Source organism: Nicotiana tabacum, chromosome 19, assembly GCF_000715075.1.
Source record: "Nicotiana tabacum cultivar K326 chromosome 19, ASM71507v2, whole genome shotgun sequence".
Taxonomy (NCBI): domain Eukaryota; kingdom Viridiplantae; phylum Streptophyta; class Magnoliopsida; order Solanales; family Solanaceae; genus Nicotiana; species Nicotiana tabacum.
In genome coordinates this window covers 65,571,722-65,643,810 of record NC_134098.1, presented here as the reverse complement: position 1 = coordinate 65,643,810, position 72,089 = coordinate 65,571,722, and the positions used below count along the sequence as shown (strand labels likewise).

The 72,089-nt window shown below is 37.6% G+C and overlaps 4 protein-coding genes and 1 pseudogene across 4 annotated transcripts; 3 read left to right on the top strand and 2 right to left on the bottom strand.

Annotated features, from left to right (window-relative positions):
- The first annotated feature begins 12,552 nt into the window (after nucleotides 1-12,552).
- On the top strand, nucleotides 12,553-19,743 carry LOC107769277 (U1 small nuclear ribonucleoprotein A-like). The gene is made up of 5 exons (XM_016588484.2): nucleotides 12,553-12,743; nucleotides 12,846-13,018; nucleotides 18,228-18,321; nucleotides 18,609-18,697; nucleotides 19,219-19,743. The coding sequence occupies exons 1-5, from the start codon at nucleotides 12,620-12,622 to the stop codon at nucleotides 19,510-19,512; spliced, it is 774 nt and encodes a 257-aa protein (XP_016443970.1). The 5' UTR covers nucleotides 12,553-12,619; the 3' UTR covers nucleotides 19,513-19,743.
- Nucleotides 19,744-20,163: 420 nt separating this feature from the next.
- Nucleotides 20,164-35,264, top strand: LOC107769278 (gamma-tubulin complex component 4-like). Its single transcript, XM_016588485.2, is given in 16 exon segments — nucleotides 20,164-20,581; nucleotides 21,077-21,368; nucleotides 22,001-22,137; nucleotides 23,203-23,301; nucleotides 23,973-24,090; nucleotides 25,300-25,569; nucleotides 25,749-25,829; nucleotides 25,901-25,984; nucleotides 26,714-26,800; nucleotides 27,286-27,341; nucleotides 27,415-27,609; nucleotides 27,876-28,101; nucleotides 32,894-32,982; nucleotides 33,683-33,836; nucleotides 34,730-34,852; nucleotides 34,935-35,264. Coding segments are annotated over 16 exon segments (2,250 nt in total). The 5' UTR covers nucleotides 20,164-20,405; the 3' UTR covers nucleotides 34,998-35,264.
- Nucleotides 35,265-37,489: 2,225 nt separating this feature from the next.
- Nucleotides 37,490-40,689, top strand: LOC107769279 (blue-light photoreceptor PHR2-like). The gene is made up of 4 exons (XM_016588486.2): nucleotides 37,490-38,804; nucleotides 39,804-40,033; nucleotides 40,128-40,220; nucleotides 40,437-40,689. The coding sequence occupies exons 1-4, from the start codon at nucleotides 37,836-37,838 to the stop codon at nucleotides 40,513-40,515; spliced, it is 1,371 nt and encodes a 456-aa protein (XP_016443972.2). The 5' UTR covers nucleotides 37,490-37,835; the 3' UTR covers nucleotides 40,516-40,689.
- On the bottom strand, nucleotides 40,435-47,847 carry LOC107769280 (magnesium/proton exchanger-like; annotated as a pseudogene).
- Nucleotides 47,848-54,196: 6,349 nt separating this feature from the next.
- On the bottom strand, nucleotides 54,197-56,564 carry LOC107815119 (pentatricopeptide repeat-containing protein At3g62890). Its single transcript, XM_016640634.2, has one exon. It carries the CDS (start codon nucleotides 56,440-56,442, stop codon nucleotides 55,093-55,095), a length of 1,350 nt encoding a protein of 449 aa, XP_016496120.1. The 5' UTR covers nucleotides 56,443-56,564; the 3' UTR covers nucleotides 54,197-55,092.
- Between the last annotated feature and the right edge of the window lie 15,525 nt (nucleotides 56,565-72,089).

The following is a 72,089-nucleotide window of genomic DNA, read 5'->3' as shown; positions in this document are numbered from 1 at the left end:
TCTTGGGGCTCCTTCCGGGTCCGTTTATCATATCATGTCTGTTGATAAAATTAAGAGGGACATTGGCCGAGAACCGAGGTTGAACAGGGATCGGTACTAGCTGTATATTGGAGATCGTAGGAGCAGCGTATCTGGGCAAAATCTTGTACAAAATGAAAGGAGGAGTGATCGAGGCCAGAACTCTCGAGGGCTTATGAGTAAGAACGACTTCGACATGCCTATCGGACTTGAAGAGGCACCACGATTATCAGAATTTAACTTTAATATTAACGCAGCCTCCATCGTATCGTCTATCAGAAGCATCAAAGATACCAAATGGCCTCGACCTTTACAAACCGATCCGACCGAGAGAAATCCTAACCAAATGTGAAAATATCATGGCACCCATGGCCACAGAACAGAAGATTGTCGATAGTTGAGAGAAAAAGTAGCCAGGTTGTTCAATGACGAGCACCTGCAGGAGTTTCTGAGTGATCGACCCAAGAATCATTTCAGAAACAGGGATTCCAACAAACAAAACAAGCAAGAAGAACCTCAACACGCCATTCATATGATTATCGGAGGGGTCGATGTTCCCCAAGGTCCAATGTTAAAACGTACCAAGGTGTCAATCACGAGGGAGAAGTGAACTCGGGACTACATACCAGAAGGAACCTTATCTTTCAACAACGAGGATGCAGAAGGAATCATACAGCCCCATAATGATGCACTGGTAATATTTGTACTGGTGAATAAAACTCGAGTTAAACGTGTGTTAATTGATCCAGGTAGTTCGGCCAACATCATTCGGTCGAGGGTCGTAGAACAACTCGGCCTACAGGACAAAATCATGCCCGCGGCTCGAGTGCTAAACAGATTCAACATGGCTTGTGAAACTACCTAGGGAGAAATAACATTAACAGTGAATGCATTTGGGACCATCCAAGAGACCAAGTTTTATGTGATCGAAGAGGACATGAGATATAACACCCTGTTCGGGTGACCATGGATCCATAACATGAGGATTGTGCCCTCGACCCTTCACCGGGTGCTAAAATTCCAAACACCAGAAGAGATTAAAACAATCTACGGGGAGAAGCCCACCGCAAAGGAAATGTTCGTCATCGATGAACTGATTCCAATATCGACACTCTCATCGACAAAGGAGTCAAATTTGAAAGCAAAACAGGAAGCCAAATAGCAATCACAAATGCCGGCCTCGACCCAACTAGATAAGTAGGGGACTGACGAAGACGATTATTATGGGGTTCCTCGATCCTTCATAGTCCCCGATGATCCCGAAGCTACCAAATCAATGGTCGAAGAGCTAGAGTAGGTCATACTGATCGAACATCTGCCCGATCGAAAGTTATACCTGGGCACAAGGTTAACTCCCGAGCTCAGGAAAAAATCTCATTCAATTTCTTATAGCTAACATGGATTGTTTTGCTTGGTCCCATCTCGACATGACAAGAATCCCACCAGAGATCATCACTCATAAACCGAGCTTGGACCCAAAATTCCATTCGGTGAAGCAGAAAAGGAGGCCGCAGTCCGAGATCAAGCATGCCTTCATTTGTTCATCAAAGACGAGGTAACTAAACTCTTTAAAATAGGTCCATCCGGGAAGTCAAATACCCTGAATGGCTAGCAAACATAGTAGTGGTCCCTAAGAAAGGGAAAAAACTAAGAATTTGTGTAGATTACAAAGACTTGAATAAGGCATGCCCTAAGGACTCTTTTCCTTTGCCTAACATAGATCACATGATCGATGCCACCGCCGGCCACGAGATCCTCAGGTTTTTCAATGCCTATTCCGGGTACAACCAAATACAAATGAACCCGAATGATCAGGAAAAGACCTTATTCATCACTAATTATCGCACATACTTCTATAATGTAATGCCATTTGGATTAAAAAATGCTAGTGCCACTTACCAACGCATAGTAAACCGGATGTTCGAATAACAAATAGCCAAATCTATGGAAGTTTACATTGATGACATGTTAGTTAAGTCCCTGCGAGCAGAGGACCATTTGAAGCATTTGCAGAAAACATTCAGTATATTGAGGAAGTACAACACGAAATTGAATCCAGAAAAATGCGCGTCCGAAGTTGGGTCAGGTAAATTTCTCGAATTCATAGTATCCAACCGAGGAGTCGAGATCAACCCCGACAAGATCAAAGCTATCGAGGAAATCATGGTAGTAGACAACGTGAAGGCCATGCAGAGGCTAACCGGGCGCATAACCGCCCTGGGACAATTCATCTCAAGGTCCTCCGATAAGAGTCATCGATTTTTCTCGTTGCTGAAGAAGAAAAAAAACTTCACATGGACTCCAGAATGCCAACGGGCCCTGGATGAACATAAGCGATACTTGTCGAGCCCGCCACTACTTCATACGCCGAGGGCAGATGAACAATTGTACTTATATTTGGCAGTATTGGAGATAGTGGTAAGTGGAGTCCTGCTCGGGAAGAACAAGGTACGTAATTTCCGATTTATTATGTTAGCCGGACCTTGGGTGAGGCCGAAACAAGATATCCCCACCTAGAAAAATTGGCGCTTGCTTTGTTAAGCGCCTCTAGGAAACTAAAACTGTACTTTCAATGCCACCCTATATGTGTTGTGACAACTTACCCATTGTGAAATATAATTCATAAACCCGAACTCTCGGGACAATTGGCCAAATGGACCGTGGAAATCAGCGGGTACGTTATCGAATATCGACCCCGAATAACCATTAAGTCTCAAATCTTGGCAGACTTCACAGCGGCCCTAATACCCGAGGTCGAAAGAGAGTTGTTGGTAAACTCAGGAATGTCCTTGGGAATCTGGACCCTCTTTACGGACGGTGCATCGAACGCAAAGGGGTCCGAACGTGGCATCGTACTGAATCCACACATGGGCAATATGGATAAACAATCCATTAGAACTGTGAAGTTGACTAACAAAGAGGCCGAATACGAGGCCATGATTGCAGGTCTCGAACTAGCCAAAAACATGGGGACAGAGTTGATCAAAGCTAAGTGCGACTCCCTCTTTGTGGTGAATCAGGTTAACGAAACGTTTGAAGTCAGAGAAGAATGAATGCAAAGGTACCTAGATAAGTTATAATTAACATTATATTGGTTTAGAGAATGGACTTTGCATCACGTGCCTCAAGATCAAAATAGCGAGGCCGATGCCCTCACAAACTTAGGGTCGTCGGTCGAGAACGACAAGCTCAACTCGGGGGTCGTTGTGCAACTCACGTAGTCAGTAGTCGAAGAAGCTCGCGCCGAGATAAATTCCACAAGCTTAACCTGGGATTGGAGAAATAAATACGTAGAATATTTGAATACAAGGAAACTTCCCTCAGATCCAAAAGAATCGAGAGCCTTGCTCACAAAGGTAGCCCGATTCACCTTGTCCTAAGACGGAACCTTGTTCAGAAGAATGTTCGATGTCCCACTAGCAATATGTCTAGGACCGGGAGATACCGAGTATGTTCTGAGGGAAGTTCACGAGGGCACTTGCGAAAATCATTCAGGCGCCGAATCATTGATTCAAAAGGTAATCAGAGCCGACTATTACTGGAACGACATGGAATAAGATGCGAATGAGTTTGTTCGAAAATGTGACAAATGCCAAATATATGCTCCAATGATTCACCAAACCGGGGAACTGCTGCATTCAGTCTTGTCACCATGGCTATTCATGAAGTAGGGAATGGACATCGTTGGCCCTCTTCCATGGGCACCAGGTAAGGCTCAATTTATCTTATTTAAGACTGACTATTTTTCTAAGTTGGTTGAATCACAGGCATACGAGAAGGTTAGGGAGAAGAAAGTCATCGACTTCATTAGGGACCACATCATATGTCGGTTTGGGTTGCCATCCAAAATTGTGTGTGACAACGAAAAATAGTTTATCGGCAGCAAAGTGACCAAGTTTCTCGAAAATCAAAAGAATCTTATCGACACTTTATCACCCTAACGGGACCGGGCAAGCGGAATCGACCAACAAAACTATAATCCTAAACCTTAAGAAGAGGTTAACCGACACCAAAGGGAAATGGAAAGAGATCCTACCCGAAGTCCTTTGGGCATACCGCACGACTGTGAAATCCAATACCGGGGCTATTCCGTTTTCATTGGTTTATGGCACAGAAGCCTTAATACCGATCGAAGTCGGGGAACCAAGTATCAGATATCGATATGAAATAAAGGAGTCAAATGACGAGGCCATGAATACGAGCTTGAAACTATCGGATGAAAGGCGTGAGACCGCCCTTGTTCGATTGGCTGCCTAAAAATAACAGATCGAGAGGTATTACAATCGAAGGGCCAACCTTCGATACTTTAATGTCGGAGACTTAGTGCTAAGGAAAGTCACCCTAAACACCCGAAATTCGAACGAAGGAAAATTAGGTCCGTACTGGGAAGGACAGTATCGGATTCTCGAGGTCACAGGGAAAGGATCCTATAAACTCGGAATGATGAACGGAGAACAACTACCGAGTAATTGGAATATATCCCACCTAAAACAATATTACTGCTAAGGTATGACCCCCTTTTATTTCCTTTTTATTTCGGACAAACACTTGCAAGTGATCAACAAGAAGCGACACAAAGTTTTAGGTCTCAAAAGCACGCGTTGCACTCTTTTTTCCTTAAACCAGTTTTGTCCCAAATGGGTTTTGTCAAGGTTTTTAACGAGGTAGCAGTGGATCGTGCTAACTTAGAATCAAGTCCGATCATGAATCGGTATCGAAGATCAATTCAACAATATCCGAGGTCCCTCTACAATCAACCTCGAATATTTGGGGGGTATTACCCTCGGATATGCATTACCTTCAGATATCAATTTTAGCAAGGAAACTACTTCGTAAAGGAAGGGTCTCGATAGGTAGGATTTATTGTATATGCCAAACGGTCAAACAAACCGTGCCCACATAGATTACTCGAGCCCATGCATAAAACATGTACGCATGTATGACTGTTTTGCACAAGAACAAAGAGAAGTACTTTCCTTGCAATCATCTTATATTTTAAAAAATTTCCTCCTTACATCCCTTAAAGAGTTTCATACTTCCGATCTCCTGAAAATAATGAGCTATAGAGCAGTCTATAACCGGAATACGAACGACCACTCCCTCACTCAGGGACCGTCGTTCGAAAAACTCGAACATGCCCAAGTCACTAAGCCTCGGGGCATAAGACCTATTAGGCAACTCCTCAGTTTTTAAAGGCCACGACCACCCCACTCGGGAACTATTATCTTGGGCAAGCCCGGATAGCTCGGGAAAATAAGTCCAATGCAAAGCTCCCGAACTAAAAGGCTATGGCCAAATTAACACGGCTCGGAGATATCTGAAACCCGTAACAAAAACTAGGCCTTCGAAATAGGAAATTTTTCATAACCGGTTCTAAAGGCTACCATTGGCAAACTACAATATCGGCTACCTACTTAGGAAAAAGGTTCTGGTAACACCGAACCCCCATGACACCTTAAAAACAAAGTAGGGAAAATGCAAGGTTTGTTTGAACTTTCAAACACAACCTAAATTACTTTATGTTAAGGCGTTTCAACCCTTATGAATACAAGTAATAAAGCAAAGGAAAAATTTAAAAACCAAAGGGGAAAGAAATCCTTGTATATATAATCTTTTTACAAAGACCAGAATGGCCTGATATAGAAATGTACAATGGCCAAAGCGGCCTCAAAAAGATGTAAAAAGCAAAAAAAAAAAAAAAAAAATCTAAAGGCCTAAGTGGCCTGGTCCTCATCGGGGGGAGCGTATTCACCCTCGGGGTCTTCCCCACCTTCAGATTCAGTTAAGCTCTCGGACCCTTCCTCGGGAAAAGCCAGCTTCCGAGCCCTGGCTTCTTCTACCTTGGCATTCTCGATTTCCGCCAGTATGTCAAAGCCCTGAGCATGGACTTCCTCGAGGGCTTCCCTTCAAGATTCCCACCTTGCATGATCCACCATGCTCTTGGCTTGTGCCTGAATAGCCTTGACGTCAACCTTGAATTGGGCCACTTTAGCATCGGCCTTGGTATTGGCCACGACCACCTCATATTTGGCCACCTCGAGATCCGTGGTCAGACTCTCTTGGCCAGAAATAGCCAAGTTAAGCTCAGATTGGAGCTCCTCGATCCTCTGGACCGAGGTCTTCTCCTTTGTAGCCCGAAGCTGAGCCTCGGCCGACGCCAGTTATGCTTGGACAACTTCCTTTTGCGAGGTTATGAGGTCCATATTTTTCTTGAACTCCTTGGCCTCAGTTTGTATCGCGTCTACCTGTGCCTGGAGCTCCCTGATATGTTCAAGCCTTTGTCGAACCTGCAAGATTGGATCGTTAGCCACTAAGTCCAGTTCGTCGTCACTATCTTCAAGTACTCGATTTACCTGATCGTCCCACTCGGTATGCTCCTTCCGAGCCGCTTCTAACTCGATCTGAAGCTTCTCACTCGGAAGCTTATAAGTATCCCTCTTCTCCGTGAGTTCCCGAACTTCAGCCTCGTGCTGGGTTAACACCTCCCGGATTCGGAGGAAAACCTACATCATGGCCCATCGAGAGGGGATTCGGAAGTTCATGTCGTTTCTCGTCATCTTCTCTCCAAGAAAACGAGGGACTATCTGTATACGGTCAAAATCGGGTTCGCCTCTTGTATGACTAATCGAGACTGAAATATGGTAGGTTAAAGTTCAACCTTGAATTATATCGAACCGAGGTACGAAGCTATATCGTTAAACTCGAGACCATGTCATCGAACAAAATCAAGATCAGACGAGATCGAAGGAAATTTTCGAAGCCGAATAACTGAAGGACGAAATATCCGCGATCGATTGTAGATCACGGCGAAAATCTCGGCACGTATCAAGGATAGGCCGATTGATTAGCAAATCATGAGATTTCTTACCTTGTTTAGAATTGTATCAAGAGTAGGACTCCCCTACTATATAAAGGAGGTTTGATCATTTGTAAGGGAGAACACATCACACAACATAAAGTAATATATTGTCATTTTCTAGCTTTTATCCTTATGTTATTCTGTTCATACATCAGTTGAGACATCTCTTGGATCAAGGGTGATCGAACTCAAGGGCCAAGGCTGTTCGATTTGGTTAACAATTTGGCTTAAGGCCGTTCGATTCATGTGGTTTGCATTAATTCGTTTATCGTCAATTTCAATTTTAATTTATTTCCTTAATTTGTATCAAGTTATATTACGTATCCTTAAAACCGCATATAAATTAGTCATCTGATATTTAGGGTAAACAGGATGACTAATAAATATGTTTTCTCTTGAATTAAAATAAAAGATGCGTTCCTTGATTTGTAGGCTACTATACATTAATATATGTGTTATCTATATCTCATAACACTAATTGCGTATATTAGCAGGAATTTTAACATGCGTGAATTGATGTTGTTACTCCCTCCGGCACATAATAAGTGACTTTTTAGCATTTGGTATATCCCTTAAAAAATATTAACTTCTAGAGAAAAAAAGTATTTTGACTAAATTACCCTTAATTAAAATTTGTATATTGTTAATTTGATACATTGAAATATGTACATAAGGGCAAGTTTTAAAAAAATAAAAATAATTCCTTCTCGATTATGTAAAATGAGACTTATTTTATACCAAAATAAAAAGGCAAAAAAATTACTTATTATGGATCGGAGGGAGTATTTCGCATCCTCAAGGTAATAAAATCCACATCTTAGAAGAGTCTCGCGGTCACACAAAGCATTACTAATACTTCTCTAAAAGAAGGAAAATCAGGTGATCAAGTTGCTCTCTCTCATATTCTAGGTTTACTCCTGCTTGTTAAAAGAAAAAATAATGAAAAAGGAAAAGCAAAAAAAAGAAAAAAAAGAAAAAAAAAAGAGGCAGATTGACAAGCTGCTTCATTTTCCAACACATAATGTTTCTATTTTCTAGCAGTATTTGGGATATTGAATAAGAATCAAAAGTGGAAGTTGTTTTCGACATAACTAAAGGCCTATTTTAGGCCAAAGGCAGATAGATCCCCATCAAGCTGCTAGGAGAATCTATAACCACTATCTTTCTTGTTTTTGTGCCACTGTCTTATTCATATGACCATTAATCCACCTTAAAAATCGTAGGCTTGGCCCCTTTAGACTTACGAAGAGACGACATTATTTTCTGCCAAAACTCGAGCAATATATCTTGCTCTCCCTCTCATTCGTCCTCCTTATCATATATTTCAGGATATCTCTCTCTGTGTTTGTAATTTCTATACCTAAATTGCGGACGCAATACCTAATTCCCCTATAGGACAGAAAAGAGAAAAATATCTGAATATGTCATGTAGCAGTGTCAAATGCACGGTTCAGGTTAAATTGGCGCACTGACTAAATAAACGGAATCAATAGATGAATCACATCCCAATTCGCTTAGGTCATTTGGTACAATGCCAGGATAAACCATGATATACACGGAGTGAGATATACCATTGGATTAGCTATCCCAACTTTTATATTGGATAAATATAATCTTAAGTTCTATTCCGAAATTATTATTTTTATCTCTTGTACCAAACAACTCAGATATTACTTGAACAAAGATGTGTTATTTAGCTTGAGATAAATTAATGGGTCATACTCTAACTGATCTAACTCGATCTACACCAGTTTTCATTTGGTGACACGTCCAAATTAACCCGCCAATGAATACATTAGTTTTTTTTCTTTTATTTCTGTACCTGAAACTATTTACATTTAGTAGTCCACCAATGTGTTTCGTTCAATTGTTTGAGCAGGTAAAATAAATTACACTTTCGTGCACTAAATTTGATACCACTGATGTCACATATAAGATAGGAATTTAATACCTTTTTCTAATAGTACTGTATGTCGTCCTCTGATGAACTTATCCATATGAAACCGTTAATTTAACAATAATAGCTGATCATATCATTCAGGTGTGATTAATTAGACGTGCGTGTTAAGGAAAGATAAGAAGTTTCTTTCTTAATCTATTGTCCCTTTGAACTTATCTTTAGTTTCCCGTACTCTTATTATTATCCCATACGGTTCATATATAATGCTCTTTTCCTGTTTTTTTCTTTCCTTTTCTTAATATAAAGTTTAAGAGCGTATACTTAACAAAGAATGTCATAAATCTTCTTATGACACATTCCATTATCAATAGGAGTCGTTAATATTTCAACTTGATCTCGAGAAAGATATAATTTCTAATACGAAATAAGTGTCAGAATAACGTAGTCAAACAAAGGACAACAATAATTATATACTTGATCTCGAATAATAATATTCAGCACCTGAATATTATTGAGCGGATTTTGATATCATCTCCATCTTATTTAGAAAATTTTGATGCTTTTCTCTCACTTGTGGTTGACAAAATCTGCTATTGTCACCAGTTTTTTGATGTAGATTCGAAACTGGTGATGTGGCACTTTTGTTCCTACAGCGTACTAGCCAAATAATCATTCGATCCTTAAAAAATACACATATTTGAGTGGCTAATAATAAGTTGTAGGAACAAAAGGACAAAACAGAAAGAGTAACCAACAAATTCGATTCATTTCTTTTGGTCGTTTCTGGCTGAAAATCCGTAGGATTAAGTGGTCATAATCCTATTCACTCCTTGAATGGTCCAGATAAAGAATGTTACAGTAAAGAAGTACGTGGATGGTGTATCACTAGAAAAGCAAATATTCATATTTTGATTCTTGAGAATTCAAATATTTTTTCAAAGAATAATTAGCGGCAATAATAACTTAGTACGCAACAAAATAGATAATAGATAATTAAAGGAGATCATAGTTCAAAACTTTAAATATAGCTATAAACATGTTGGGTAATTTTTTTTTATATGATAAGTTTCGCTAGATAAAGTTATTTGTTGCATTCTCAGTAAGAGTTAGTAAATCTATAATAAAATAGTCGAGATACACGCAAATTAAGCCGAACACATATATTACTTAAAAAAGAAAAAAAGAGTTGGCACTGATGAGCTTGGTCTCCAAATGTTCCTAGTTAGTGGTTATAATTCGTTAGTTTCAACAAAAACTTTTAGACTCAAAGCATCACCCCAGTTGTTCTATTTCAGCTACTCTTAGCCAACTCCAAATGTTGCCAATTTTTGGAAATCGAACAAAAAGGCTAAATCACGGTGCTCTCTGCATAAGTACAACTAGTAAGGAAGGAAATTTTCACCCAAACCGTTGCATGAGAAATATAGAACAAAATGTTAAAAAAAAATCAACAGAAATAAGGCAACTCTACTGAGTTTAAGATTTTGTATAACTTGTAAATGCAATATTGGACTCTAGTTAAATATTTTTGTCCTAAATCTTTGAACGTTTAGTTGTGAATTCATTTGCACGAATTGCAATTGGGGGTTTTTCGTTCCGATACAATATTTGAAACTTATTTACCAAAATTATCCTAATTTTGTATATTATCCACCCTAAACCAGGATTGCTTACAGTTTATATACAATCCATTATTAGTACCCTAAATTAAGGGATTTAGTTACATTTTTTTCCTTTTTTCTCTTTTCTCCTTTTTAGTTAAGAACCCTTTACGCTCTAATATTAAAGTGTTAACATAGAAAAAAGTTGGAAAATCTCAGTTAATTATTAGAAAATCATATTGTATCCCTTTAATCATGGAAAATTGAAAGATCCCGGTAGATTTTCAGCTAATTAAATCGCAATGTTCCTTCGGTCTATATTTCCGTCAACATTCATTGTTTCAAGAAATTATATAATGTAAACTGTCTCAATCACATTACTCAATGCCCATATAATTGTGTCGGAGTTAAGAACATAGCTGTGTGTCCATGCCGAAATATTCAAATTTGATACAAATTTGATACATCTACCACAACATATAAATTAAAAATAAATTTTATACAACTAATTATATAGTATACATTATTTTTACTCAGTTAAATACTACTACAATATCATACAACTTAAATACAATTTTTATATAATATGTCTTTGTATATTTTGTATCTGATTTATACATAGTAAAAACAAATTTCATACAACTAACTATATATTATAAAACTTATTTACAACTTATATACAACTTTCATACACCCAGTTAAATACAACTACAATATCATACAAGTTAAATACAAATTTTATACAATATATCTTTTGTATATTTTGTATCTGACTTGTATATTTTTTGTATGAGGTGTGTGCTTCTTTCTCTCTAGAATTCCAATTAAAACTTAATCTCTTAATACAATTTTGATACATATCAACAACTTTGTGTAAAAAGATAGTATTGATAACTTAAATACAAATTTTATACAACGATTCATACATTATACAAGTATTTTTCAACTTTCATACAACATTCAAATAAAAAAATATATGTAACTACAACAGAATACAATTTATATACAATTATAATACAACTTTACTATAATTTCGTAAGTATATTGTATGTCATGTCTTCTTCTTCCTCTTCTTCTTCTTCTTCTTCTTCTTCTTCTTCTTCTTCTTCTTCTTCGAGTTTCAATGTGAAGTTCGGCCAAAATCAAGTATAATCTTCACCAAAACACCCTCAAAATTGAGATATAAACTTCTTCTTCTTCTTCGAGTTTCAATGTGAAATTCGGCCAAAATCAAGTATAATCTTCACCAAAACACCCTCAAAATTGAGATATAAACTCTAAACAATATTCTCAATTGTTTGCAATAACACCCAATCCAAATAAATAATGGTTTTTGAAAAACCAAATTCGATTTCAAAGCCTCAAAGCTTTTTAATGGCTGTCAATGATGGAGAGTCAAACACCTTCAAAATTTATTGATTGACAATTTCAATTTGAACACCAATTGTGCAACATGATAGGAAATTGCTAAGTTAAAACGATTGAAATCCATTGATGAATTCCATTAAAACTCTATACAACAAGAAAGCTTAAAAAAAAAAAAACATCAAATGAAGAAAAATTAGGGAAAACAGAGAAGGAGAGTAGAGAGACGAAGAGAGAGAGAGAGAGAGAGAGAGAGAGAGAGAGAGAGAGAGAGAGCAAGTATAAAGGGATAAGAAAATAACTGATATTCCTTATTTAAAACTTATTGTATATAATTGGTAAATTGTATATGACCATGTAATTAAATTGAAACTTGAGTAGGGAAGGTAATAAGGTTTCAAATAGTGTATAGGAAGGTAAAAATTCCATTGCTTGACCTACTGGCTTTCATTAATGGAAACTGAAGTTTTTTGCACGGGGATTGTTACACAAATAGCCAGTCAGATTTAATATTTACTTTTTCTAGCCGGTATATATCTATTATACACAGTTATACATATACTATACATGAATTATACATATATTATACTCGCCTACTATTTTTAGTTTAAGAGATTATGTGAGTGGCTATTTAGGTTAATTCTTATTTTATTTATTGGCTATTGTCTGAAATACTTTCCCTAGAAGGATTTATTGTCCGACTGGTCTGAGGATTGATAAGTAGAGCAAATCCAAATTATAAATGGGCCAAGCCCAATATGTTCATCCAGCTTAAGCCCAAATAGAAGCCCTACTCGTGCATAAAAATTTCTGGAGAAACTAACGACTACCTGAAGTTGTTTCTGCTGCCGGCGAAAGTTGCAGCGAAGAGCAGCCATGGCGGAGGCGAACCAGAATACGAACCCGAACCCGAATCCAAACCCGAACCCCAGCGGCGGCGACGTTCCACCAAATGTGACTATTTATATCAACAACCTCAATGAAAAAATCAAGCTTGAAGGTAGGTATTCCCTGCTTCTCTCAAAATTGTACGTAAAACATTATCTTCTCATGTGTTCACTTTGTGTTGATGTGTTACGTATTGATGGTGAATGAATTGTAGAGCTGAAGAAATCGCTGCACGCTGTGTTCTCACAGTTTGGTAAGATACTGGAGGTTTTAGCATTCAAAACCCTAAAGCACAAAGGGCAGGCGTGGGTAGTGTTTGAGGAAGTCTCTTCTGCTAGCAATGCACTTCGCCAGATGCAGGGTTTCCCTTTCTACGATAAGCCTATGGTATTCATTACTCCGACTTCCTTTTGTTTCTGTGAATTTTCACTACTGGAATCTAGTTCCTAACTGTTGCAATGTGCTTTGCTGCAATTTTAGTTCACAGATGCTAAAAGAATCCACTTTACTATCAATCAATTAACTAGACCTCTCAAAGATCGGCTATATGGAGATTTATATGATTGATCTTTCATAATTTAGCTATTTTTAGGCTATGAATTCACCGTAATCTTCCTGCTTTCTCTTTATACGGACCTGGGACTGGCGAGCTAAAGCGAATTAAATCTTCAGTGTGACTCTATTTATTTGATAAATGATCCTAGATATGTATTGAATGTTCAAGCATTTTGGCATCTTACCTATGCTCAATTAGAGAATACTATTTTTCATGGTGTTTTAATATTACACTGGCTGACTTTGGGGATGTGATGGATATAAGAGGTGGAGCTGCTAGGAGTAAGGATAAGTTTCCTTGAGGTTTTCAAACTAGTTGCGCTGTATGGAAAGAAGAATGTAACTGCTTTTGGCATTGGCAAACTACTAGATGAGCTTAGATGAAGAGACATGGATAGTGAGGATTCATACTGTCAACTGTAACTTGCTTGGGATTGGGGCATAATTGTTGCAATCTAGCAAACTACTTTTTTATTTATTTATAAGGTAAATAAATTTATTAACAATTGGGGGAAACCCTGTATACAAGCCATATTTTAAAAGAAGAGAACCTACACCAAAATATTGCTCTCAACGAAAGAGACCCAATACTCTATACAAATAGGGACTTCATGAGTACCCTGTATACAAGCCATATTTTAAAAGAAGAGAACGTACACCAAATATGGTTCTCAACGAAAGAGACCCAATACTCTATTCAAATAGGGACTTCATGAGTACCCTAAAAAGAAACAAGAAATAAAAGACTATTGCAATTTTATAAAATCTTGTTCCACCCTTTCAAATGCCCTCCTATTTCTCTCTTTCCAGATAACCCACATAGTTGCTAATGGGCAACACGCCATACTCTTGGACTTCTCTTCCCCCTCCTATGAGCCCAGCTATGCAACACCTCTTTTACTGTGCTCGGCATCACCCATTGCGTCCCAAATAAATTAAGGACCACCCTCCACAAATGATTAGCCACTTGACAATGCAATAGAAGATGATCTACGTCTTTGCCCGAGCTTTTGCACATGAAACACCAACTAACATGGGTGATCCTCCTCTTTCTTAGACAATGCAATCTAGCAAACTACTAGACAATAAATTTTGAGGAAATTGATTTGGCATATCTTTGGACTGAGTATGACATCTTTCATTGTTTGAATTCAGTCTATTGAGCAATGAATGCCACCTCAATGCTCAATTATTTGGATCCTTTGTATTCATTCCGCTTTATTGTAGTTTCTGCTACTAAACAATTTGTCTTTAGGATAGGAGTTGGCTCAAACTAGGTGCTCTCTGGATATTACGATTATCATATACTGAAATACAAGTCTCTGACCAGACTAGGAACTCCTGATAAATCACCAAACCGCTTTTGATTCGACATAGTTGATATTTTGGAGTGCTTGACTGATAAGGGCACATTAGTTTGTTCTTCGGCTAATGGCATGAGGGTAAGATGCGGCATGACCAAGTGGTGAGATTAGCGGGTTTTGGTCTCGTTATTCGGAGGTAGACAGAGGAGACAGAAAAAGCTTGTCATGCTTGATTCATAAGATTCTATATTCAATAGCCCCGATATATTATTATACTTAGTCTTCTCTGCCATGACTTCTCGCCTCTCGGACCAACCGATGCGGAACTGCCTTCACAGGTCTTTATGCATTTTCCGAAATATATTAAGTAGAATGTATGATGTAATAACCCTAGGTTGAGAACTCAATGACGATGGGCTAGGATGACCCATTTTTGCGTTACCAACTAATCCTAGGGAACTCCGAATACTGGTCTACTAATGGAGGAGTAACTTTAACAACTAAAGCTTATTCCCAACTAGTTGAGTATCATCTATATAGTTGCTTTCCTTGTGTTGTGTCTTGCTAAGTCTCAATTGATTACAAGAGGTTATAGGTCTTTAAAAGAAAAAGGTTATAGGGTCTTTTCTGATAAACCTGTTTGTTTTAGCACATTCGATCATTATAGTGTAATTATCCACGGACCGGAGGTCTATATAGGACATGGTCAATCCTTGACATATGTTCTGATATTCATCTTGTGGATATGTTGGTCGATAGATGGAAGAGTGGAGTCAGAATAGATGATTGAAGTCATTATTTGTGTTGACCTTTTAATTGTTTCAGTAAGCAATTGTATCTCCTAGTTTCAGAGATTGGTTAAGAGAGTCTTTGTCAAGGATATTTCAACCTGGAAAAAGGAAATTTGTTTTGTCCTCAGCTAAATGAGGATATTAAAGAGAATATATATATATATATATATATATATATATATATATATATATATATATATATATATATATATAGTGTGTGTGTGTGTGTGTGTGTGTGTGTATACAACAACTACAAACCCAGTATAATCCCACAAGTGGGGTATGGGGAGGGTAGAGTGTACGCAGACCTTACCCACCTTGAAGGTAGAGAGGCAATTTACGATAGACCCCCGATAGATGAAAATAAAGTAGTAGAAACAAGCAATAACAACAACATGATAATAACAAAAAGAAGCGAACAACATGTAGTAATAGAAATCTAACAATAAACGAATACAATAGTAACGCTAATACTACTGTTAGGAGAAAGCAGCACTCTCGTCTACCTACCAGCCTTCTACCTTAATTCTCTACCTCCACACCTTCTTATTAAGGGTCATGTCCTCGTAAGCTGAAGCAACGCTATATCTTGCCTAATCACCTCTCCCCAATGCTTCTTTGGCCTATCTCTACCTCTTTTCAGACCCGTCAATGTCAACCTCTCACACCTTACTGGGGCATGTGTGCTTCTCCTCTTCACATGCTCAAACTATTTAAACCTCCCTTCCTGCTTTTTGTCCTCCACCGGGGCTACTTTCACCCTGAACCCGAATATCTTCATTCATAATCTTATTAATCCTGGTATGACTGTACATTCATCTCAACATACTCATCTCTGCTACTTTCATCTTCTGGACATGGGAGTTCTTGACTGGCCAACACTGTGCCCTAAACAAAATAGTCGGTCTAACCGCCACTCTAAAACTTACCTTTAAGTTTAGGTGGCACATTATTATCACATAAAACACTGGATGCAAGTCTCCATTTCACCTACCGGAATTTCATCTGGCATTGTCCGCGCTCTTCCAAAATTCCACCGGGATTTCATCTGGCCCTGCTCGCGCTCTTCCAAAATTCCACCGGGATTTTGTCTGGCTTGGTCGCTCTTCCCCAGCTCATCTTTCGCAGAGCTCCCTCAACCTCCTCAATTTTAATACGCCTACAATAACCAAAATCTCGACGACTCTCGGAATGCTCTAAATCACCAAACACAATATCCCTATCCCCCTCTCCATTTAGGAGTTTATGGAAGTAAGTCTGCCATCTATGTCAATATGTGCGTCTTCCATCAAAACTCTGTCTTCCTCGTCTTTGATACACTTCACTTGGTCCAGGTCACGTGCCTTCCTTTCTCTCACCTTGACTAGCATGTACAGCTTCTTGTCCTTACCTTTATCCCTAACTTCTTCATACAAACATCCAAGCACTGCAGTCTTAGTCGCTATAACCGCTAACTTCGCCTCCTTCTTGGCCTTCTTGTCCACTCCCTCATCGTCCTTTTCTCCTCCTCGTCTTTGCTCTCCACCATATTCAAATACGCAGCTTTCTTGGCTTCTATTTTTCCTTCGTCCTCTCCATTCCACCACCAACCCCCCTTGTGTCCACCAGAGTAACCCTTCGATACCTCTAGCACCTCTCTAGCAGCTTCCCTAATGCGTTCGTTGTCCACGTACCACTCGCGTTCCCACTACTCCTCCATGCCCCCATAACCACCAACTTCTCCCCTAACTTGCAAGTTTTGTACTTAGTCAAGGCTCCCCACTTGATCTTAGGTTGACCATACACAGTCTTCTTCTTCCTCTTCCTCATGATCTCCAAGTCCATCACCAAAGAGTCTGTGTTGGGTCGAGAGAGTCTGTGTGTGTGTGTGTGTTGATTTAGCTTCATGTGAGCTTGAATTTGCAAATCATACTTCCTTTACTTTCAATTGTCGTACTAGTTGCATATTCTCCTCTTCACTTGAGTTTAAGAGAGTGTTTTCTCATGCTAGTTCTAGGTTTTTTTTTTCAAGGGAACCACCTAGGTTACAATGACGGATTTCTGGGTGGGTTATTTATTAATATCTCAAAAGAAATAAGGGGGGCTAGGTCTTACCTTTCTAATACTAATGACTGTAAGATTAGTAATGCTAGTTCTAGGTGTCACCTCATTGCTTGCTGTTCAATTTTGATTAATACAATTTAAATTTATTGCTGCCCACAGGCACCCATGAAGTGCAAATAGTTGCAGGGAAAAAACTCAAACTCCCATAAAGTTAACTCCAGTATTGTCTGTGTGAAATACATTCCTGATGTTACACCAAAAAGTCAAAAAGTACAAACATCTAAAGTTTAGTCGTTTGTTGCTCTTGCATAGCGTGCTACCATTAACTATGAGGATGCACATGCATTATGGTTAAAATGTTTATAGATTTTGTTTTACATGAAACAACCTCTCTATCCCTCCGGGGCAGGAGTAAGGTCTGCCTACACTCTACCCTCCCCAGACCCCACTTGTGGGATCCTACTAGGTTGTTGTTGTTGTTGTATACTTTGGTTATTCTTACATCAAAGATGCTACTCTTTCCGTTTCCTCTGGTTGACTAAACCAACTGTTGTTGTGAATTTTCACGGTGTTTACTTTTACATGCTATGCTATTCTTTGCACATACATGCTAACAGGGTTTAGCAAAGTGCATATGACGGCTATACAATGTGTCACCTCTTTGTTTGTGGTTCTTGCATGCGCACACTATGTTCATCTGTTGATTACTCAAGCAAAATTACAATTGCTTCTAGATACTTAACGAGGTTGGAGTTTTCAACCCGGAGTCTCTTTTTTAATTGCTGAATTAACTTCTTTACCTCAATTATGTCTCAATGTCACTTTGATAGCTACTGTTATATTTTTATTGGTGTACTATTGGTTGGTTACATAGTTATTCTGACACACATACATGTCTGTCAGAGAATACAATATGCAAAGACGAAATCTGATGTTGTAGCAAAAGCTGATGGTACTTTTGTCCCTCGAGAAAAAAGAAAGAGGCATGAGGATAAAGGTAAGTCTTTCATTTGAAAATTTTCGAGGGTTTGTATATTCTTTTGAATCCATAGAGGAGGTGTTGTACGGCTAAATGTGTTACTTCATACAGTTTGCTGCGTACTGTTTGCTTTAAGATACAGATAATAATAGGGTGATAAATTTTACCTTCCAACTTCTGTGGGTGTGATTAGCTTCCCTGTTCCCCCTCTCCTACAACCCACCCACATTCCCAAATAAAAAAGAAAAGAAAGTGCAATTACCTGATTATTGCAAATTTTAGCTATTTGTTTGCTGATCCTGCAGGTAGAAAGAAAAAGGACCAGCAAGATGCTAATCAAGCTGGAATGGGTCTGAATCCTGCATATGGTGGTGCTTATGGTGCAACACCTCCTGTAAGCATTTTCCCTTCTTTTCAGAGATCTCGTAGAGTTTTCTGTTTCTGCACCATATATGTTAAATTAGTGGGATTGTATTATCTTTTGTCCTGTCGCCATGTACTCTAGGAAGGTTATCAGGTGATATGATATAGATTTCATTTTAAAAGATGTCATCTGATTTTTCCAATTAAGCGTTACTTGAAAGTGCACCATGGTGCATGGAAAGTGGCAGTTGTGCACTTTCGAGTTAGGATGGAGAGAAACCTCAGCGGCAAAACTTAATGAGTTTTTTATTATGGGGTTCTTGATTAGATTGCAATTCGTCTCTATGGTAACCTTTCCGGAAGTGTAGTGTGTGAATTTATTTCTCACTCTGCTAAAATTTTGGCACCTTAATTTTGTGTGGCATGGGAATACCTTCTTATCACCAGGGGTAAAAATGTAGTAAATTTGGTGCTTCTTTCTAATTATATATGCTGTTTATGAGAGAATTCTTGGAACGTAATTTTTTTTTTTCCCTTGTCCAACTGCTGCAGTTCTCGCAAATACCATACATGGGTGGAGCTAAAGCTGCTGTACCGGAGGCTCCTGCTCCTCCAAATAGCATACTGTTTGTGCAGAATCTTCCTCATCAGTCTACTCCAATGATGCTACAAATGCTCTTCTTCCAATATCCTGGCTTCAAGGAAGTTCGGATGGTTGAAACAAAGCCTGGAATTGCTTTCTTAGAATATGGAGATGAGATGCAATCAACTGTTGCTATGCAAGCCCTTCAAGGATTCAAAATTACCCCTGAGAATCCCATGTTGATTACATATGCAAAGAAGTAGATAGACTATATTTTAGCTGCTGTCTGTAGAATTAAACATTATTTTTCACTAGGATTTGGATGTTGCTCAGCTGCAAATTTAAGCTTATGATCCTTGGATATTTAAGTTCACCAGTGTATTTGTTGTGTAATAGCACCTTACCACCTCCTTTTTTGTTTGGAACATTGCTTTCAATTTCCTATTGCATCTTGTAGAGAAGAAATACTAAAAGCTGGTGGTGTAGTCTAATCATAGATTAAAGTCTTAATCTATAATGCCAGGTGCTGTAACCATTTCTTGGTGTTGAAGTTATCTCTGTTGCAATATCAGGATTTTATCAATCACAAAATTTGATGTAATATTGTCACCTTACAATGGTATAATCTTATTCACAACTCAATATATATGCCATTGTAAGTTGTAACTGTCGTTCTATTTCTCAAATCAACTATTTTTTTTTTTGAATTGATAACGTATTTCTCAAATCAACTATTGGAAAAAGACAACAGTATGTAGTACTCTTTCCGAGTTCAGTCCTAGTTTAACACGAGGGTTTTTCTATTTTTGACATTAACTGTCCGATCATTATCTTAATATAATTAATTTAATATGTATAATATACCAGTTAAAATAAAAGTTGAAAGTGTACAGTTAAATACCGCTATACAAAATAGCAATAGAAGTAATGTTTGGTCCCCTTAGTGAAGACAAATTTACATAACCTTCTTAAGTTAAATTACGCACAGCAGAAGGCCAAAGTGGAGAGAATCTGTAGTTTGAATGTGATTCCTTTCCCCATTAAAATTCGGGACACTCTCACTCTCCAGTCAAACCTTTTCCCGCTTTTCCCCAAAACCTGTACTTTCCCTCTTTATTCACTCTACAGTTGAAAGCAATTCTCTCCTTTACCTATAATGCTGCACGAAATCTTACTGGCGCTGTTGGGTTACACCGGAGATCTCATAATCGACGCAAGAGAACACAAAGATGATTCTACCCACAGTATTCCGTTGTCCCCAGATGCTCCCATCTCTCAAGAACCCACCTTTAAGCTTGCCCCTGATCTCTCCTTCATTCAACCCAGTGAAAGGTTTCCAACTCTTTTCTTCTATGTTACCCTCCCAACAATTAAAATGAACAAATTTATTCTCTTTTTTCTTTTTTCTATATGCGTAATATAATTCATTCGTCAGTAGAAAATGTATAGTACCACCTTTAAGCCCAATTTTGGTTATGCTTGCAATAAAACTAGTCCAAATGGAGTGAAATGGATACTGAGGATTCATATAGCTAGCCCGAACTAGTTTAATGGTTTAAATATATAGAACCCTCACTACTTTAGGAAATACCTGCATATCTAGCTAAATAGTGTACTACTATGGTTTTCTTCCTTTAGTTCATATAATTGTTCCTGCGGATCTTGGGCATTTATATAATACATTTTGGGTTGTAATGTGTAGGTGCTTCTTGTGATTTTATCATATAAATGCTCCTATAATATCTAGGGCCTTTGATGTATTATTGCGTTTATAATTATTTGGCTGCCAAGTGTAGGTATTTCATGTGATTCTGGGTATGGGTGCAGGGATGTCATTGAGAGGATTATCACTCTAGGATTTTACTATAGGGAGATAGAGCGCTTTGCAGCCAAGTCTCGTAATTTAAGCTGGATTAGGTCCGCCAATGAGTCATCTCTGTTGAGGACATCCCAACTATTGAAAGGGAAGACAGTGAAGCAAAGTGTGTACAGGAGGGCCATTGCGAATGGTATTGTTGAGGTGTTGTCAGTTTATAGGTCTGCTGTTCTACATATCGAGCAAAAGTTACTGTCTGATTCACCACCTATCTTGGCAACGCTTACTCAAGGCCTCAATAAGGTGGGTTGTTTGTTTGCTCCCTATGATGTAATACTGTGTTCTGGTTACTTCTTTGCTTACTGATCACATCATTGATGAATATTTGTCTTCTGGGAAAGAGGCAAGCAAAAGCAAGAAATGTAAACATCAATTTAATATGTTGCCGTGGAATTCTGAATTTGAATCAGTAGATCCGTATGAGGGTTGTTCTTTCCCATTTGCTTAACTTTCTAGGATACTAAAAACTGGGATGGGAAATTGTTAGATTGGCTGGTTTCTTTGGCTGTATCAAGATTTTTCTTGCATGTTCAACTATTGGAAAAGACAAAAACAGTATGTACTACATAGTTCGTTATTTCTTTATCCTTGTCAAATGTAAGTGACCTTGGCTGATTTAAAGTTTTCTGTTTTTCTTTTCTTTTTCTCTAGTAGCTTTTCTCTTCTTCCTGAACCTGCATTTCTCTGCTTTTCAGTAATTTTTATTAGTTCATGATGTGGCACTCATTTTGCTCTGATCAAGGCTTGATGGTGCTTCCTCAAGTTTCATATTATTCTTGTTGCCTGTATTTTTCCACCCTTGATTTTCTTGATCTTCCTACTTCAATACATTCGCTTTTGTTCCTTAAATGACTCACTAACATATCTTATTTTAGTTCTTTGTTCTTTTGCCTCCTCTTTTTGAGCTGATTCTAGAGATTGAACGTGATAACATTTATGGAGGAAAACTTCTCAACCTTTTACACAAACGCTGCCACTGTGGGGTTCCGGAACTACAGACATGCATTCAGAGGCGAGCATTTAAAAACTTTGTCACATTCTTTTGCCGTCTCATCTCTCAACTGTTTTTTTGTTTTTTCTTTCTTTTTTCGTGGCTTATCTATTTGTCGTGGTTGTTGCCATACTTCTCAAAAGTTGCTTACATGTCTGGTCTTTGAATACTATGCAAGCAGTTGTACAATTTGTATTTTCCTTCTGGTAAGGCATTCAGATGTCTTAACAGAAATACACCAATCCATGGGGCATTTTGCGAGGAATTTAAAATTATTAGTCAGGATTGGTCCTTTACTAGTACTTGTGTTAACGTGTGTACCTGACCTGCCCCTTACTGGTGCTTGTATTGGTTTATCTGCCTGTTCACCGTCCCCTTCCAAAACTTTCCAAATTAAAAGTAGCAGTTGAGTAACAGAGTGTTATTAACTCCACTTGTTCGACTGTTGAAAGCACTTTGATGGAGCTAGGTCATCACTGTTTCCTGTATCCTCAAGAACTGATGTGGGAAAGGATCTCTGTCTAGATAAGTTATTCTGCTTAATTTTTTCTTTTATTGTTGTTTGTTTTCTGAATATGATCAAGAACCTCATGACCAAAATATGATTGAAGATAAGAGAGTTGAATGTGGGACTGTGGGTTAGAGATGCTTTTGATAAATTAGTCGTGTGGAAAAGTTGCTTCCGTTTACTGGTTATAGCTTATACTCAAAGTGGTCATTGAATTGAGTAAACCTAAAAAAGTAAAACAGCACATTTGATTTGAAAGTTGATCGAGTTTACTAGTCTCGGGAATGTTTTCAAAATAGTGCCTTAGAATTTACGTGTGCTTATCTTTTTTTCTGTCATTGAAGATGCAAACGTTTTCTCTCCCTGCAAGAATGTAGCCAGCCATTGGATTCTTTTTCTTACTATTTAATTTGATTAACTTGGAAAAGAATTATTCTTTGTGGAATCAGAAGCTGCAAATTCTATGATGGTATCTCTGCGAGTACCGTGGCTTATGGATCCAAAATAACGATTTTTCTCTTCCTTACATGTGTTTTCCTTTCTTTTTTTTTTCTCTTTTCTTTTTCCTTGAAGCATAGGCTCCTCTGGCATGGGCATCAGGTCATGTATAATCAGCTTGCTTCTTGGGTGGTTTATGGAATTCTTCATGATCCATATCAAGAATTCTACATCAGCAGGTAAGCCCTGAGAAGGGTGTCTTTAATTCTATTTGATAATTTGACGCTTGCTGCAGCATTTGACAATTAATCAAAATTTACTCAGTAATAGGTAATGGTCCATAGCTTGATGCTGACTGTTCAGTTAAGGACTTATGATGGTGAGCTGTGTGTTTCAGTAGATCCCCCAATTTGCATAGAACTTATCATACTATGTGGTTCGTTTTACTTGAGCCGAGGGTCTTCGGAAACAACCTCTCTATCTTCACAAGGTAGGGGTAAGGTTTATGTACACACTACCCTCCCCCGAGCCCACTTTTGGGATTACACAGGGTCTGTTGTTATTGTTTGTTATCATACTATCCGGTTCTTGAAATTTTTCTCGAGCAACTACTCATTCACAAGACTTAACCGTGCATATAGTAGAACACATTCGTTTTTCTAGAATGTCATGATTTTATCATCAAGTCAAATGAATGATTGCCTCTCGTTTTAGGACCAAACATGTTAGTCAGTGTAGTCGTTCCGTCTAACGTTGATCATAATGTTGCATAATGGACATTCATTTTATGTCACTAGAATGTCCTGTAACTTGGTGCATGATGGACATTCATTTTATGTCACTATAGTGTCCTGTAACTTTTCAAATAGCCATATGTAACATATCTAAGTAAGTTGCAATTATGTCTTAGTCAGGACGACAAAGACTCTGAACAGGAATCAGCTTTACATTTCCTTGAGAAGCTGACACGCTTGTCAGTCGCTGATACATCTTTAAGTGATTGGCACTTGGGCTTCCATATTTCTTTGGTATGTTTTGCATTGTTCATTTTGTTGCTTCTATATACAAAGTACTCCCTCTGTCCCAAACTTTGTTTCCTACTTTATTTTATCAGTTTTCCCAAAATTATGTCCACTTTCCTAGAAAGGAAGCTTTTCTCGCACACTTCCTCAGCATTTTCTTTGAAAGAGATATCATATTTATTGGGAAGCTGGTTCGGATTATTCAAGAAGTTAATTTTATCTCCAATTATGACCCCACATTTCGTCTTAATAATAGTGCCCAGTCTAAAGAGGACAGATAAAATTGGATGAATGGAGTATTTGCTACTTCATGTTTTTCCTCTGGATCTGTACTCTTAACATTTCATTTTTGTGGTCGTCGTCTTTGAATATTTCTCTATTATCGTCCTTGTAAAATGGCTTGTTTCAGATCTCGAGATATATTTCCATAGAAGTGTCTTTAGTCTTACGCATCTCATAGTTCTTTGACGAGACAATTGAGAGCCTCATGAGTATTTAGCATCCCAACCATTCAGAAACTCTAGTTTTCTGACATTTTGTCTTCTTTATGATGTATATATGATTAGGGGAAATGGAACTGGTTCATTAGAGAATCTATTAGTCCTGCTTTATTTATTACTTAGGTGAATTTAGGAAGATACGGCATTCATTAATTTGATTGTGCAATGTGATTTATATTAGCTTCTGTCATGTATCTTTACATTGTTCACTTGTTATTCAGGTGCAAATTCGAAGATCTTTTGCTATAACATTCTCGTGAGACATATCTGAAAAAGATTTAGTTTACCTTTGCAATTCTATTGCATAATTTTTAAAACCGGTATTCTGAGTGAAGTTAGAAAGATGCTCTATTGCTCATGAAGAAAGGCGGTAGGTGGGATTACATAAGCAATATAGGAATTTATTTCTCTATATCAATCCTTCGATACAGCAAAAACTGACTACAAGAAAATTTTTCTTTTCCATTTGCTGGACCTAGAACTGATATAACAATAAAATCGTCATATCATTGTTGAAATATGAGTCATTCTTCTTTCCAAGCTTACTTTATCATGTTCCCTGTTATTCTTGGCCCTCTTGTGCCGTAACCCTCCACCATTAAGTATTCTCGTTGCTCCCTCTCCTTCTCTCTGCTTCACATGGAATGGAGCAGCTTTTGCCATCAACCTACTACCATACATCATTTAAGCGTTTTTTACACTCTCCTCCATGCAGGATATGCTGCCAGAGTATATTACCATGCATGTTGCAGAATCAATTCTTTTTGCAGGAAAAGCTGTTAGGGTTCTTCGCAATCCAAGTCCCAGTTTTCAATTTAAGGATGGTTCATCTCATCAGCAAATACAAAGAGGATCTCAAAGGACCCAAGGATATACAACGACGATATCTTTCCAGAATAACTCCTTGGATAATAAGTTAATTGGAGAAGATTTACTCCCGCAGGCAGAGGCTGATAAGATTGAATCTCTGATTCAACACTTAAAGGTCTTTTATTCAATCAGCTTGATCAGTCTTTAATATTGATATGTGCGATATATCTTCTTTGGCACATGTATTCAAGCTTGGAACCTTTTTTAACCTGCTCCTGATGGATTTCTCCCTCCTGAAGCTAAGTGCACGTTCTATCTATTGTTTGGCCTAAATTAAAACTATCTCATTTGTAGGAATCGTCTGAATTCCACAAAAGATCATTCGAGAATGCCATTGATACAATTAAAGCAGTTGCAGCCAGTCATCTGTGGCAGGTGCAATTTCGTACTGTACCATTTCTTCCCTTGCTGCAGAAAATGCACTTACGAATCATTCCTGTTTGCAGCTTGTTGTTGTGCGGGCCGACTTAAATGGGCACTTGAAGGCTCTTAAAGACTATTTTCTTTTAGAAAAAGGTGATTTTTTCCAGGTAAAGGAAACTGACTTCTACAACTTATGTTTCACAGTGTTGTCAATGATATCATGTTCTCCTGATGGTTTTTTTTCCTTCAATTTTTGGGACAGCTCAGCGAAAAAGTTGCATAATTCAATTAAAGATCAATAGAAGGGAGCATTTTATGTTTTGTACTAGTATTCTGAGTAATCTATGTGGCTACTGTTTTTATCTCCAAAGCCTAGGGTTTTTTAACCTAACTTAAACATGCTGAAGGTTCTTATGAAGGAAATATTAGTATCATCTAGATGCTCTTGAAGATTTTCTGGATAATAAACTTTGTTATTGTATCATATAAATAAAACTCATGCTGATGTGAAATACATCACTGGCAAAATATAAACTACCTATGTATATTAATAGGCAGCAACCAAATTAGCAATTTCATCAGTTAGTAGTCATAAACTTACATAGGCTTGTGATTTTTTTTTCTTCTATATTCTATTGGTGGAAAGGACATAGGCACTAATTGATGCAACATAAGTAGAGCTAATTTCTTATGTCTTGGCTCAGCTATATTTAACTTGCATTTGTTGTAAATATGTGTGAGAAGTGTAGGTGACTAATGAATATGCCAAAATGAGCTAGTGCTATTCTAGTTGAATACTAAAGAGCATGTGCTGTTTGAGAGCTATTCCTTTTAATGATTTTTGCAAATGAAGTTTTTGTTTCTTCAGTAGTACTGACAAAAGGTATTTCTGGCAGAGTTTCCTCGAGGAGAGTCGCCAGTTGATGCGTTTACCACCTCGCCAATCTACTGCAGAAGCGGATCTTATGGTCCCATTTCAACTAGTAGGTCTTGTATAGGACAATAATGCACGTACTACTGCCTCTTGTTTTTCATATTTTTCTATTGTCTTGCATTCAGCATTCCAACTCCTAAAATAATTTTTACGTTTTACGTACTGGTTCTTTTCTTTCTTGTCTGGCCTCATTAAAAGGTAACTGATGTTGGTTGCCTGAAGAGCAATCCATGATTTTGAGAAGTCCGGTTGAATGGTTATTGATATGCTGAGGTCTTTGATAAGTTGTCTATAGGAAGACTGCTGTGTTTCCTCAACCAAAAAAAAAAAAATCACAATAAAGAAGGCTGTTGTGTTGTTCTAAATGCTTCTTTATTTTTTTGTTTATTTTCAACCAAATTTGGAGCGAAATGGCAGAGGCAGAATTTTCTTTGTCCAGTTGCTTCTTCTTTGCTCTTCGCGTGGAATGGTTTTTGTCGTGGTTGTAATCATTAAAGATATCTAAAGTCTTGAACTGCCTTGGTTACATTGCAGGCTGCTTTAAAGACTATTGGTGAAGAGGATAAATAGTTTTCAAGGGTGTCTTTGCGGTAAGATTATAATTTGGTTTCTTATTTTAAAATGTCTTAACAGTTTATGTCACATTAACTTTTCCTAATGTAGGATGCCATCATTTGGAATTGCTTTGAAACCCTCACCAGTTGATCCGCCCAAGGTAAAAGTGAATAAAGATGGAGACTCAGTAGGGCACCCAGATGCATCTTTGGAGGTGTCCCTTGATGGATGGGATGGCATTTCCCTTGAATATTCTATTAACTGGCCATTGCAGCTGTTTGTTACACCGGAAGTGCTATCCAAGTAATATTTACTGCTGCCATGAAATCTATATCTTTTCAAAATCCAAATAGTGAACGTAGAAGAGGAAATATTTCTCTTATTTGAAAAATACTTTTTGAGTATATGGTTTTGCAAATGGCATAATGTCTTGGCTGACCACCCAGAATATCTTTAGAAACAAGCCACCAGAATAAAATGAGGATGTGAACAGGAACGATACATAAACATTGTTGTTTGCCAAAACCTTTAGTAACTACTCTTTTTTATTAATTGCTATTTTGCGTTAGGTATCAAAGGATATTCCAGTATCTGCTCCGTCTTAAGAGGACGCAAATGGAGTTGGAAAAATCATGGGCTTTTGCTATGCATCAAGATCATATTGACTTTGCTAAACTTCGAAATGACTCGAGAAAGTCATCCGTGTCTCAGCATCGAAGGCAACGCCTTAGACCAATGTGGCATGTTAGAGAGCACATGGCCTTCTTGATCAGAAATCTTCAATTCTATATTCAGGTATTTCCTGTAAGATATCTGTGTGCATCCTGTCAATTATCATTGCTTAATAGAGGATCCAACTTTCTTAACCAAATGCTTTATCGTGTAATAGATTTAATGCTAAAAGGCTCTTCTTTGAACTGACAAATCTCCACGATTGCATGAATATATGAGCTATGATATAGTAAACTAATCAGGCAGTTTGCTTCTTTCATTTCCTTCAGCTGAAAATAGACTCTTGAAGCTCAGAACTGGGCTTATTTTCATGGACCTGCATATGATTGAATGTTGGAACTTTTTACTTCCACATGCCCTGTCCTATACTTAAGAATTTTGATACCTTATAGCTTGCAGAAAGGTTGTTTCGTTGACAATTCTTACGTTAACTAGTTAGTCATGTATGGTGTCCCATATCTGGAAAGTAGATACCTATTATTATGTAAATCATTGTATATAAATAGGGCGTTGTACAACACTTTAGAAAATTAATAATATAGATTTTTCTCCCGTGCATTCTCACATGGTATCAGAGCTAACGTCAGAGATTCAACGCTGTGCAAAAATACCAGGGACTCCGGGAAGGAGAAAAAAAAGTCACTGCACGAATTCCGGTGGCTGTCCGGCGTCAGTCCCTTTTCTGTTGGTGTTGTGCGAAAACCAACACCACCACAAGGTTAAGCATCCTCCGACGAGCAGACCCCAGCCAGAATCTCCGGCAAAGGACGTCTCACGCGCCGTCAGAAGCGAGAGATCTGCCGGCGCGTCTGTCCCACGTGCCTGTGCGTGTAGTTGTTTCCGGCCACTTTCCGGCAAACCTTCTTGAGGACAGTTTGGTCAGGAGGTGTTTCCGAGCCTACCCATCAAGGTTACACCAAAATCCGACGATTGTTTTATTTTTCCGGCAGCTATTTCCAGTTTCCAGCGAAAATTTCCAGATTTTCCAGCAACCGTATCCAAGTTTTAGCTTGCTTTTGTGTCTAACTTCATCTAACTAAGAAAAAAAAAGGAGGCTCTAGCTTAACTTGTTTTGACTTGGCATTCCACGGATAACCATACAACTTTTGGTCAAGAATTTGAGAAATTGGTTGTAGCGAAATGGGATCCAATACTATGAATAGTTGGATGGTCTCTCTACCGGATTATATTGAGTTCCTTCAGTACAAAGCATGTAAACAGACATCTTCAGAGATAGCTTCCGTTGTTCAAACAAGTAATAGCGTGACTTGTGTCTCCCAATCTTCATCATCCGATACTTGGGTCATTGATTCAGGTGCATCTGATCATATTTTTGGTAACAAATCTCTTTTCACTACTATTTCATATTCTCAATCTCTTCCAACAGTCACAATGGCCAATGGGTCTCAAACCATGGCAACTGCAATAGGTCAAGCAAGCCCACTTCCTTCCTTACCTTAGATTCAATTCTTTATGTTCCCAGTAATCCTTTTAATCTCATAGTCATTAGTCGCTTAGCCAAATCACTTAAATGCGTTGTTTTATTTCTTGATGACCTTGTTTTTATACAGGAACGCAGTACAGGGCGGATCATTGGTACTGAGTGTGAATCAAATGGACTTTATTACCTTATCCTTGCTAAATCACATGGACTTACATCTTTTCTTCCTTCAACAACTTGTCCTGTTACTGATTCACCAGATTTATTACATAAACGGTTGGGACATCCCAGTTTGTCAAAACTTCAGAAAATGGTACCTGGTTTATCTCACTTGTCCACTCTAGAGTGTGAGCAATGTCAGCTCGGTAAGCATACCCGCTCCTATTTCCCTCTGCATCTTGATAATCGAGCAGAGTCACTTTTTACTTTAGTCCATTCAGATGTTTGGGGTCCTAGTCGGGTCAGTTCTACCTCGGGATTCCGCTACTTTGTCAGTTTCATTGATGATTATTCCAGGTGCACTTGGATATTTTTGATGAAAAATCGATCTGAGTTGTTTTCTATTTTCCAGACCTTCCACGCTGAAATGCAAAATCAATTTGGGTTTTTTATCAGCACATTTCCTAGTGATAGTGCCCTAGAGTATTTGTCTTCCCCATTTCAGCAGTTTATGAACACTCATGGGATTATTCATCAAACATATTGTCCGTACACATCTCAACAAAATGGGATAGCTGAAAGAAAGAATAGACATCTTATTGAAACTGTTCGTACCTTACTCATACAATCTCATGTTCCGTTGCATTTTTGGGGGGATGCAATTCTTACATCTTGCTATCTTATTAATCGTATGCCATCGTCAGCTATCCAGAATCAAGTTCCATTCTCTATCCTGTTTCCCAATCACCTTTGTTCTCTCTTCCACCTCGTGTCTTTGGAAGCACGTGTTTTGTTCATAACCTTACTGGCTTACTCCAGGAAAAGATAAGTTAGCTCCTCGTGCTCTTAAGTGCGTATTTCTGGGTTACTCGAGAACGCAAAAGGGGTATCGATGCTATTCTCCTACCTCCAGCGGTACCTTATGTCCGCTTATGTTACCTTCTTTGAAACTCAATCATACTTCACAGGTCCAGGTAATCACTTAAATATTTCTAAGGTGCTACTAGTTTCATTTTTTGGAGATTCAGTCACTATCTCCCATTCATCTTCCTCTACAACTCCAGCTCTACCACCTACAACTCCAGTTGCAACTCCACCACCTACAACTCCAATTGCAGCTCCACCACCTATAGCTCTAGTTCCACCACCTATAGCTCTAGTTCTACCTTCTACAGCTCCACCACTCTTGACTTATCATCGTCGTCCACGTCCAACATCAGGCCCAGGTGATTCACGTCCTGCATCAGATTCTGCACCTACTGTGGACTTGTCTCCTCTTAGTCAACCAATTGCACTCCGCAAAGGTGTACAATCCACACTTAATCCTAATCTCCATTATGTCGGTTTAAGTTATCATCGTCCGTCATCACCACATTATGCTTTTATATTATCTTTGTCCACTGTTTCTATCCCTAAGTCTACAGGTGAGGCACTATCTCATCCAAGATGGCGACGGGCTATGATTGACGAGATGTCTGCTTTACATGCGAGTGGCACTTGGGAGCTTGTTCCTCTTCCTTCAGGTAAGTCTACTGTTGGTTGTCGTTGAGTTTATGCAGTCCAAGCCGGCCCGGATGGCCAGGTTGATCGGCTTAAGGCTCGTCTTGTTGCAAAAGGATACACTCAGATTTTTGGGCTTGATTATAGTGACACTTTCTTTCCCGTGGCTAAAGTAGCATTTGTTCGTCTTTTTTTGTCCATGGCTATTGTACGTCATTGGCCTCTTTATCAGTTAGACATTAAGAATGCTTTTCTCCACGGTGATCTTGAGGAATACGTTTATATATGGAACAACCACTTGGTTTTGTTGCTCAGAGGGAGTTTAGTGGTCTTGTATGCCGATTGCACAGGTCACTAGATGGTTTGAAACAGTTCCCTCGAGCTTGGTTTGGTTACTTCAGCACAGTTATTCAGGAGTTCAGCATGACTCGCAGTGAAGCTGATCACTCTATGTTTTATCGGCATTCTGCTCCTAATCTGTGTATTTATCTGGTGGTTTATGTTGATGCTATTGTTATTATTGACAATGATCAGGATGGTATTACTAATCTGAAGCAACATCTCTTTCAGCACTTCCAGACTAAGGATCTGGCCATCTGGGCAGATTGAAGTATTTTTTAGGTATTGAGGTCGCTTAGTCTAGCTCAGGTATTGTTATTTCACAGCGGATGTATGCTTTAGATATTCTTGAGGAGACTGGAATGATGGGCTGCAAACCTGTTGACACTCCTATGGATCCGAATGCTAAGCTTCTGTCAGGACAGGGGGAGCTTCTTAGAGATCCTACGAGATATAGGAGGTTGATTGGCAAATTGAATTACTTCACAGTGACTAGACTGGCATTTCTTTTCCGGTGAGTATTGTAAGTCAGTTTATGGATTCTCCCTGTGATAGTCACTGGGATGCAGTTGTTCGCATTCTTCGATATATAAAATCAGCTCCAAGCAAATGATTACTATTCGAGGATCGAGGCCACGAGCAGATTGTTGGGTACACAGATGCTGATTGGGCAGGATCACCTTCTGATAGACGTTCTACGTCTGGATATTATGTTCTAGTAGGAAGTAATTTGGTCTCTTGGAAGAACAAGAAACAGAATGTAGTTGCTCGATCTAGCGCCGAAGCAGAATATCGAGCCATGGCTATGACAATGTTTGAGCTAGTTTGGGTCAAGCAGTTACTCAAGGAGTTGAAGTTTGGAGAAATCAGCAAGATGGAATTGGTGTGTGATAATCAAGCTGTTCTTCATATTGCGTCAAATTCGGTGTTCCAGCTAGCAGATATTTTCACTAAGTCTCTTACTGGTTCTCGTATTAGTTACATCTGTAACAAGCTCGGTACCTATGATTTATGTGCACTGGCTTGAGGGGGAGTGTTAAGTAGCTAGTCATATATAGTGTCCCACATCGGGAAGTAGATATCTATTATTATGTAATCATTGTATATAAATAGGGCGTTGTACAACACTTTAGAAAATCAATAATATAAATTTTTCTCCCGTGCATTCTCACACATATGATGTGAAAAGTCACAATTTTATTTTCTTCAACTTAATTGGAAACAACTTTACTAATTTATATGAAAGAACATGTCATAGTCCATCACCATTAAAGTTGTGATTCTAATTCTTAAATCGGTAGTTGGTGAAGCAATCACAAGAAAGTTCTCTGTTAGACAACCTTGAAAGTCTTGTCTCTTTGTTGTCTTCCGCCATAATGTCTTTGCAAAAACCTAAAAACACATTTATTTTCTCAGGTGGATGTGATAGAATCTCAATGGAACATTTTGCAATCTCATATTCAGAATTCTCAAGATTTCACGGAACTTGTGGGCTTCCATCAAGAGTAAGTAATTGGACATTTTGACATGTACTATGCTGCCTGTAACTATTGAAAAGTGATTGCAACTGCTGCTATCAGTGCCTTTCGGAATTTAAAATTTGTATGCATTATTGAAGTTTCCTAGTTCTACACTGTTGCTCTATGCTTCTTAGATTTTTGTCGTCCTTTTCAGGTGTATATTGTCAAAGATTATCACCACTAATTTGTTCTTGAAACATTAATCTGCAATTATATCATATTGTTAATGAAATGGAGCTACTAGAACGTGATCATCATTACCAATCTAAGCTGTAGACTTGTAGTTTGCTATTTTTTATCTCTGGGACATTCTATTTCAGATATAGGTTGTCTGTTTTTGAACTACATTTTGCAATGTGAAGACTGTTGCATAACCACCGCCGTAAGCTTTCACACAGAAGCAAAAAACATAAGCAAAATTTTACGACATAAGTTAGAAGTGTATAAAAAAATTTGTTTGCGTATATTGGTGACTTGTTTGTTGTCCTGAGAGATGAGACTACCGCACCTTAGTTCTCATAGTATTGAACTTCTAGTAGTTTTTTCAGTAATGCTGGATGCTTCGTGCACCGGGCTGCCCTTAGTTTCAATATTGGCAAGATTACTATGTCATTGCTACTCTTATCTTGTGATTGCTGCTTGTTCTTTGATATAAAAAGTTGATGGACGTTGGGTTGTTTTTCAGTTACTTGGCTGCGCTGATTTCACAATCTTTCTTGGACATCGGTTCTGTCTCAAGAATTCTGGATGGAATAATGAAACTATGCTTGCAGTTCTGTTGGAAGATCGAAAGTGATGAAAGCAATAGAAGTACTAAGGAGCTGGAGCACATAGCTGAGGTACTTTTGAGTTGATTTATGCTTCTAGTGTTTTCATTTTCTAATGATAGTCAAGGAAAACATGTCCAGAGAATGACTGATGGCTGGTCCATTCAAATTCATCACTAAGAAGCAAGAATTTTCCATACACAAATTGGGTCAAAATGCTTTGCCCTTTGCTCACCACCTCTGACGTTCTTCATGTAAATATACTCTTTAATAGAAGCCAAGGCGTCTTTTCTTTGATGTTTTGGTCGCTTGTCATTCTCCAGCTTCTAACACTTGATTACTTCAATTAGTGGTGGCAATGGATTGGATAATGAACTTTTTAAAAATGGGTCAAATATGGATAAGATCCATATTATCCACTTAAATAATGGATAATCAATGAGTTTAACTTTTACATTTGCAAAGATATAAAAATGGAGATTCCTCAAGTTTGGGAGAGTAGGAATTCTCCCAAAAGTGACCATGTTCAAGAAGTCATCCATATTATCCGCCGGTTAATCCATTTTCTATCCGTATTAAATATGGGTCGGCTCGGATATTATATTCGTTTTTGTATTACCCGTGTTCGACCCGGCCATATCCGACCCACCTGTTTGCCACCACTAACCTCAACTTATCTGACTAATGAGTGCTGACAAAGATGTGGTGTGACCTAATTTGGTTATCATCACTATTACTATGATGTAAACTATACCGTGACAGATAAATTAGTTTCCCGCACTAGATTTTCTGTGGCTTTTGTTCGTTGAAGAACTTATTACTTGTGAATGATGAAATCTTATTTTGACTTAAGTATTTGAAGGTGATTTTTTTCTCCCCTCTATGGTCGATGATCACTATTTTGAATTATTTATTGCGTGGATCGGTTCCTGCTGCAATAATTCTTATTTCTTATGACGTCTCAGGAGTTCAACAAGAAATCAAACTCCCTGTATACAATACTCCGAAGTAGCAGGCTTGCTGGGAGCCAGAGAGCCCCATTCCTTAGGCAATTTCTTTTGAGACTCAATTTCAATTCCTTCTTTGAGGTAAATCTCTTCTGGAGTAACATGGAAGCTTCATATTTATTTGCTTATTTTATTTATATTACTTTTAAAAATTTATCTACAGGCAAAAGCAAGAGGGGTGCTCAATATTGTCAGACCTCAGCCACCCGCATCTGTTCTGCAGTGATAATTTCTTCTTTTAAAAGCCACCCAATATAATGTGATGGCTTATGTTATATTGGTTATGTGATGAATTCAGTGTTGATAACGCAGTATAAAGCTTTTCAAACTTGGATAAGTCAAATGATAGGTCAAGTTCATGTTGTTCACTGGAATTGAAAAGAGGAGAACGAGTGACATCAACGTTTAATTGCTACACAAGAATTCAATCACATTTTATTAATCAATTTGGGGAATTTTTTATTAAATAGGATTTCGAGAAGAAATTGGAGGACTATCTGTCTTTGGACTGTGAACTATCTGCTTGAGTTTCATGTTTCAAAATGAGGTCATGCTGTTAGCTGGCTGATCATTTTCTTACAAGACTTGGGCGGTAGTGCTACCCTTTCCTGTTCTCCTCTACTGTCTTTTCGTGGTGAATTACGTTCCCCCCCCCCCCCTTCCTGGTGCATTATTTTGAATCTCTGAAAACAAGAGAAAGTTACTATGTATTTGACCGTATAGATCAAATAAGAGGGAAAGAGAAGGAAGATAAAAATTGAAGATGGGGAAGGATCTCGGACCACAAGGGTCTATTGTACGCAGCCTTACTTTGCATTTCTGCAAGAGGCTGTTTCTACGGTTCGAACCCGTGACCTTCTGGTTACATGAGTGCAAAAGGTATTTGACCGTATAGATCAAATAAGAGGGATGGAGAAGGAAGAAGAACATAAGATGGGGGAGGGCTTGTTCAATCATAAGATTTGAAGTAGCACAAGTGGTTAATGAAAGTTGGTAAAAATCATGAAAGATCAAGGTTTAAATTTTAATAAAGACAAGTTTTTAGATGATTTCTTTCCATCTATTCAAGCTTAATAACCTAGAAAAAATCAGTTTAGGATATGTTTGTCTATAAGAATTTTTTCTTTTCTTTTTTAAACTCATTTTCAAAACGTTGTTTGGTTATACAGATGAGTTTCAAAAACTTTTGAAGTTGAGCTTCAAGTTTGAAAAAGTAGTTTATCACCTTTCAAGTAAACAGTGTTTTCCTTCGTAAAACTGCTTAAAGTGAAGCATATTCAAATACAATTTCAAATTTTACTTTCGTTTTCAACTTAACTTCAAAAATTACTTATTTCAAATCTCACATATTTAATGTTGAAACACAGGGGAAGTGCACAGTTAACCACTAATAAGACATGTATTTACTTTTAATCCACTGTTTAAAATGTCTTTAGTCTTTAGCCATTGCTTTAAAAAATTTTACCCGCCTGGACGAAAATACCCTTCTGCTCATAAAAGTTCAGGACCAAGTGTCCTTAACTTTTGAACTTGTAACTCTAAGTTCAGGACTACGTGTCCTTAACTTTTGAACTTGGAACTCGAAATTCAGGACTACGTGTCCTTAATTTCTGTGCTTGTAACTCTAAGTTAAGGACTATCTGTCCTTAATTTCTGTGCTTGTAACTCTAAGTTAAGGACCAAGTGTCCTTGATTTTTGACCTTCCAACTCTAAGTTTAGGACCAAGTGTCCTTAACTTATGAGCTTGTTACTGTAAGTTCAGGACTAGCTGTCCTTAATTTATGAGCTTGTAAGTCTAAGTTTAGGACTACCCGTCCTTAACTTTTGAACTTGTAACTCTAAGTTAAGGACTAAGTGTCCTTGATTTTTGAACTTCCAACTCTAAGTTCAGGACCAAGTGTCCTTAACTTATGAGCTTGTTACTGTAAGTTCAGGACTAGCTGTCCTTAATTTATGAGCTTGTAAGTCTAAGTTTAGGACTACTCGTCCTTAATTTCTGTGCTTGTAACTCTAAGTAAAGGACCAAGTGTCCTTAATTTTTGAACTTCCAACTCTAAGTTCAGGACCAAGTGTCCTTAACTTATGAGCTTGTTACTGTAAGTTCAGGACTGGATGTCCTTAATTTATGAGCTTGTAAGTCTAAGTTAAGGATTACATGTCCTTAGTTTTTGAGCTTGTAACTCTAAGTTTAGGACAACCTGTCCTTAACTTTTGAACTTGTAACTCTAAGTTCAGGACTACATATCCTTATATTTTTAACTTGGAACTCTAAATTCAGGATTACCTGTCCTTAATTTATGTGCTTGTAACTCTAACTTAAGGACTACCTATCCTTAATTTTTGAACTTCCAACTCTAACTTCAGGACCAAGTGACGATGAATAATTGTTGGATCTAACCTATGTAGATATTGAAATTTGGGTGAAGGTGTTCTTAATCACAAAACAAATTTTAATCTGATATGAACCTTTGGAATTATACTTTTGGTTTTGGTTAAGGTAATGCTTATTGAACTTGGGTCTCTTAATTAGTTTTACTTTGCCCCATGATATTTTTTTGCTTTTCAGAACGTAACCTTCAGTTGCAAGGCTATTTTGAGCCGCATGAATATGAACTGCTCTTTTGGGAAGGAAAAGAGATAGATGAAAGGGTAACGCCGTTTTTCATATTAATTTTAATAGACTTTAAAAAGTAAATAAACGGTGGCTACCCTGGACAATTTTTACTCGAAACACCTACTCTCCCCAAGGCCTTTACCAACTCCCCTCCAGGCCCCAATTTGGGCGCAAAATTAGGTAAGGAAAATGTAAGCTCGGGCTCTAACCAAAATAGTGATTAATCGCAGACAACAACTTAATACTCACTATTCCACCAACCTCTAAAATAAAAACTCACAAACCTAACACGAGCAAAACACAACGAGACAAGACTTTGTGCATAATAAACCATACTGGCAAAATACTGCACCAGATTAAACAAGACCAACAAATTCTTTGGAGGACATAAACCCATCCCTTATCATCATCATCTTCTTCTCCTTCTCCTTCTGTTTCATTTCCTGAAAATGGATTCCAAGAACCAATCTTCAGACAACCCAGAAAACCAAACACCTCAAGAAGACCAACAACTTGTCCCATGTCCACCTCTACCCATAGCCTCCATCTCACTTTCTCTCTCTACAATTCTCCCCACCCACTTCCTTATTCCTCCCAAAATCTCCTCCACCCTTTTCAGACCCAACAAAGTTAAAATCCCAACCCAAATTTCATCTCTTTCGAATCTTTCTCTTTCAGCTTCAGCTTCCCTCCCTCCTCCTACAAAATCCAACTTCAAGTCAACCTTCTCCGCGAACCCACTTCAGGATTCTCTCACTCTAAACCCACTTCGCCCTTCTGAGCCCTCTAATGCCGCAGGCCTTCGACGAGCATCCATTGTTTGGTTCCGTAACGATCTCCGTGTCCACGACAACGAGTCCCTCAACGCTGCCCACAATGAGTCCATGTCTGTTTTACCCGTTTACTGTTTTGACCCGAGAGATTACGGTAAATCCTCATCTGGGTTTGATAAAACCGGTCCATATCGCGCTAGTTTCCTGATTGAATCCGTCACTGACCTTAGGAAGAATTTACAGGCAAGAGGGTCTGATCTTGTTGTTAGAATTGGAAAACCAGAGACTGTGTTGGTTGAATTAGCTAAAGCTGTGGGAGCTGAAGCAGTGTATGCTCATAGAGAAGTTTCGTATGATGAGGTTAAAGGGGAAGATAAGATTGAGAGTGTAATGAAGGATGAGGGAGTGGAGGTTAAGTATTTTTGGGGTAGTACATTGTACCATGTTGATGATTTGCCTTTTAAGTTGGAGGAAATGCCAACGAATTACGGAGGGTTTAGAGAAAAAGTGCAAGGATTGGAGGTAAGGAAGACAATTGAGGCATTGGATCAGTTGAGGGGATTGCCTGCCAGAGGTGATGTGGAAACTGGGGAGATTCCTTCTTTGGTTGACTTGGGCCTCAATCCGAGCGCCACCATGGGTCAGGTATTACTATTTTATAGTTTCACATTGATCATTAGAAATGTAGAGAACACCTAAGATAGATAATTTAGTATTGGAATGAAACGAGTTTTAGTTGTTATAGAACGAAACGAGTTTTACATTGGTATCTAGAAAATGTAGAAAACTTCTGTTGTTTGAGAACTCCTAATTTGCTTAAAGGACAAATTTTGACTTAAACGATTAATTCTTATTGAGTATTGGAATGTCACGGGTTCAGATGTAGTATAGCGGATGGTAAGAATTCAGATTGTTGAATTCAACTAGTTTTATTTTTTAATACTTGAATCCAACTAGTTTGAGATTGAGGTATAGTTGTTGTTCTTTAGTTTCACATTGCTTTCTGTTTCTTAGCTACTTCATTTTAAGTGATAGAGACGATCAAGAGTCCTTTTTTATAACAGAGTGGAAGTGATTCAAGTCAGAAATATTTGATGGTTTAATGCAATGCATCTCTTGTATTGTGAACATTATAAGAGTTAACCCCATGTTTAAGTAGGTTTAGTGTTTGGCATTTGAGCATCAGTAAGTTAAATTACCCTCGCTCTACTTGTAGTATCCTTGTATGGACTAGTACTGTGTACTGAAATATCAAGCTCATAGCTTTGGCAATTTGTTGATCAATATAATGATGAACTTCTTATTATCTGGTCACCAACCAGGACACAGCACACCAAACAACTTTTATTTGCTGGCTCGAAATGTAATCTGGAAAGAACCTTCTTTAGGGAGTAATGTTTGGAGGTTGCTTTTAAGTATTACCTACATGCACCGTGCGTAATCACTTAAAAAACTGTTCCATATTTCACTGACTTGAAATTGTAGCTCTCATGCTGTATTTAAACTTAGAAATTGTAAGTTGTTTTAACATCACAAACGATTCAGACAAAGTTGATTTGTTTCAGTTACTTAGCAAACCACGACAAAGATAAACATTTCTTTATCTTGGTATACTTAAAACATTTGCATTTGCTCCTCATTTAGAATGGAAAACCAGCTGCTAATGCTTCCCTTGTGGGAGGAGAGAATGAAGCACTGCAGAGACTCAGAAAATTTGCAGCCGAATGTCAAGCCCAACCAAATAAGGAAAACAAAGATGGCACTACTGACAGCATATATGGTGCAAACTTTTCTTGCAAAATATCTCCTTGGCTCGCTATGGGATGTCTCTCTCCTCGTTCCATGTTTGATGAATTGAAAAAGTCCACTTCAAGGTATTGTCTGATTAATAGTTTAATTCTTATCCTGATACTAAAGTCTATGAGACTGGTATAACTGGTCAACACTTCATTGGTACTTTGTGTGCAGAACGATTTCTGCTGCCTCTAGCCAGAAAGATGGTGGTAGTGGCACTGGACTGAACTGGCTGATGTATGAGCTGTTATGGAGGGATTTTTTCAGGTAATATAGCATGTAGCTTAGCTCCTACAACCGTTGAGCTTGTTTCACTTCTATTCAGTGTTAAGTGTTATATTCATCCCACACTTTATGACAATTCGCACCCTTTAGTGTTGTGGGGAAGCCTTTCATGACAGCAATGTGTCACTCTGAATCTTATTGAGCTTATACCATATATTTTATTACTTTTTAATAACGTCTTGTTCTATGATCTGCTAGATTCATCACCAAGAAATATAGTGCTGCAAAACAAAATAGTGCTGTGCCAGTTACTGCTTGTGTAGGAGCTGCTGCTTGAGGATGGTCTATTCCAAGAGGAGAATGGAGGTTTCCTTTTTGTATGTTGATGATTCTTTCCAGAAGTTTAGCCGTAGAATTTAGAGTTGGATTGTCTTGAGATTGAAGTATTCATCAATGATATATTTTATCTAGACAATAAGTGTTGGATATGGAAGAATTCGCCGCCATTGCCTTACCGTCTTATAAGTTCTTTTATTTGATCGATAGTTGAAGCAGATATACTATCAAACATTCCTGGATGAGCATTCTTTAAACAAGTAAATGTGGCATGCAATTGAAGAAAATATTAGTTCTCATTAACTTAAGAACAGGCACAACGGAGAAAACACTTGAGGAAATATATGTTCAATGTTTCAGTGTGTGTGAAACATGGTTCCCCAAAACATGCTGTCTGGTCAAACCAGCTCTTAAGCTATTTTTAGCTTTTTTCAGTGTTTGGCAATATTAAAATATGCTTAAAATAAGTTAAAAAGTGCTTAAAACTAGCCATAAGTTGGGCAACTCCAACTTCAGACTAGATGACACCAGAAACTCTTAAGAGATGATAGCACAACAAATACAAGCCATAACAACATGAAATACACACAGGTCACCCATGCCCAAGGTTATGGTCCACCAAGCTCAGCACCCAAAGTCAGTCGCCTGAATACCAAAACACCAATACAGCCAACAGAAGTGGAGAAGAAAACAAGCAAAGTGAAACTTAGTCCTTCTGCATTCTCTACTCGCAGTGGTTCATTGTATGCGATGTAGTTGTACAGTGTGTCAATGAGCCAGGGCAGACCAATGCCTACGCAAATGTTCACTGAATTGCTACGAGGAAGAAGAGTGGAAGGATGTAAGTACGTTAGGAACTCAAATACCCAGAGTTTTCATAAGACAATTGAGTCGAGTCTCAAGTTCAAGGCATGAAAATAGACAAGTACACACTTCTGACACAGTAGCCTGGTTTTGGCGGTAGAGATCATGGAAATATTTAGGCCAGTTACTGAAAGTTTTCATTTATTTATATGAATAAGGTTACAAATAAATGAAAGCAACTCCGCAAGATATCTTTGCTCTCAGGCAACTAATTAATTTCACAGGATAAGGACGTAGTAGTTGAAGAAACCTGCAGGTGATGTTAGCAATGGCAGAGTCAGCTGTCATCTGCCGTTGTGCAGCAATTTTGCTCGCCACAAGATCAGGTCATGAAGTTCCAGCAGCCAACGCCGTGAATGCAATGGCATAAGGACTTATTCCTGCAGGTAAGTTGTGTACAGATCAAATTTCAGGTCCAGAAAGTTTATAGACAGAGTAAACTTTATGACAATGAAATTGCAGTTAGTCTAGACCTGTGACGCAGCTTATCTGATGGGAGAGCTTTGTTACACCATAAGTTATTCCACTGATGAAGATCAAAGAACAAATGAAAGCAATCCAGCCATGGGCAATGTGACACAGAGGCACAAACGCAAAAAGAAGTCTCCATGGTGTGAGAAGGGACTGTCAAACAATTCTTGCAATCCGTAGGTATTTATTGTTCAATTTTCTGGATTCTGCACTTCCCAACTGTTGAAAGACTATCACCCCACCCCCACCAAACCCCCCCCCCCCCCCCACCAAAAAAAGAAAAACAAGCAAAGGAGTGGAAACAAAAAAAAGAGGTTGGATGTTATCGCAAATCTTGAAAACAAGAAACTTGAATTTCAGTTTGTAAGGATATGAAACAATCTATTACAACAAAAGAAAGATAAAAGAACAGATAGAAAGTAGTTCTTGCACTAGATTAGTCTCACTAGTGAAAGGTCTAAGTTTTATCCCTTTCTTTTCTCCTTTTTTGTCTACCTAAGTTCATGATGTTTTGAAAGTAACAACACAAAATATAGCTAAAACAATTTCAATATGTCAACAGAAGAAACAAAAAAGAACCTATCATCAGAGACAGATTCCGGATTTTACAGAAGAGGGTAATAAGCAAATAACTGAAGATTTAAACAAATGGAACACCCACCAATTCCCCCACAGAAAGGAAAGGGGACTAAAAAGAGTAGGACTCTTACCCCCTCAAAAATTGCTTTCACTTGGACAGATACATGTAATTCAAGCCTAAGTAGCAGACAGCAATAGAAATTAAGCAAAGTAGTGTCAGTAGTCATGGCAAGTAAGAATTGTTTCTACTTTAACATAGACACTAACATTTCAGTGTCAGGGTAACATTTTAATCACTGATGAAATCAAATAAAGAAGAATAGTACAACATCAGTAAACAGTACCGTGATTGCATCTAAAAATTGATTCTTCCAAATAGATAGGGCATGAAATTCTTCAGAGAGGATCTTGGCATTACAGAGCTGAGATGATGATTTGCCTACATTTTGCACCAGGCAAATTTTGATAAGCAAGGACCTATCAGATATAGCAACCAAAAGCATGACACCAAAATAAAATTGGAGGGTCATATCCTTCCTCTCGATATCTGGAACTGATAGTCTACCACAAATCTTTTATCACATAAAATCTTCACTCGCATATATGTTGTACGTGTGTTAAGAATGAATGTTGTCCAAGACAATATAAGGAGACAACAACACATTCCCGCAACTAATGTGGGACACTTAACACCCACCGCACTCCCAGGAGTGGACATTTGGTGCATGAACATTGTAACATGGGACCCAACATTGGGTAGACTAAGTATAGGGATGAGTCTGGCTTTGATGTCATGTTAAGATAATGAAGCTTGGGGCTAACTCAACCCCAAAAATAAGCTCACTAGATGAGGATTATCTAAGACCAGGAGACAGCTTATTTCCTCAACCAATGTGAGATTCTTAACATTGTCCAAAAACCTAAAATATCACCATTTCTTACGGCACAACAGTTTGCTCTTGTTCACTTTAAGCGCTCCTCACCCACCATCGTCTTTTTTCATGCTTGTTATGCAGAATTTATATACGATCTCTAGAGTTTCTCTTAACATCTTATTTGCCAAGAATAATGGCGAACATCCAAGCGTAAAGAAGTATTTCTTTCTAAAAATTACCTGTCCCATCTCCTGAATGAGTAGAGAAAATATCAGCCATTCTTCCATTTTCTTCTTCACCAAGTTGAACTATTTCAGAGCATTGATCACGAAAAGGTTGGTATACAGCTTCCTCAGCAGGCACCCACTCCTCTGGTCTCTCACCTTTCGCTCTGAAATATGCAGAAAACATCAAGTGCAGAATTTAGGGGATTTATCCATGCAAAATTAAGATGAAACAAACATGAAAAGGGAATAAGGAAATTACAACTTAATGATAACAAACGAAAAAAACAAACAGAGGAAGGGATAAATAGGGCCAACGCTTGTCCTGTGCGTAGGCATGTAGTAGCAAGAGCCCAAATTGCAACGCTGTTAAAATAGACTCCCATAGAGTTACAACATTTGGACTCCACACCTACAAAATCAATAGTGTTCAACAACATGATGTTATTACATGATTCCTAATTTTTCTGTCAAAAACTGAAAAAGGATTAGGATATGATACCATTCCACTATTAGACCATTGACATTTCAACCTTAAGAGGCAAACCAGATAGTAGAGAATGACTTTCCAAAGTTTAACAAAGAAAATGTAGATAACCTCTAAAATAAAGTAAAGCCAGATGTAGGCCCAGAAAGACCAGAATAGCTCTACAAGCCAAACTCCAATGTCTTCAATCCTTTTCAACTCTCCAGCTTTAGGAACCACCACACAAACAGCATGTATCGGGAATAGATCAAAAGCAGCGGAGCCAATAAGGGTTCCCGGACCCAAACCTATTAGCCCGAGTCAAAAAACACAATGTATTATCAGCAAGATAACAATGGTTAGAAGAGATTCAGTCAGTTTCTGGAGATTAGAAAGGGATGAAACATGGAAATAATCAAGAAATTATCTCAACAGAATAATCAATCATCAGATGGTCAACTATTTCTGCAAAACATGTTAGCTTACTCTAAAAGAAAGGTGGAAGAGTGTGGGGGACATCTCTCGAGCATGTTCTTCAATATCAGTAAAGCAAGTTCGCAGTGGATTTTAACAGGACCAGAGATTTGAACAAACTAAGGGAAAATGGAGACGGCTAAAACTTCTCAATATAATGCAGTCGGATAGAGCGTATAAGTTTGCATACAAGAAAGAATGCAGCACTTGCTGACATGGGAAGTTGGAAAATTTTACAAGTGCAAAGTAGGATATCTTGAAGGAAAAAGGAGACCAAATTCAATAGAGAGAGTAATCCATTTGATATATATACTAAAACATGCAGAAATGCGACGAAAGCAGTAAACTCAAACTTTTAGGGGAAAAGAACCAAAAGAAACCCCAGAAAAGGAAAAACCAATAACCAGCATATTTGAGGGAGATAAGCATTTACATATAAATATGCAAGTAAGCTTAAGGAAAGAGGATACCTTTGCATAACAATCTTACAACTGGCCTTATGTGTACAGATTATTTGCATAAAACCAACATAATGAAACGTTGCTTGCAATGAGTTAACACTTCCTCCTTCCCAATTTATAGTATTTAAATAGTTTGGAAGAAAACAGCAAAGAAATTAGTCAGTTTGATATAAAAAAGCATCATATAAAAAACTTAAATTTAATCAGATAAGTAATCTATTTATTCAAACTTGTAAAAGTTGTTAATACTATAAGTAGAATAATGTCAAACAATTCGGAAGTCCCAAAATGGAAAGAGTGCCATATAAACTGCGACGGAGGATAATAATTATCCAGTTTCAAATGCATCGGTTCTTACTTGGAAAAACAAAACAAACTAACGAAAAAACCTCGGAGTTACATCCATATTATGAATGATGAGAAAACAAATAATAGGAACATAGCAAACATTTTGTGCATAGAAACAAAACTCAGAACACACCTCCAGCATAAAAGTTTCCAATGTTTCGTATTGCATCAATTGTAGCTAAGGAGATCTGCGGAAAGCTAGTCCCAAATTCCAGCAAAGTGATATCTGCAATTGTGTAATTCCACACCTTTTCATAACTAACTATTTTCTTGTTTGTGCAAGGATCTATCTCCACCACCACAGCCCGAGTATGCTTAACAACATTTTCCATGGACAGGAAAAATCGAGCAGTTATAGCTGACAATCCAATAAAACAATAGGCAAGAACCATAAAATACAAGAAGGCTCGAACACCATCGCCAAGAGAAGTTTCCAAATGGAAAAGTAAATAGTCACCACACTTCTCATGCCCAAAGGTATTTGAAAATCCATGTCTGAGCTCAGTGGTATAGTTACTAAGAGAGGTCATTTTAAGATTCTTAACAATAATTTGATGTTTAAAGTTCAAGCCAGGGAACAAATATTCCTCCTAACTGAAGCAAGAGACCTGTCAATATGCAACAGTTGTTTATCAGGTATTAATTAGAAGAACTGAATACAAAAATTAACTGCAAGAGGAAAGCTGCAGCTCAAACATCTGTTGGCATTATGAAACTTCCAAGCTTACACATGGGCTAGTGTCAGGCTTTGGACACTTGGCACTGGCCTGGTGATTTCTGATGAATGGATTTAGATGTTAATATCCCACATGCATTCTTACAACTAAGGAATCACAAAAGGAATCAATATGATGTGCTGAAGTTATTGGAAATTGAAGACTGCTAAATTTCCTTCTTTCTCATTGTATTTGCAAATGAATTGTACAAGTATATATACAGAAAAATGAAGAAAAGAGAACCTTCCTAAAATATTCCTATTTGTACACTTGCCTAAATCTCAAGTATTTGCTAATGTGTAACAAACCAACTACATGTATAAGATAATACAAAATCTAATATGTAGCTAAAATTATGTACACCTTTCACGTATGGGAGGTGTTGGTTCCCACATCAGTTGGATATGGTGTTTTTAGACTTTTTATATAGTTTTGGGCAATTCTCACCTTATGAGCTAGTTTTCGGGGTTGAGTTAGGCCTAATGTCCGTTTCTTATCATGGTATCAGAGTCAGGCTCATCCTAATTCTTTGATTACCCTATGTTGGGCCCCCACGTTATACGCTTTAGATGTCCAGTCCTGGCAAGTTCCATATCTTTATCAGAAATACAATAAATTTGTTCATGAAGTAACTGCAACTTGTTATTGTTCACATAAATGCCAAATTACCATAGACGTCTTTCATGCAAAGAGTAGAATTTAAGGTTTTACAAATAATACAACTGTTAAAGAAAGTTTTGCTAGATCAGAAGGGAATTGATTTCTATAGACAGCAATAAACAAGAACCACTGCCTAACATAATTAGCTTGTCATCAGACCTGACTCGGGAAACCAAAACGGAAAGGATTTTCTTCATAACATCAGATGCAATCATCAGTCAGTCAGTTATACATCAATTTCAAGCAAATTAGGGTTAGCTATATAAATCCTTTTATATGTTCCGCTCCGTATATACAGGCCAATTTGCAAGCACAACCTGATGCATTCATTACTCTAAAGATGAATACTAACTTGAACATTGATTTTGTGCATGCGAGTTCAATCTTATAAGTATATAAATTTAGTAGTAAAATATTAGTTATCAAGTGGGTTTAAATAAAATATTTATGCAAAATTTACACAGCTTTAATCCTAATTTATACATATACACAATATTATTTTTTTGTGAAGCGGGTTCAGTTGAACCCGCTATCCACCACTTGGGTCCGCCACTGAATTACTCGGTGTTAGATTTGGTTTTGAGACAGGTTATACAAAGCTCACATAGGTAAGTTTCACATATGTGTAGTTATTTAGCATCAAATGCGATTGGGATAATTTATCAAAACAGGAGCCACGGCTTAACACTGTGCATCCCTACACTAGAACCCAAACAGATATGACACGGACATTGATCCACAGCTTATATATGAAACTTGACCTCCAACATGGAGAAAAGAATGAAATTAGAGGACAAACTAATCGCAAAACGGATAAATACAAAGTCCAACATAATAAACCAAGCAATAACATTACATTCTAGTTCCAAGAATATAGGAATTGAATAAACAAACAAGATTGGAAAACCAGTCTATCAAGAATGAAAAGTATGAAATAAACAAGAGACATACCAGGGGAAGAAAAGCTTAATGCATAGTAGAAATGGACTTGATAGCAGTATCTTCAAGTGTAATCTGATAATGTGTGTGTGTATATATATATATACACACACACACACACAAGTCACAATTCTTCTGTATACTTTAGTGTCTTAATCATTATTTCGACTAGTAGCATGCAGAAGTGTAAGGCATAAATTACCAAACAGGTGCTGCGAATTGCCTCATTAGAATCACGCAAAATTTTGATTTGGCTTGCAAAAAAAGAACACACACACATATCATTGTTGTTGGATTTCACTTGTGACAACAACATATGCCGATTTTTCAAGTCTAGGTAAAACAGGAAAGTTAGGCAAATTAAACATCAGTGTAAAACTATTTAACAATGTTGAGCTTTCATTTCTATTAAAATGTAAATAATGAATATAAATTGAACTTTGTCATGCACATAGGTAGGTCATATCGTATATGATTAGTTGTGGTTGTAGTTCAAGAACAATGCCATTATATGGTTCTCAAATCGCCAAGATAACTAACTACTTTTCTTGCTAAGACGGTGTTTGGCTAAGCTTATAAGTTGGTCAAACTAGCTTATAAGCACTTTTCGGCTTATCTACGCATTTGGTAAAGTTAAAAGTGCTTATAAGTCAATTGCTTATAAGCCAAAAATAAACCAAAAGTCATAAGTTGGTCACCCCCAAATTATGAATTTTTAGCTTATAAGCACTTTAAGTTTGACCAAAATTTTTACTATTTTATCCCTAAAATATTCCTTTTCAAAACAAAACTCCTACATCGATATTCATTGCCTCACATATTTTTTCAACCTAACCTCCCCCACCTCTTCAAGTCTGCAATTCTCATTGACTATTTGAGATAAGGGTGGCATGTGGGCCGGTTAGGACCGGGCACAGCCCAATACCGCAAGCCCAAATGGGCGGTGGGCCTAAACGGTCGTAACCGGATAGGACCGGGACCGTGGGGAGGTGGGCTGGGTAGTGGGCCGGTCCCATAGGCGAGGCCTGCGAGACCGGGACCGGGACCGGCTGGGAAGTGGGCCGGTTCAAGCGGTCCTAAACGGGCCTATCCGGGCCCAACGGCTAATTCTTTTTTAAAAAGAAATCTGCCACATTATAGCCGTTATGGCATTTAAAATATGACCGTTTTACCTGCCAAAATAGCCGTTGGCTATTTATAAAATAGCCATTTAACCTCTCCAACTTTGTTTTAACCCCAAACTTTTTATAATTACACTTTTTCCCTATTTTCAACTATAAATACCCCCTCATTCTTTCATTTTTCTCACAAAATCATCAATCTCTCTCTAATTTTCTTCTATAATTGCTTACTTTATTGTTACAAATTGTGCAAAATTATGAAGTTGGTGAATTGAAATCTTCAAGTCTTCAACGATAATTAATTTTCAATAAGTTGTTCGTCAATTCGGTAAACTCGTTCCAACTCTTAAGTTTTAATATTATAGTTTTGTTTGTTTTATTTACTTTGTATTGCTTGATTAATTAAGATGACTTATTCCTTAAAAAAAATATTTAGTAAAAATAAGGGAAAATCCAAGAGTGGTGAATCTAGTTGCCAATCTGTTCCTCCTCCACTTCCCCCGGCTCCCCAATCCAAACCTGTTACCCGTCCTACACCTCCTATTCTTGATAGCGATAATAGTTTATTACAATTTACCGAGAGTCAATTTTGCCATAATATTGCACCCGGTGAACAATTAAACCATGAATATATGAATGCTCTTTATGGTAATCCAATTATTGATGAAAATGATGATGAAGAAATAGATTTGATGAAACGCAACCGGATGACGATACACCCACTAGTCCTGCTCCTGAAGTTAACCCAACTAATAATAATCCAAATGATGCTCCGTCTGACCCTCCTGTTACTGCCCCTACTTTTTCTAGACAACCTTCTAAACAGGCAGAAACATCTGTTGTTTGGACATTTTTTACTCAACTAAGAGAAAAAAATAGGGCTAAGTGCAAAACTTGTGGCAAAGAGTTAGTTTTTAAATATGTTGAAAGTCGGTGGTGGTGGGGGGGGGGGGAGTTTGACTAGACACATATTGCTACACCCTCAAGATAAAGCTAGATATTTTCGTATGAAAGCTTTGGACGAGGGGACAAGTGCACCTAGTCAGGCTGACCTTAGTACCGGGTCAAATCAATTTCAACCGAGGTGATATTTTATATTATGATCCAAAAAAAGATCGGGAAGAATTGGCAAAAATGATTACTGTTATGTGCTTACCCTATAGTTTTCCTTCTAACCCTCACTTTGTGCATTATATTAGAAAAGTTTATAATCCTACTTATAAAGGTTTTCCTCGCACAACCGTAAAGAACGATATTTATAAATATAAACATGAATATGAACAATATTTGTGCTATTTATTTACTCATATAAATTGTCGTGTTGCTATTACAACTGATATTGGTAGAAGTGGTAATGACTGTGATTACCTTACTGTTACCGGTTATTGGATTGATGAGGATTGGATAATACAAAAGCACATTATTGCTTATAGAATAATTAATTCACGTCACACATGACATTTTATTTCTAGCACGGTTACGGATATTTGTAGATATTTTTGCATTAGTGATAAAATAATGTCAGTTTTAATGGATAATGCTACTAGTAACACAAATGTTGTAGCCTTGCTTACCACTACACTAAGTCCTGCATTTAGTAACATTTTTCATGTTAGATGTATTTATCATATTTACCATTTAATTGTGGGTGATGGTATGCGAATTTTAAATGTTGAAATTGAAAAGGTTAAAATGACTCTTAATTGGCTTTTTTATTCAAACCGTAGAAGTAGATTTAGAGAATATTTTAAAAGATGCGATGAATTTGGCCTAAGAGAAAGAAAGGTTCCTAAACCTTGTCCAACTAGATGGAATTACATGATGAAAGTTTAGTTGTTGCATATGAATATAGAAACCCTATAAACTCAACGTTTAATGCTCATGTAAGTGATGATGATGAGCACCTTACAAATGCGAATTGGGCTAATGTTAAAATGCTTGTAGATTTTTTAGAAAAATTTCATATTGCTACAAATAAATTTTCTGGGCAATATTATCCTACTATTTCTAACTGTTTAGTTTATATTGCAGAACTTGCAAATTTGTTTGATCATTTTTCAGAGGGTGGGGAAATTTATCAACTTGCTATTGATTCTATGAGAAAAAAGCTTAAAAAATATTTTTTCCCTATTCCCCCTATTTATGGTATTGTTGCATTGTTAAATCCTACTATGAAATTAGGAGGTCCTCAATTTTGGTATGAAACTGTTTATAATGGTTTAGCACTTGAAGATGAGGAGTTGTCTGAACTTCCGGACGCAATAGCCTCAATTAAAATAAATATTCAAACTATTTATAATGCTTATCAAGTTGCATTAGATCATGCTAGACCAAATGTTCCAACTCCTTCTTCTTCTAGTTCTCAATCATCTAAAAGAACTGCAGGAGTAAGAGCACTTAGTGCTTGGGCGGGGTTCAGGGGTTCTCAAGGTTCTAGTACTAGTGATTTTTCACAACTAAATGAGCTTGAAGTTTATTTGTCACAGAGAAATGAGAAAGTGAATCCCGACGGCTCCTTTAATATTTTGGAATGGTGGAAGGACAAAGAAAAATACTTTCCGATTCTTTCAAGGATGGCCCGAGACGTTTTAACTATTCAAGCTTCAACAGTGGCATCAGAGAGCGCTTTCAGTCAAGCAAGACTTCAACTTGGTGATTATAGAGCGTCTATGAGGGAGAGCTTGGAAAAATCAATACTTTTCAGATATTGGATTCGTTCGGAAAGAAGAAATTTTGGACTTGCTGAATCACAACCAGAGGTAGACGAAGCTTGCGAAGAAATACTAGTTGAACTTGCGGAGGATACTGCTTCGCCCGGAAGCGGTGATGACCAAGCTTCTTTTCCGTCACTACCAACGGAAATTCCTCCGGACCTTGAAAGATTTATGAAATTTGTAAGAGATACCATGTAACTTATATGAACAAAAATTAATATTTAACTTGTATTTTGGCACATCTTGATTAGTTTCTTTTTCTTCTCAATGGTGGTATTGGCACCTTGTTGTGCTCATTTCATAGGGGGGAGGAAGACTAAGAAAGATATTGCCATGTTTTTTTAATGCTATAATAAAATTATAACGCATTACTTTGAATATCTCTTTAAAATATTTTTGTCTTTAAATTTGAATTAAAAAATTTAGGTCACAATTCTATAATATAATTTACAAGGAATTGCCTTAAATATTGTTATTACCATTTTTTTCTCTAACTTCTATAAAATAAATTAAAAAATAGAAAGTATCCATTGGGCCCACTTAGGCCCGGGCCCGGCCCACTTAACCCGGGATCGTTAGTTCGTGGTCCCGGTCCCGGGCCGGTTCCAACAAGAAGCCCGGGACCACTTAGGACCGGCCCACTTAGGACCGGGCCCACGAAGCTCACTTAGGACCGGACCCGGCCCACATGCCACCCTTAATTTGAGGTAAGTAAATTCTCTATTCTTTTGCATATTTGTATCTATATGATTGTGTATTAATCTTTGAATTGTATGTAATAAACGATGACATATCAAATTTTTGGTGTATTAGTTTCAAAGTGTTGTGATGATGAAGACAATATTTCTCTTCAAATATTTTATCCTATTTAGGATTATTTTTTTACTGAGAAACTTTATCAATTTATTAATTATTATAACTTATGATTATATCCTCATCATAAAATAAATTATATTTATCATAAAAATTATCTTATCTAATCACAATTGTATTTAAAATAAAATGACAAATAAAATATTTTGTATTTGAATCGATCTGCAATCTAAAATTTTAAAGAAATTATGCCATTATAAGTGTAAATAGTTCTAAGGTTATTCAGGTCATTTTAACAGAAAAAAGAGCTTATCGGCACATTTTTTATCAAATACTGCAGCAATTTATTATCAATTTCAGCGCTTGCATCCAAATACGTAACTACTTATTTGTTAAATCAGTTTCAGCACTTAAAAGTGCTTTTCAGCACCTAATGCTTATCAGCTACTTCAAATCAGCTAATCCAAACGGGGTCTAAGTCTTATTATATCACATAATTGGACTGTTCTATAAACAAAACAGTAAGAATAGTTTTGATGAAAACTCAAAGGGTTCATGTTGAAATTTTGTTGCTTTCAGTTACAGCAGTAACTTTTTTAACATGATAAGTTAGTTTTATGATAAATCTACTTTTTTTAATTTAAATTTCTATTAGATTTTTTAGGTTTGTTGAGATATTTTGGATTTTTTAAATTCTTCTTATGCAGATTTTTCTGCAGATTATGTTCCTAATTGGCTATTTAAAGCCTTGTTATGCTTAATAAGATTATTGAGAGACTTTTCAATCAACACTTTTAATATTTTGCTGCCCCATCTTTTAAAAAACCAACAATTCACATAGTTGGCTAACTTTAGCCCAGTTTTTTCTATGGTTCTAAGTTCAAGAGGAAGCCATTTTGGTATGGCACAAGTTATTTTCAGGAATATTTTCATGAGAAAATCATTTTCTGGTATTTGGTTACCTAACAATAATCACTTTAACTATATCTTAATCCTAAACTCAAGTTGGGTCGGCTATATGAACAATCATATCGCTCCGTTTAAGCTTATCTCAGATTCATCAACCAAATATGAGAAAATGTCTCAAAAAAACACATTTTTTATGAAAGTGACTTTTGTTGTACGAAACGCTCAAAGAACAGTATAATTAAATGTGGTGTTGAGGATATGAAGTTGCAAGATGCGACGTTAACCAATCTTAGGAAAAGGAAAGGGAACTACAACTAATTAAAGAACCAAGGCATCCACGAAAGAGAGTAAAAGACTGAATTACAATGATAGATTACTTGTTATAGGTGTACAAAGCTCGACTTTTCAAATTTGTCCATTTGCTTTTGCTGTAATCCCACCTGCTCTAGATTACCGAACATCGTACCTGTCGGCCAATCTGCTACAGTAGCAAATTTGTTGCTTTATAATTAATCAAGTTTAGATATCTTTATTTGTTAATGCTACAAAAGTTGATCAAAATTCGTCATCTACATTAGCCCAATTAGGCATGAGTGTTTAATACGACAAAACTTATTTATTCCAAACTTGCGCCAATAAACACAATGTTACTATCAATCTTTAATATTCAAAAATTTCATTCAAGCACTACGCAATTTAGTAATATTATTACTAAGTTAATAAAGTTTTTTTTCTAAAAAATATATTCACTACCAATCAAATATCAGAAAACATTTTTTAAAAACTATATTTTATTCATGACTTTTGTCATTCCAAATTCCTAAGTGTGCTTGAAGGGCCTAGAGATTGAGCAGGAGCACGGGCAAAACTCAAATTCGTCATTTTGAAACACCCTATGTATGTCACCACTTGGCAGGTATTTTTCTAATGGCTTTACTTGTCTATTAATCGAGTTTAGATATTTTTAACTTTTAAAAAAAGGCAAAAGGTAAACAAGGAGTCAAAATATTAATACATAGTTCTTGATCCTTTAAGTATTTCAGGGTACTTAACGGCTCTCAAAAAGTACATAATAGTCTCAACCATTTCTGTTGAGCTGATAAAAACTTCTCAAGACATGATGAAACAAAAAGATATACTATTAAATGAAAAGATTCATTAAAAGGGTATTACAATATTTAGGTACAGTATAGCGAAGGGTTGAAATGTATTAGCTCATTGCAAAGGTAAAAATTGCTTAGCAGCCCTTGCATTAGTAAGCATTCAGCCTGAAGAAAGGACAATCGGAGAACTGGAAATGTGGGATAGATGTGAAAGAATGGAGCTTGTACAGATAAGAATTAGAAGTACATGAAGCTTCGGCCTTTTTCTGTTTTATTCAGCATGCAAGTGAATTTGTAGAACCTGCAGTTTCTACTAGTAAGACCATATCTGCAGAAGATGGAGTTCATTTCCCAAAGATAAACTTTCTTGTTTGGGATGGCTATAAGGAGCTAACTTGTTGGAAGCAAATGAAACTTAAATCCAACAAGGCGCTCCCAGACATCGATATTGCCAGGTCACATGAATTTGTAAGCTTAAAAGGACCATTTGTTCCCGATCAAAATTCAGGACTAGGTTAATTACCAGCAGTCACTACAGCAACATTCCCCACCAACAAAGTATTGAAACCAGTTGCTGACTGTTGACAACAATATCACCCCTGGAAATCCCTCGAGGCAATTTATATTGCAACATTACCTTAGCAAGTGCATACCTTGATGTTTTTACTGTGCATATGAGAACCGTGCTATATCATTTAAAACGAAGAATTCAATTGCCAAGTTCTCAGCATGAAGTGAAAACTGCTAAATTTTCCTGTTCCTTGACTGGCAATACATAACAATCCATCTTGAACCTACACAGTATTCTTGAACATCAGCTGTTTCACATTGAAAACTAGTGCTAGCGAATGCGTCCATCGACCTCTATGGAACTGAGCCCAGGAACTTTCTTTACCCTCTTTGTCTCCATAAGGTTTCTGATGTGCCTAGCATCTTTCCACCGACCCATCTTAGCGTAGACATTGGAGAGAAGAACATAAGCAGCACTATTTGTGGGATCTAGCTTTATTATTTTGTTGAGTGCAACCTCACATGTTTCAATATCTCCACATATCCTGGCTCCACTGAGAAGCGCTCCCCAAATAAGCACATCTGGCTCCATAGGCATTGTATTCACAAGATTCCATGCTTCATTAATCAGACCAGCTCTTCCATAAAGGTCAATCATACAACCATAATGCTGAACCGAAGGAGAAATACCAAACTCTTTACTGATCCTCTCAAACATTTCCTTCCCTTGCCTCACCAATCCTCCATGCACACAAGCAGAAAGTACACCTAAGAATGTGATGTCATCAGGCCTTACTCCGTTATCAACCATATTTGAGAACAAACGGAGGCAATCTTCCCAGCGACCATGCATCGCGAGGCCTGAGATCATTGCACTCCAAGCCATTAAGTCTTTCTTTGGACCCAAATTTTCGAAAACTAATCTTGCCCTGACGATACTCCCACATTTAGCATACATTTCAATCAAAGAAGTTCCAAGTACAACATTAATATCCATCCCAAGTTTGTATACGTAAGCATGAGCCCATTTCCCATGTTCAAGTGAACCCAACTGCTCACATGCTGCAACCAAAATAGACATGGTGTACTCGTTAGGCGTAACTTTATTTTCCTCTTGCATCTGACTAAACAACACCAATGCTTCTTCACACTGACCCCACCTCACGTAACCATCCAACATACTACTCCAAGATATAACATTTCTACTTGGCATTTTATCAAACAATTCGCGCGCAACGCTTAGCAAACCAGCTTTGACATTCGCATTCATGATGGAATTCCACGAAGGTAAATCCGGTTGAGGCATTTCATCAAACACTCTTCGGGCAGAACCCACATTGCCGCAAGCGGTATACATACTAATTAGCGAAGTTTGGACAAATGGGTCGAATGAGAAACCAAAAAGAATAGACTGTGAATGAATTAATCGCCCCAATTGGAGATGTGAAGGAGAATGGACGGAGTGGAGGAGAAAAGGGAAGGTGTAGTAATCAAGTTGGACACCATGGAAGCGCATTCGGAGGAAGATGGAGAGCGGGGTGTGGGATTGGGTGGTAGGTGGATGAGTTCGTTGGACATGGGCTCTGATCAGAGTATTCCAAACGAAAGATTCAACAGTTGGATGTGAAAGATTGAGAGAAGGGTGCGTTAAAGATATGAGCTTTCTGGTCGACACCTGCATTTGGATTTTGGGACGTTCCGTGGCGGGAAGACAGTTATTAGAAGGACTTCAAATCTTCAATGATCAAGATCAACGGCACAACAAAAATTATTTTGAGAGTTTAAGTTCTGACAGGTACAAAATATTATTAATTAATTAATAGTTTTATAAAAATGATAACTAACCTGGCATAATAGGTTAATTACATAAGGGTGTCAAATGAGCGAGTTGGGCTAATTTGGGCGTGTCAAAATGAGTTGAGTCAATAAATGGGCGGGTCAAAAGTTACTCGAACTGAGATGGTCTGGATCAAGATGAGCTAAAATTTGAGTTATAGCCGAACCCGTCCAACTCTTACCAAGCTTTAATTAATATGTGTTATTTTTTTATTGTATAATTACTAAATACTACTGTTTTTCTTTTGTTATGGTCATATATAATATAGTATCAAACAAAAAAAATTATTTCTAAGATATTTTGACAAAGTTATTCATGGATCAATTTGGACAAAAAATTAGTCCAACTTTAAATGAGTTAAAGATAAGTGGATGTTGAGCGAAGATGGGTTGGGTTCAATAATTTGGGCGGGCCATTTAGGCTTGGCCGAATTTGACAGCCCTAATATATACTGTAAGTTAAGTTTTTGAATAGTTAGACTCCGTAATCTTGGTAATGTTCACAATCCGACTATCTATGAAACGCTCAGTGCTCTCTTAAAGAATAACTCAATGGTTCAGAACAATGTAGCACTTCTCTTATCAACTCTATACACAAAATAAATTGCTTACCATTTGTACCATATAGAAGCTCTATGGAACAGTATATCCTCATTTCCAGAGAATAGGAAATGTTTCTGCAAATGAATATAGGAAGGGAGGAGAGAGTATTTCTTCTATCTATTGAGATATATTAAACACACACAGAGACTTGTGGAAACTATGAGAGCAAATCTGTTTGCATTTAGACAGTCTCTAAATATTTGCAAGTTTCTCTAGAAATGTTTCTTTTCTATATATCTTCTGAGTAACGATTTGTGTTTGAATTTTAAGTTACAGGTATTTGTTTTAACCCAAAAGCCCTGAAGTTGTTTCTTAGTATGTTTTTCGAATTGATTTTGATTTGATCTCTCAAAAATGAAAACATTCTTATTTTCTTCACCTTAAGAAGATCATACTATTTCTTTTGAACTTTGTCTGAAAAATTAATCTTCCTCTAATCATTAGACTATAGTCACTTCTCTCCTCTTATACGAGGTTCTCAAGTCCAAAGAACAACCAATTCGTGTTTTCTATTAATCAGCAGTACGATTGGTCACCAACGATTTTGTTTTGCTCACTTTTAGACTACTTCTTTTATAATGAGTATAACTATATAGGAGCCCGGAACCTAAATGTGGTCTTTTTAGAATCAAATGACCGAAATGAGTGAAAAAAAACAACGGAAAAGATTCAAATATGCCCTTATACTATACGAAATTGAGCACATTTGCTCTTCGTTAATACTTTAGCTCAAATATGCCATTACCGTCACATAGTTGGTCCATATATGCCCTTAGAGTTACACAGTCGGCTCATATATGCCCTTTTCAAAACGGAATCCACCCAAACTAATTAACTCTTTCGTTAATTGTATTAAAGTATATTACAAACACTATTTCCTTTTTATTAGTACTTTTTTCTTTATCTTTCTCTTTTTTTTCTTCTTTTTTATTTTCTTCTCTTTTTTTTTCCTTTTATTTTCTCCCTTATCCGATTTCCTCCATTATTGATGTATTCTCTATTTTCATCACCAATTTCACTTGACAAAACTCATAAATTCCAATTATTAAGAAAATTCTCCCATAAGAATACTTTTATAGATCTTACGTTTTTTAATTTTTTAATTTTTACTGAATATATATTTAGTTCTAAAAAATTTAACAAAGTAAGATTGAAATAATATTTATGTAACAAAAAATTCGAAAATCCAACAAAACCGAACAATCCAAACCGATATAATGGGTTTGGTTTGATTTTGATAAAAATCGAACCAACTTGTTCCATGTACACTCCTAATTTACATAGTTAATAAAAAAAATAAAAAATATCCAGCTGAAAAAAGATTAACAACTCAAATTTATAACACTACAACTTGAACTCTAGGGTTTTAATCATTAAATTATCTTTCTAGAAACAATTTAAATATTTTGGTCTTTTGAGTATTGTTAAAGGTTGAGATTTTTTTATATTATTTTAAAGTTTAAACCATAATTTTTGAAATAATTTTATTTCATTTATTTAGAGGGCCAGTGAAATTGGAACTTGATTACCTTATGGGAGAATTTTCTTAATAATTGAAATTCATGAGTTTTGTCAAGTGAAATTGGTGACGAAAATGGAGAAGACATCAGTAATGGAGGAAACGGATAAGGGAGAAAGAAAAAGGAAAAAAAAGAGAAGAAAAGAAAAAAGAAGAAAGAAAAGAGAAAGGTAAAGAAAAAAAATAATAATACAAAGAAAATAGTATTTGTAATACACTTTAATACAATTAACGAAAGAGCTAATTAGTTTGGATGTATTCCATTTCGAAAAGGGCATATATGAGCCAACTGTGTAACTCTAAGGGCATATATGGACCAACTATGTGACGGTAAGGGCATATTTGAACTAAAGTATTAACGAAGGGCAAATGTGCTCAATTTCCTATAGTACAAGGGCAAATGTGACCAAACTATATATAGCTCCCTTTAAAAGGGCGCTATACATGAAGTTGATTAGACTAGCAGGTATAACGCAGTTTATTAAGGCGCTATATGTATAGCGCCTTTATAAACTGCGCTATACCCCTTCAAATATTCGTCCCTCCCCCCGTTACAGAACCAAAACAAGCCCCCCTCCCCCATTTTAAAAATCAAACCAGCGGTCCCCCCCATTAACGACCCAAAAAAACTTGAGTGGACCCCACCCGTCCCACAAAAAGTAAAGATTATTTGTCTCACATCCTAGCTAAGCCTTCTCTTATTGTGGGTTGCTCGTTTCGGATTCAAATCTTCATCTTTCCAAAAAATATAAATCGAGGTATTTCGATTTAGTTTTTGTCGAAACTAGTATAAAAACTACATATTAGTTATTTTAAATGTGTTCTATGTTGTTTTGTGTTTTGTTTTGCGATTAAACTGGTATGTTATTTTTATCCGGACTAAGATATTAGTGTGCTAAAAAAATATGTAAAAATTGAGATATCATTATTATTTGTTCAAAAAAATGTTAATAAGTTACTTTTTACTGTTTTATATATATTTTCTTGAATGTTTTGTGATTAAATATATTTGTTGTTTTTATCTGGTTTAGATTATTTATTTACTTAAAGACTAGTAATATAATGCCCTTTTAGCGTAGTAAAATGTAGTGCCTTTTAGCATAGTATCCTTATAGATATTGAAATTAATCATTTAAGTAGTACGAAACACACATAACGTAGTATTTAACCGTGCTATGCTTCGCGTGTTAAAGATTCTTTCGGGTACAGTACAGCTTTTGCAGGCGGGCAGCTTTTCAGGTTGACAAGACAACACACATAACGTAGTATTTAACCGCGCTATGCTTCGTGTGTTAGAGATTCTTTTGGGTACAATATAGCTTTTGCAGGCGGGCAACTTTTTCAAACATCTTCCTCCTCCGACAGTGTAGTTTTTTAATAATTTTAGATTGAAATTCACGTAATAAGTTTGGTTTTTTAATCCAATACTATTTTTGATAACATGAACGAGAGGGAGAAATTCATTAATTTACTCCACTGATAATGTTAAATATCAATAATATTTAACAACAATGGAAACATAATTTTATTTGATACATTTTGCAACATAAAGAAGTACATACACTTATTACAACCACATTACGGAAACAAAACACTACGTGTATCCTTGATAGTTGGGCACATTAGATGAACTTCCACCAGGAGCTGGATTACCACCGCCACCCAAACCAGCTGAAGGACATTTACGATGATCGTATCCTGTTTGCGAGCATATGCCACATTTGCGCGCATAAACGGCATCACCAACATCCATTTGGTTCCGTATACGCGTTCTTTTTTGCACTTGTCGCTGATGCAAAAACTCCTTGTTACACACCATTTTAAATGATTCCGGCGGCCAATAATGCTCAGCACCCACTTGTTGCAACTGCCCACTATAGGTGTTTAAGTATGTAGCAACACTATATTGTTTATCAACGTAGTTGGTTGGCCCTAAACCTGTATGTTGAAAGTACTTGATGGTATGTGAGCATGGCATGTGGTAGATGGACCGTTTCCCACAAGAGCATAACCTTCTAGATTCATTTATGGTGTGTACACTATTCCCCCAATTTTGATGGATAGCGATGCGAACTTCAAAAATATTTCGGTCGTGATCATATTGTAAAAATGAATGCCAATGTGCTCGCCGCGTGTATTTCTCAAATATTTTCATTGGTTGTGACATAAATTCAACACCTATTTCCATCAATGACGTTGCAGCTGCAGCCCTTTCAACATACCTCTCCGTCATCTGCTTGAATGTCATTCGCACCATGGCAGTGACAGGCAATCCTCGTGCAGACTTCAATAACTCGTTGAAAGACTCTGACACATTTGTAGTCAGAATTCTCCATCTTCTGTCACCATCCGCATGCAAAGTCCACTTTTCAGGCTTATGTCGTATCAACCAACGATAGGCTGCTTCGTCTTCCTGCCTGATAGATTCCATGTGCCTCCGAAATTTATGCTCTTGGTGATCTGTTGCAGCCATCCATATTAAATCATGCAAATCCTTGTTGGGATGTGCCTTCTGAAAATTGGCCTTCAGGTGCCTCACACAGTAACGGTGGTAGGCATATGGTTCTTGCCATGCAGGCAAATTCTCTAAAGAACTTATAATACCACCATGTCGATCAGATATTAGACAAATACCTGAACGCTATTTGGTAACGTGATCTTTCAAGTGGTTCAAAAATAGTGTCCACGTCTCTTGGCTTTCATTGGCACAAATAGCAAAAGCTAAAGGAAATATACTTCCATTAACATCTACTGCAACGGCGATCAACAGCTTAATATCATACTTTCCATAGACATGAGTGCCGTCTATGGATATTACCGACCAGCAATGCAGAAAACCATCAATTTCTTGTTTAAATGCCCAGAACTCGTATTTGAATATATATTCTGGTATTCCCGGACTCCGCTCAAGTTTCCATTCAACAACGGTCCAGGGGTTAAAGTGTTGCAATGCTGCCATGTACTTGGGTAGAGATGCAAATGACTTATCCCAGTTACCATAAACAATTTCAAACGCATGTTTGCTCTCAAGAAATGCCTTTCTTTTGGTAATAGTACATCCATATTCCTGGTGGACGGATGTAATGCACTCTTTGATTTTGTACCTTATGGACGCTTCAATGTGTGAAATCAGGACAAGAGAAATCAAGTCAACATCCAAGTTGAAGTGATTCCCACTGAATGTGTCCATTTCACAAGTGTAGGTGCCAATGTATTTACCCACTTTCTACATACCTGTTTTCTTCTTGCTCGCACGCAACATCCAATGACAACCCGTAAACCATCTATGACAAACAACCTTGTATATATCCGGAGTTGACTCCCATACCGTCATCTCATAACACTCTTTTACGCTGTAAATTTTCGCCGCCCTGCTTAGGCGCGTTTTATCAGGAAAAAGCATGCCATTTGCCAGCATTGTTGGTCTAGATCCATCCCACATTGCTGTCCAAATTTCGCCAGTATCCCTTGTGAGGGCATCCACATACGGTATACTTGGCAAATGATCAAGGTAGGGAATTTTCCTTGAATGAAATGGCACTTGGGACTCGTACACTCTTGGTCTAACGGGGGTGGAGCATGCTCCCTCATTAAATTAGGTCCAACATTCTCTTCCTCCTCATCACCACCCTCATCAGAGAAGGGTGTGTCATCTCTGGACTCATCGGCATTGTTGTCATAATCACTGTTCTCTTCCTGACTTTGTGCATTTGCTAGATCCCGATTAAATATGTCGTCTTCGGGCAATTGAGTCAGGACAGGAGGTTCAACTTGCTCGCTTTCACTGCACAAACACCCACATAATAAGCTACTCAAATTGTCAAACACTTTACATATAGCTATATCACTTCACTTACAAGTCGTAATATGTTGACATCCCATGATGGACATTATCCTGTTGGTGATGACTCCTGGATGGACCACCATGATACAACACACCAGAACTACGCATATTCCAACTAGGCGTGGGTTCATAACTTGTAAAATTCATATCTGGTCGGTACCCCCTGTTGAATATATGAGTGTTAATACAAATTCAATACAACAAAAATAAACATCATAATACAAAGGAAAATTGAAGTTTACCACTCATCTTGTGGATTATGTAAAGTAGGAGAGAAATTATTTCCCCACTTCTCATTCGCCCGTGGAGATAATGTAACGACTCGACCTGTCATTTTGAGTATCATAGCCTCATTTCTCCATTTACTGCTCAATTATGCCTTACAGTTGATTTATGACTTATCACAGACCGTTTCCCCAGAAATATTTTGGAGTGAAATGAGACACTTAGTCTCATAATTAAAAAATTTAAGTTGGAAAAGTTGACCGGATATTGACTTATGAGTAAACGACCTCAGAATTCAATTCTGATGATTCCAATAGCTCCGTATGGTATTTTTAGACTTAGGAGCGTGTCCGGAAAATTAATGGGAGGTCCGTAGAGGAATTAGGCTTGAAATGCCGAAAGTTGAATTTTTGGGAAGTTTGACCGGGGAGTTGACTTTTTGATATCGAGGTCGAAATCTGATTCTAAATTTTTTTATAGGTCTGTTATGTCATTTATGACTTGTGTGCAAAATTTGAGGTCAATCGGACAAGATTTGATAGGTTCCGAAGTCGTTTGTAGAAATTAAAATTTTCAAAGTTCGTTAGGCTTGAATTGGGGTGTAATTCATGGTTTTAGCGTTGTTTGAGGTGATTTGAGGGTTCGACAAAGTTCATATAATCATTTAGGACTTGTAGGTATATTTGGTTGAGGTCCCGACGGACTCAGGTGAGTTTCGGACGGCTAACAGATTACTTTTGGCCTTTGGGAGACTGTTGATAGCTGCAGATATTTTCTTCTTCTGATTTCCTTATACGCGATCGTGTAAGTTTGCCTGCGATCACGTAGTGTAATTTGGGCAGAGGAGACTTTGTTCTACACGATCGCGTGAGATAGTTTGCGATCGCGTAGGCTTATTTGAGGCAGTGATATTTTTGTTCTTCGCGATCGCGTGAATAGGGCGGCGATCTCGTAGGTGTGGGAATTTGGTATTCGCGACTGCGTGGAGGAGGTCGCGTTCGCATAGAGTAAGTGGAGCAGCAGGGAAAGCCACGCGTTTGTACTTCGGGATCGCGTGAAGTGGTTTGCGATCGCGTGGGCCTGTAGGTTTGAACTTCGCGATCGCGTGGGATAGTTTGCGATCGCATAGGGTTATTTTTATGGGCAGTAAAAATTTATGCTACGCGATCGCGTAGAAGAAATCACTGGGCAGAGAGTTTAAGTTCTGAAAATGGAACTTCGTCCCATTTTCCATTTTTGACGGATTGGAGCTCGGGAAGAGGCAATTTTTGAGAGATTTTTAGAGGAAACAACGGGATAAGTGTTCTTAACTCAATATTGGTTAAATTACCCGAATCTATGGTTGTTTTTATCATCTAATTGGTGAATTAATTTGGAAAAATTGTGAAAAACCCTCTTAGTTTAATTTGGAGATTGAGGGTCGAGTTGATGTCGTATTTAAGTAAAATTTATATGGTTGGACTCGTGGTTGAATGAGCATTCATATTTTATAACTTTCACCGGATTCCGAGACGTGGGCCCCACGGGCAATTTTTGAGCTAAAATTCGGATTTTTATGGAAAATTAGCATTTTCTTATGGAGTTAATTCCAATAAATTTTATTGACTGAATTGAAATTGTGGCTAGATTCGAGGCGTTTGGAGGCCAATTCACAAGGCAAAGGCATAGCGGAGTAAAGAATTACACAGTTGGAGGTAAGTAACACTTCTAAACTTGGTTCTGAGGGTATGAATCTCCGAATTTGGTATGATATGAATTGCTTGAAGGTGACACACATGATAGGTGACGAACATGTAGACGTGCACCATAGAAAGTGTATCTTGAATAAATCTTGTGACGTAGTAAAAATTAAAGAATCATGTTATTATCTAAACATGTGGCACGTGTTAGAGGAATTAAGCTGAGGCTAGTAATAAAGATTTTAGGCTATGTGCCGATATTTTAGGACCCATGGGATCGTGATGTTGTTGAATTAATTGTTCTAAAATATACATTTCACACTCAGTAATAATTGTCCATTGTGAGGATATTTATGGGATTGAGCTGCGCAACGCAGCAGGCCATTTGACTTTATATATGTTATTATTAAATGGATCGGGGCTTCCCGCATGCAGTAGGCCAGAATAGCTTTATACATTATTATTGTTCTGGATCGGGGCTGCCCGCCTGTAGTAGGCCTCATTAGCTTTATTATTATACGGATCGGGACTGCCCGACTGCAGTTGGCCATATTGGCTTTATATCACGCTTGGGCTGAAGGAGCCCCTCTGAGAGTCTGCACACACACACAGTGAGCACGATCGACTTATAGCGCTTGGGCTGAAGGAGCCCCTCCGGAGTCTGTACACCCCAGTGAGCGTAGATGATTATATATATTCGGGATGAATTTCCCAGGGCATGGACTTGCCTTACTTACTGCTTATATATATGTTTGGGATGGATTTTCCCAGGGCATGGACTTGCCTTACTTATTTATATTGTAATGAATTTACTTAGACATGGATCTTGTCCGTATCATTTGTATTTGGGGATAAATTACCCCAGGGCTGTATTGGCCTTATACGGTACTGAATGATTGATTGTCAGTCGAGGTGTATATATATATGGGTTGGAACACCCCGGGGCTGGACTGGCCATAAACTGTACCTAGTGACCGAATAATTGGTGACCAGTATCTACAGGAGGTCATGCTACTGAAATGTTATATTCCTTATATCATGCAGTATTGATCTATTTCACTTGTACTGAGTTTATTTGTTGAACTTGAAAGCATACCTACATTTCTATACCATTATTTTTACTGGACTATACCTGCAGAGCTCATCATTTCTTTCAGCCCAGAGGTTAGTCTTGCTACTTATTGAGTTAGTTGTACTCATACTACACTCTGCACCTCGTGTGCAGATCCAGGTGCTTTCGGACCCGGAGATTGTTAGATTTCAGAGTACTATCAGTTGGAGACTATCAAGGTAGCTGCTTGGCGTTCGTTGACCTTGTCTCTCTTTCCTTCAGTTATTGTACTGTTCTATACTTTCAGGCAGTGGTTTTTATCAATCAAACATTGTATTCACATTTAGATGCTCATGTACTCAGTGACCCCGGGTTTCGGGAGTGATATATTTGAAATTTTGAGATTTCTTCCGCTGAATTTAGTTATTTTGTTTTCAAATTTAAAAGAAATGGTGGTTTATTGGGATTTTTGGCTTGCCTAGTATTGAGATAGGCGCCATCACAACATGTGAGATTTTTGGGTCATGACAAGTTGGTATCAGAGCTTTAGGTGACATAGGTCTCATGAGTCATGAGCAGGTTTAGTAGAGTCTTGCGGATCGGTACGGAGACGTCTGTACCTATCTTCGAGAGGCTGCTGAAACCTTAGGAAAATTTCACTTTCTTGTATTCTATCGTGCGGAATTGATTCAGCTTGAAACATAACTCTTTGAATTCCTTCCACGCATTCGTATACGCACATGGGCGCTCGGTATCAGCTTTGCATCACCGGCTTGTGATTCTATGAACGATGTTCAAGATGTGTATTCTGTGTTTTGGTGATGGGCCAGTCTGGAGGACTTGAGGCCAGATTTAGACCGCAGCTTAGGCTCGGTAATTTCAGTTGTAACATGTACATTTAGGCTCATATGTCCGGTAATGTCCCTACAAGAGAAATTTATGGCTCAATGAGCGGTAGAATGGCTTTGTGATGAGTATGATGTAACTGCGGGATGTGTTAAGACGATTTGAATGTGACGAGAAGTGTTTCCTTGAAATGTAAAGGAAGGCCATTGGGTGCTTTATTTTTGTTTTGATGTGACGTACAATCTCGAGTGTGAATGTTTTGAAAGATCTTTCACATTGTTAAATTTTGGGGGAAATTAAATTCTCGTGTCTGGTTAATGAGTTTGGACTCAGAAAGATTAAGTGATTTCATAGTAATTGTGGCTGCGAAAGGGTATAACAAGATGCCAATTTGAGACTAAGCAGATGGGTTATCCCCTGCGGAGTAATCTATGTAGGTGTGTTCCTTATGATGTGAATAGAGAGTTTCTTTTCTGCCAGCGGGGCGTATGTGTTGAGACTTGAATTTGAATCTGGTTGAGAAAGTTGACTTGAGTGTTAAGAGAATGAATGCGAGATTAGCGGATGATTGGGGTATTTTATGGTTGGTGTGTCTTGAGCTTGAGAAGAATTTTCGTTGAACTGACTGCGGTATTAAGACAGTAATAAAGCATGGGTATTGTGATTTATCAAATATTTTAATCTATAGCTTTGAGCCAAGTGGGAGAGTCTGCTATTGACAATTCATTTCATGGTTATGTGTCAAATTTTTTGTTTGGTCTGAAGTATACTTGGGAATCAGAGATGACTTGCAGAGGTAGAGTTCGAGAATGACTCGAGTGAGGAAATTTCTGGATACGAGTTATATTGCGCTTTATGAGTATATGAAAATCGTGAGATGAGTGAGTTGTTATTTGTGAATGATGTAGTGCGCACGGAGTATGAATTTGATAGGTGATATTAAAGTAGAGTTACTTCTTTGAGTGTTGTTGTGTTGATGGGGCACGTGTCTTTTGGCCCATTTGGGCGGTGTAATGTAGATTTGAACAAAGGGAGTGACTCTCGAGAAAGTTCTAATGGATTCGAGATTAATATGTAACAATTGAGAATTTTTGGCAGATTTGTTTATGGCTAAAATCTGAGATTTAAGTTGGATGGTGTCAAGACTTGTGGCATTTTTGTATATCATTATGGATTTTATATTTCGGTATCGGGAAGGTGAATGAAATGGCCTTAGACTAAAATAAAGTATTTTCAGAGTGGGTGTTTCGGTTGTGGTATTTATAGGGGTAATTATGATGTGGTGAGACTCTACAGATATTTTGGTGGCAATATTCTTGGGTTTTGGTGACCTACGTGATTTGGTCGAGTTAGAGGAATTCAGTTCTGATAGTTTAGTTATGTGCAAATGGATTTCAAAGTGTTCTTGATGGTTTCTACCATGGTTTGAGCCGGATGTTTCCTACCGGTGTGGGAAACGTGTTGTGTATTGTGGCTTCCTCCTGGAAAGAAGTAAGAGAAAGGTTTCTAACTAATAGGGGTATGTAAATTGTTGGTGACTTAAAGATGATAATAAGATTCTTGTGCTTGTCACATGATGGCATGATAGATGTGGTGTGGTGTACGGGATTTAGATTTATATGTACGAGGTGGCAGTTCATTCTTGAAAGGAAGATCACGAATTCTGGATAGAATGGTCAGTGTTATATATTTAGATGAATGTTATAGTTGCTCGGTAATCCCTGATAAGGGTGTGCAGCTGAAAGGGGCATTGTGTTTTGATTTACGGAGGTGCATTGGTATTACGGTACTCTCCTAGTTAATAGACTACTGATATACGAGTTATTGATATGTGGCACGGAAGAATTATGGGAATATTCCTAGTGGGATGAACGTGCATGAAGGATGTGATAGTCATACGAGTGCTGGAGTTGTGATCAGTTACGATGGTTCGTGTGTACTTATTTGATTGCTCCTGTATGATATGCTTGAATTAAAGGCCTGTGACCATGCCAGGTGAATTATGTTACTAGTACGTGAGTTGTCCGTGTGGATCCATGTACTGATATTATTGGCACGTGAGTTGTCCGTGCGGGTCCAGATATTTATATTATTATCATGTGAGTTGTCCGTCTGGGTCCAGATATTGATACTATAGCATGTGAGTTGTCCGTGCGAGTGATGTTAATGTGAGTTCTAGAAGAGCTGGTTACTGTTATTAAATTTATGTGTCTTGGTTTTACTATATATATAATAAGCTTATAGCATTACAGTTGTGGTGGTGCTTGTTGAACTTACAATACGGTTCTCTACTTTGAGACATCTTCCATTTTGGCTACAAGGTTGCGCAGTTATGGATTGAGTTGTATTGATGTGGCATGTCAATGGGACAGTTGTGTTTAATACTATAAGGTCATTGGACCTAGAATGTATACTATCAGGTTTGATTACGGTATATTAGGAGGATAATATTGAAATTCGGCTTGAAAAGTGATTGTGGTTCTTGTTGGGGCGAGAGAGCTCCATGGCTAGTTGATTTGATGAGTGGTTATGAGTTTTTATTGTTCTTTCATTATTGGAAGTGTATGAAGATTTTGGAATGAGGTTCTATTAAATGCAAGGTTTTATACTAGTACTTGGTTGATTTTGAGTAGTTACTATGATCATAAATTGTGTTACGAGTATGCGAGTTGTGTAGTATGTTATGCGATTGTAACTGGGATTATGATTATGGCTGGGTACAGCTTGTTCAGGCTTATACAATGGGTAGATGTGAGATTCGGGTCTTGAAAAGAATTTTGGATGTTAGAAATTTGGCTCCGAGGTTTTTGGCTATAGTTAAATTAATGATCTTCAATTGTGTTGTGTTATCAGATCTATAGAATAGGGCGGCGTGGGATCACCCCCGGGTATATGCGTGGTAAGGTGGAATAGAGATTTGAAGGTTAAGAACAACTCTTGGCACGTTCGAGGACGAACGTATATTTAAGTGGGGGAGAATGTAACGACCCGACATGTCGTTTTGACTATCACAACCCCATTTTCCCATTTACTGCTTAATTATACCTTACAGTTGATTTATGACTTATCGGGTAAGTTGGTTCAGGTCCGAAAAGATTTTAAAGTGAAATGAGACACTTAGTCTCATAATTAAAAACTTAAGTTGAAAAAGTTAATTGGATATTGACTTATGAGTAAACGACCTCAGAATTGAATTCTGATGATTCCAATAGCACTCTATGGTGATTTTGGACTTAGGGACGTGTCCGAAAAATTAATGTGAGGTCCGTAGAGGAATTAGGTTTGAAATACCGAAAGTTTAATTTTTGGAAAGTTTGACCGGGGATTTGACTTTTTGATATCGGGGTCGAAATCCGATTCTGAAAATTTTTATAGGTCTGCTATGTCATTTATGACTTGTGTGCAAAATTTGAGATCAATCGGACGTGATTTGATAGGTTCCGAAATCGTTTGTAGAAATTAGAAATTTCAAAGTTCAGTAGGCTTGAATTGGGGGTGTAATCCATAGTTTTAGCATTGTTTGAGGTGATTTGAGGGTTCGACTAAGTTCGTTAATATTTTAGAACTTGTAGGTATATTTGGTTGAGGTCCCGAGAGGCTCGGGTGAGTTTCGGACGGCTAACGTATCACTTTTGGCCTTTGGGAGACTGCTAATAGCTACTGGTATTTTCTTCTTCTGATTTCCTTATACGCGATCACGTAAGTTTGTCTGTGATCGCGTAGTGTAATTTGGGCAGAGGCGACTTTGTTCTACGCGATCGCGTGAGATAGTTTGCGATCGCGTAGGCTTGTTTGAGGCAGTGATATTTTTGTTCTTCGCGATTGCGTGAATAGGGTTGCAATCGCGTAGGTGTCGGAATTTGGTATTCGCGACCGCGTGGAGGAGGTCGCGTTCGCGTAGAGTAAGTGGAGCAGCAGGGAAGGCCATGCGTTTGTGCTTCGCGATCGCGTGAAATGGTTTACGATCGCGTGGGCCTATAGGTTTGAACTTCGCGATCGCGTGGGATAGTTTGCGATCGCGTAGGGTTATTTTTATGGGCAGTAAAAATTTATGCTACGCGATCGCGTAGAAGAAATCACTCGACAGAGAGTTTAAGTTCTGAAAATGGGACTTTGTCCCATTTTTTATTTTTGACGGATTGGAGCTCGGGAAGAGGCGATTTTTGAGAGATTTTCAGAGGAAACAACGAGTTAGTGTTCTTAACTCAATATTGGTTAAATTACTCGAATCTATGATTATTTTTATCATTTAATGGGTGAATTAAGTTGGAAAAACTGTGAAAAACCCTCTTAGTTTAATTTAGAAATTGAGGGTCGAATTGATGTCAGATTTGAGTAAAATTTGTATGGTTGGACTCGTGGTTGAATGTGCGTTCATAGTTTGTAACTTTCACCGGATTCCGAGATGAGGGTCCCACGGGCGATTTTTGAGCTAAAATTCGGATTTTTATGGAAAATTAGCATTTTCTTATGGAGTTAATTCCAATAAATTTTATTGACTGAATAGAATTAATTGTGGCTAGATTCGAGGCGTTTGGAGGCCAATTCACAAGGCAAAGGCATAGCGGAGTAAAGAATTATACGGTTGGAGGTAAGTAACACCTCTAAACTTAGTTCTGAGGGTATGAATCCCCGAATTTGGTATGATATGAATTGTTTGGAGGTGATACACACGATAGGTTACGAACATGTAGACGTGCGCCACAGAAAGTGTGTCTTGAATAAATCTTATGACGTAGTAAAAATTAAAGAATCATGTTATTATCTGAACATGTGGCACGTATTAGAGGAATTAAGCTGAGGCTAGTAATAAAGATCATGTTTAGGCTATGTGCCATATTTTCGGGATGGATTTCCCAAGGCATGGACTTGCCTTACTTACTGCTTATATATATATTTGGGATGGATTTTTCCAGGGCATGGATTTGCCTTACTTATTTATATTGTAATGAATTTACCTGGACTTGGATCTTGTCCGTATCATTTGCATTTGGGGATAAATTACCTCAGGGCTGGATTGGGCTTATACGGTACTGAATGACTTACTATTAGTCGAGGTGTATATATATATGGGTTGGAACACCCCGGGGCTGGACTGACCGTAAACTGTATCGAGTGACCGAATAGTTGGTGACCAATATCTACAGGAGGTCATGCTACTGAGATGTCATATTCCTTATATCATGCAGTATTGATCTATTTCACTTGTACTGAGTTTATCTGTTGAACTTGAAAGCATGCCTACATTTCTATACCATTATTTTTACTGGACTATACCTGCAGAGCTCATCATTTCTTTCAGCCCAGAGGTTAGTCTTGCTACTTATTGAGTTAGTTGTACTCATAGTACACTCTGTACCTCGCGTGCAGATCTAGGTACTTTCGGACATGGAGATTGTTAGATTTCAGAGTACTATCAGTTGGAGACTATCAAGATAGGTGCTTGGCGTTCGCTGACCTTGTCTCTCTTTCCTTCAGTTATTGTATTGTTCTATACTTTCAGTCAGTGGTTTTTATTAGTCAAACATTGTATTCACATTAGATGTTCATGTACTCAGTGACACCGGGTTTTGGGAGTGACATATTTGAAATTTTGAGATTTCTTGCGCTGAATTTAATTATTTTGTTTACAAATTTAAAAGAAATGGTAGTTTATTGGGATTTTTGGCTTGCCTAGTATTGAGATAGGCGCCATTACGACAGGTGAAATTTTTGGGTCGTGACA

Bases quoted from the DNA above. Each gene is read 5' to 3' on its own strand.
- LOC107769277 (XM_016588484.2), top strand. From the start codon at position 12,620: ATGGCGGAGGCGAACCAGAATACGAACCCGAACCCGAATCCAAACCCG. The intron at 13,019-18,227 runs GTATTCATTACT...CATGTCTGTCAG, and splicing joins CTTTCTACGATAAGCCTATG to AGAATACAATATGCAAAGAC. The intron at 18,698-19,218 runs GTAAGCATTTTC...CAACTGCTGCAG, and splicing joins CTTATGGTGCAACACCTCCT to TTCTCGCAAATACCATACAT.
- LOC107769279 (XM_016588486.2), top strand. From the start codon at position 37,836: ATGGATTCCAAGAACCAATCTTCAGACAACCCAGAAAACCAAACACCT. The intron at 40,034-40,127 runs GTATTGTCTGAT...CTTTGTGTGCAG, and splicing joins TTGAAAAAGTCCACTTCAAG to AACGATTTCTGCTGCCTCTA. The intron at 40,221-40,436 runs GTAATATAGCAT...ATGATCTGCTAG, and splicing joins TTATGGAGGGATTTTTTCAG to ATTCATCACCAAGAAATATA.
- LOC107815119 (XM_016640634.2), bottom strand. From the start codon at position 56,442: ATGCAGGTGTCGACCAGAAAGCTCATATCTTTAACGCACCCTTCTCTC.